The sequence below is a fragment of the Chroicocephalus ridibundus genome, chromosome 1, assembly GCF_963924245.1.
Source record: "Chroicocephalus ridibundus chromosome 1, bChrRid1.1, whole genome shotgun sequence".
Taxonomy (NCBI): domain Eukaryota; kingdom Metazoa; phylum Chordata; class Aves; order Charadriiformes; family Laridae; genus Chroicocephalus; species Chroicocephalus ridibundus.
Window position 1 is genome coordinate 95397217 of NC_086284.1, and position 72089 is coordinate 95469305.

At 43.5% G+C, this 72089-nt stretch overlaps 1 protein-coding gene across 1 annotated transcript; it reads left to right on the forward strand.

Moving 5' to 3' along the window:
* The first annotated feature begins 329 nt into the window (after nt 1-329).
* Nucleotides 330-37960, forward strand: OTC (ornithine transcarbamylase). The gene is made up of 11 exons (XM_063353563.1): nt 330-407; nt 1293-1364; nt 11592-11735; nt 12315-12396; nt 20097-20184; nt 26508-26661; nt 33560-33682; nt 34367-34420; nt 34526-34675; nt 35745-35882; nt 37885-37960. Exons 1-11 carry the CDS (start codon nt 330-332, stop codon nt 37942-37944), a joined length of 1143 nt encoding a protein of 380 aa, XP_063209633.1. The 3' UTR covers nt 37945-37960.
* The last annotated feature ends 34129 nt before the right edge of the window (nt 37961-72089 follow it).

Sequence of the window (72089 nt, forward strand, 5' to 3'; positions counted from 1 at the left end):
TGCTCCTGTCCAAATATTTAACAAGCAGGGAATTGCTACGACATGGTGTTGACACAGGTATGATATGATGGGCCACCCTGGAGAAGAGCACAAATGGCGAGTGGTGCAATGGGCCCTGTGAGAAATCTCTGTCGGTAGAGTTTGACCGAGGAAAAGCTTCAGTGTCAGCCCCCGCCAGGCCCAGCCCTGTCTGGGACAACCAAAGCAAAGACTTCGGTTCTTGGTTTTCCCTCGTTTGCACAGCAGCGCAGCTCACTCTCTGCTTCGTACGCCCTTTTTTTCTCTTAACTTTATTCGTGTGACTGAGAGAAGGCAACCACGAACAGAAGATGCTGTTTAACATGAGGAATGTCTTCAGTATTGCAAAACTAACCGGGACCAGCAAGCAGCTGCTGCGACAGTTTTGGTAAGCTTATCCTTGAGTTTTGTCTGGTGTTCAGTGACATTTAGTCAGAAACCTGGAGACAAAAGCATCTGAATCCTGTGAAGGAGTGAGTGTTTCAGAGAAAGGCACTTTTTTTCCTGCATTTTTAGTGCCCTTTTGCTTCCCAAGGCAGCAAACTCTGCGTCTTCGGGAGACTGGAGGATTTTCCCTTTTAACGTTTGTGAAATGCTGTTAATTCTTTCCATGGAATTTAGCAGCAAAGTCAAGAAGGAATGTTTCTTCTTGAGGTCAGTGTACACTGCAGGCACTGTAATCAATAAATAACTATTTTAATAAAGTACAGGAAATTCTTATGCATGTAGACAATTATCCTATCTACTACTGGGGGGGAAATTCTCTCCTTGAAGCTGCAAGCTGAATCTCCCCTTTGGTATTTTTTTTCTTCTCTATATACACTGGAGGCGTGCAGGAAAAGCATGATGTGATATGAGGCTCCGAGTTAACCAGGTAGACCTGGCTTCAGCCACATAGACGTCCCTGTCCCCTGTGCCTTCAGAAAAGTACCTGTAAGACAGTGTTTCAGTAAGCTGCTTCTCGTGCTTGTCACATCTCCAGAATCAGGTTAAAATTAAAGACTTGAAACTTAATTCCACATCTTCCTATGATTTCATGTCCGTTCAATAAGAATAGCATTAACAGCGTTGCGTAACAAATGGTTAGTGCTGGAAAACAATATATGGGAATTTCACATTCACAGGAATCCTAATGTGCAATATGTCATTTTTATTTATCATTTCTACATTACATCAGATGAAAAACAAATGTTTTCCAAGTTCTGTGATTTATTTGCTACAGTTTTAAAGTGGTCCTGAAGCCTGGGTGATAATTTTTGTATGGATTTTGGATTTTCATTGCTGGCAATTGGTGGGAACTTTCTCTGGTTAGCAGAGATGATAGAAAAGCAAGTTTGGAGAACAACTGCAGTAAAGCTCATTTTCCAATAAAGTCATCCAATTTGTTAAGCTCCCCACATAATGTTTTTTGTTATTTTTAGGGTTTTTTTAACAGTCTATCATAATGTTGGCATAAGCTATCACAGCTGTGTTAACATTACAAGTTAAGCACACTGTGGTTGATACTGCAGGATAACCTAGTATCTATCAGTCTATGCTAATAGTCCAAAGTAATTGCTGGCCCTGCTCAGAAAGGAATAAGCCAACTGCTTGACGTTGCAGTTCTGCCTGTTACATTTTAACTTTGGTATGTTGTCTCATGGTCCTTCTCTGGAATTTATTTGTCCGCTTCTGCCTCTCTTTCAGAGGATGTGGACAATAGGGATGGCAACACATTTCTTGAAGGTCATAGAATAAACAGAATAATCATGGGAACACAGAGGTCAGGAGCAGAGTCCAACTTTCTGCTTGTAGCCTGACAACAGCATATCAGGTCAGTTATGTCTTTGCTTAGCCACATCTTGAAAATCTCCAAGGAGGGTAATTCCAGATCCTCTTTGGGTAACAATTTTAGTGCTTCACTATCTACCAGCGCAGAAATTTGTGGTGGATATTTCTCAGTCCACTTCTCAGTCGTGTCAAGTGGTAAAACATGACCAATGAACAGGAGTTCCTGCTTGGCAGGTTGAGATTAGAGAATCTCTAACTCCCTAGAAGGAACTGTAGGTTGCAATTAGAAACTTGAGGAGCAGCACCAAAGCTGCCCTGGAAACAATGCAGAAAAGGAGAGTAGAGTGACCAAGCAGCAAGCAGTTGCATAGATTTTAAAACAGGACAAATATTTTTGTTGTTCCCCCAAACTGTATTGAGTAGCAAATTCCTGTTCTGAAAAATAATAATAATAAAAAAGTCAGTTATGAAACAAATTTCCTTCAGAATACACACGTTAACATCAGAGCCAATCCCTTGAATATCAACTAAGAACCTTGGTATTCAAAGCTGGATTTCAGTAGCTTACCTTGCTAAGCTCTTTTTCATGCTATGGTGGAAGCTACCTGACCCATGAATGCCCAGCCTTTCTTATAATGTCAGGTATATTGTATTCTGCAGCTGTTGAATATAGAAGTCCAGGAGATCATTTTGCTAGCTCGGTAACACCCACTTCAAATTAAAAAGTAGGGCATTTGGATGCATCCTAACTGTTTCAAGGTTGTTTACCTCACGATGGAGGCAAGCACGGGGACAGACGGACAACACTTACAGCAAAATATGTAACTTTATTTTGCTAATGACTGTAATGCTATGAAGATTCGTCTTTATGGCTTGGAAATGTGCATTATTATTTTAAATGCTATTTGCCACAAATATTTATTACTTCTGTCACACATACAGTTTAGATTATATTTCACTTAAGAATCGGGATCAAAGGCAGAGGAACAGACAGGGTCCGCCTCAGACATCAGCCATTGAAGGAAGAGAGTTGACCCTTTGATCCCTCAGCTTTTATACTGAGCATGGGGCAGATGGGATGGAATACCCTGTTGGTCAGTTTTGGGTCACCTGTCCTGTCCGCTCCCCCCTGCAGGTGGGACCCGTCTACGCTTTTCCACTTTCAACCCTCTAATGGGGCAAATAACGAAATTAGCTGACCTTGGTTGTTACAGCAATAAGTGTAAGCAAGAGCCTCTCTGCATACCATTCCTTGGCACAAACTGCCTTATCACTCTGAACGAGCCGTTTTAGACACAACGTGCTGTTAATTTCAGAGAGTCAGAAGAGGCCTAGCTAAGAAACTAAAATTACTGAACAGAAAGTTGGTTCTGTTTTACCTCAAACCAGGACATTCCACCCCTTATTCCATACCATTTGCATCATGCTCAGATCACTAATCCTTTATCTATCAAATCTATCCATACACCATATATATATATATAAATAGATATATGCAGTTTACTCAGTTATGATTTTATCTACAAAAGTCCACTAAGTCTGTATAGTTCATAACTGTAGAGTTTCATCTCTCAGCAGAATCTCAGGGTAGGAAAGATGAATGAAGTTCTCAGGGATGAATGAAATTCAGTGTGGTTCGTGCCCATGGGTAGTATGTCCATCTCAAAGAGTTGTGCTGGACGTCACTTGATGAAGCTGGTTCAGGTTTCATCACCACTGCGTTATCCTGAAAAACACTTATAGAACACTGTTAGTATCATATAACGATTAATATCATACAACTCAGAATTAAGTCTTCTCACCCAGGGTCAAATTTCCTTGGGGTACACATTGAGTTTCTCCATTCTCCAGCATTACCCACCAAGTATATCCAGGTCCTTGAGCAAAAACAGTCCCACAAATGGGTTTGCCTTTGCCTGAGGCAGGAAAAACCCAAACAGTTTTCCCTAACATATTCCTTTCATGCACCACAGGGACTTTATCCCCTTCTACTGTATATAAAAGGTGTGATTGAGCTGGACCAGCTCGATTGATGGATCCCCTGGTGTTAACTAACAAGGTAGCGCGTGCTAAATGCTTGTCCCGATTTTTAAAGGATCCACCACCCATTGCTTTCAGGGTGGTTTTTAACAATTCATTGTATCGCTCAATTTTGCCAGAAGCTGGTGCATGATAGGGGATACGATATACCCGCTCAATACCATGTATGATATGCCCACTCAATACCATGTTCTTTTGCCCAATTACTTATAAGACTGTTTTTGAAACGAGTCCCATTGTCTGACTCAATTCTTTGTGGAGTACCATGTCACCACAAGACTTGCTTTTCAAGGCACAGGATGGTATTCTGGGCAATAGCATGGGCTATGGCATAGGTTTCCAACAATCCGGTGCTTCCTTCCACCGTTGTAAGCACATAGTGCTTACCCTGGTGCGTTTGAGGGAGTGTGATATAGTCAATTTGCCAGGCCTCCCCAAATTTATATTTCAACCATCGACCCCCATACCACAAAGGTTTTAACCTTTTAGCTTGCTTGATTTTGGCGCATGTTTCACAGTCATGGATAACCTGCACAATAGCATCTATGGTTAAATCCACCCCTTGGTCACGAGCCCATTTATATGTTGCATCTCTTCCTTGATGACCTGAAGTATCATGGGCCCACCGAGCTAAAAACAGTTCACCTTTATGTTCCCAGTCCAAATCTGTCTTGAAAATCTTAGCAGCTTGGTCCACTTGCTGATTGTTTCGATGTTCCTCAGTGGCTTGACTCATGGGTACGTGGGCATCTACATGGCATACTTTCACGACTAGTTTCCCTAGATGGTCAGCAATATCTTACCATAATTCAGCAGCCCAGATGGGTTTATCTCTGCGCTGCCAGTTGCTCTGCTTCCACTGCTTCAACCACCCCTACAGAGCATTTGCCACTATCCATGAGTCAGTATAGAGATAGAGTATTGGCCACTTTTCTTGTTCAGCAATGTCTAGGGACAGCTGGATAGGTCTTACCTCTGCAAATTGACTCGATTCACCTTATCCTTCTGTAGCTTCTGCAACCTGTCGCGTAGGACTCCATGCAGCAGCTTTCCACTTTCAATGTTTTCCTACAATAAGACAAGATCCATCAGTGAACAAGGCATACTGTTTCTCATTATCTGAGAGTTCATTATATGGTGGGGCCTCCTCATCATGAGTTACCACCTCCTCAGTTGGCATTGTGAAGTCTTTGCTGTCAGGCCAGTTTGTGATCACTTCTACAATTCCTGGACAATTTGGGTTTCCTATTCGAGCTTGCTGCGTGATTAAGGCAACCCACTTACTCCAGGTAGCATCGGTGGCATGATGAGTAGAAGGAACTTTACCCTTGAACATCCAGCCCAGGACTGGTAATCGGGGTGCTAGGAGGAGCTGTGCTTTGGTACCAACTACCTCAGAAGCAGCTCTAACTCCTTCATATGCTACCAAGATTTCTTTCTCAGTTGGGGTATAGTTGGCCTCGGAGCCTTTATACCCTCGACTCCAGAATCCTAGGGGTCGACCTCAAGTCTCCCCTAGTGCTTTCTGCAGGTCCAGGTAGGTCCCCGCCTGCAGTGTAGAGCACATTTTTAATGTCATGTCCTGATCGTATGGGTCCAAGGGCTACTGCATGCACAATCTCTTGTTTAATTTGCTCAAATGCCTGTTGTTGCTCAGGATCCCACATAAAATTATTTTTCTTTCAAGTCACTTCATAAAGAGTTTTCACAATCTGACTATAACCTGGAATGTGCATTCTCCAGAAACCCACAATGCCTAAGAAGGCTTGTGTTTCCTTTTTGTTAGTAGGTGGGGACATACATGTTATTTTGTTGATCACATCCAGTGGGATCTGGTGACGACCATCTTGCCACTTAATTCCCAAGAACTGGATGTCTTGTGCAGGTCCCTTGACCTTACCTCTTTTTACAGCAAAACCTGCTTTCAGAAGAATCTTGATTATTTTCTTACCTTTCTTGAGAACTTCATGTGCTGTATTACGCCACACAATGATGTCATCCATGTATTGCAGGTGCTCTGGAGCTCCACCCTTCTCCAGTGTAGTCTGGATCAGTCTGTGGCAAATAGTAGGGCTGTGTTTCCACACATGGGGCAGCCAATGCCAGGTGTACTGGAAGCCTCTCCAGGTGAAAGCGGACTGTGGCCTGCACTCTGCTGTTAAAGGAATAGAGAAGAATGCATTAGCAATGTCAATTGTAGCGTACCACTTGGCTGCCTTTGACTCCAATTCATACTGCAGTTCCAGCACGTCTGGCACAGCAGTGCTCAGTGGTGGTGTGACTTCATTCAGACCACGATAGTCTACTGTCAGCTGCCAGTCTCCATCAGACTTTCGCACTGGCCATATAGGGCTGTTAAAGGGTGAGCGAGTCTTGCTGATCACTCCTTTGGTCTCCAGCTGACGAATCAGGTTCTGGATGGGCTGATTCAGAGAGTCTCGGTTAGTGCCGTACTGTCGTTGATGCACTGTGGAAGTAGCAATTGGCACCTGCTGTTCTTTAACCTTCAGCAGTCCCTCCACAGAAGGGTCATGTGAAAGACCGGGCAAGGTAGACAGCTGTGTAATGTCCTCAGTCTCTATAGCTGCTATACCAGAAGGCCACCGATACTCTTTCGGGTCTTTGAAATACCCTCTCTTAAGGTAGTCTATGCCAATGATGCACGGAGCATTTGGGCCAATCACAATAGGGTGCTTCTCCCATTTATTCCCATTCAGTCTCACTTCAGCCTCTAATACAGTCAGTTCTTGAGACTCACCTGTCACTCCAGAAACAGGAACAGATTCTGTCCCTTTATGATTCGATGGCAATAGGGTACACTGTGCACCAGTCTCCACAAGGGCTCTATACTTCTGTGGCTCTAATGTGCCAGGCCATCGAATCCACGCAGTCCAATAAACTTGGTTATCCCTCTCCTCCTCCTGGCTGGAGGCAGGGCACCTCTAATGTTGAGAACAACAGCTGCAATTAGAAGATGAGTTCCTGCAAGGACCGGAGCATCGCTTACCATGGACTGGAGCATCTCTCCTCCCGTAGAAATTCATTCTTCCATCTGCTTTACCTTGCAAGTCAAGCACTCGTGCCTGCAGGGCCGGAGTAGGTTTTTTATCCCACTTACTTACTCATGTCTTCTCCATTGTTGCAGAGGCAAAGCCACAGGAAATCTTGGAGTGGATCCTGTTTCCCTTGAGCTGGTTTTGTAGGAGGGCGTTTTTTCTTAATGACTGCAACCTGGGTCTGTTCAGGGGAAGAGTGAGATTCTTTCCCCTTCTTAGACAGTTTTTCAAGCAGTTCATGAAGTTTAACAGTTTTCCCATTTTGCTCAGCTATTGTCTTAGTCATTTTCTCCACTGTCTCAGCCATGGCCTTAGTTTGCTCAGCCATTTTCTCCACAGCTGCGACATGAAGGGGACGGGAGAGACTGTCTTCATACTGTTGCACCTTGTTAGCCACCTCATTTACAGTTGGTGTATCAGTATCAGATCCTCCCCAGAACATTGTTGTCAATGTGTGGGAATAATTTGATGGTGCACTCTGCACAAACTTCCTCAACAAAGATCGTTTGCGTGGCATTTCATCAGGGTCTATAATCACTTGCCAGTTGCTATAAATCACCTCTCGCACAGCCAGTTCTCTCAGGTACTTAATACCTTTTTCCATGCTGGTCCATTTGGTTGCACGGCATTCGATATCATCCTTAAAGGGATACCTGCCCTTTACAGCTGCCAGCAGTCGCCTCCAGAGACTGAGGACGTCTGCCTTTCTCCCAGCTGCTTTATCAGTCCCTCTATCTTTGGACAGGTTTCCCAACTGCTCAGCTTCTCTGCCATCTAAATCTATGGTATCAGCTCCATTGTCCCAGCATCGGAGCAACCAGGAGACAAGTGTTTCCCCTTCATGGTGACTGAAGTCCTTTCTTATATTTCGCAAATCCTTCATAGAAAAGGATTTAATTATTATCTCTGCATCTGAGTCCTCATCCTGTGTTAATGCTGGATGAGAAGGACCCTCTCCTGGATCTGATTTAGCAGGACGTTTTCCTTTATCTGCCTGAGAAGGACCCTCTCCTGGATCTTCTTCAGAGGAACCCTCTCCTACACTGTCTGGCTTGGGCTGGTCTTTGTCATCAGAGGCAGGGGAACAAGCTAACTTTTTCTGTTTCCTGGTCACTGGGGCAACTTGCACCGGTTCTGCGTGAGTTTGGGTAGCAGCAGCGCCCATTGCTGGAGGAGCTGGAGCCGTGACCATGCTCCTTGTCAGGGCTGGAGCAGCCAGTGCCGCTGCAGGTGGGGCTGGCGATACCGGTGTGGGGGGGGAGCAGGCGGCGGAGTGACTTTGACCGCGGGCTGCGAAGTGGTCGGTGCCACCATGGGCCTGGCCGATGCCACTGGAGCTGCTATCGGGGCCGGTGGCGTTGGTTGTGTCTGTGTTGTGGCTCGGGCAGTAATCTGAGTTGTTTGAGTTTCTGCTGTAGCTTTCAGTGGGGGGAGTTGTCTGAATTCCTACTGCAGCTTTCGGTGGCAGGGTTGTCTGAGTTTCTGCTGTGGCTTTTAGCGGCAGGATTGTCTGAATTTCTGCTATCTTTGACTCTGGCCACGGGGTCTGAGTATCAATATCAGGTGTCCCATAATACTCACTCCTGCACTGATATTTAACAATAAACCACCCCTGCAACACATTCAGGAAACCCAACAACAGAATCACATACAAATGAAAGTAATATTCACTCTCCAAATAGCCCGAAGGTTTCTCATCCCCTAATTCTGTTACTGTCACTTTGGCATAATCATCATCAAAGGGTAAAGTAAACTTTCCCCAGGTAAGACCAAGAGCATAATTAGCAAAAGAATCCATCCTGAAAGTGTAATTAGTAAAAGACTCCATCACGTGATGCCCAAGGTATACAGGTAGAACCGTTATCCAAGCAATTATTTTATAAATCTGAAGGCAAATCCACACCAACATGGCATGCTTAGACCACCACATCCAAACACAAAGAATAAATAAACCATGCAATAAATTTGACCAGTTAATCCCCATTGCATCAATTAACTTCATACAAAATTCTCTAAGGACACGATACAAGATTTCATATAAGAATGACGTGATGTAAACTGTCTGTTCTCCCTCGACAAGTTGGAATTCAAACTATTCAGGCAATCTATCAGAGCTCCGTTCGGGCCCCACGTTGGGCGCCAATAAATCTGTCATGGTTTTGGCCAAATCGGCCAATGGCCGGCAACAGACGCTCCCCCCAGCCTCTCGTGCGTGGAGAGGAGGAGGTGAGATAAAGAGAGATTTATGAGTTTAGAAGAAACTAAGCTACTTTAATAAAATATTAAGAATAAAATAAAAAGGAAAATAATGAAATAGATACAGTATATACAAAACTGTATTAAGCTCACAGGATGATGTCACCGGCAGGCACTGGGGAAGTCCCAGGCTGGACTCAGCGATGGGTGGGAATCGGGTTCCAGAACTGGAGTCAGGAACACACGGATTGGGATCAAAGGCAGATGAACAGACAGGGTCCTCCTTAGTCATCAGCCATTGAAGGAAGAGAGTTGACCCTTTGATCCCTCAACTTTCATACTGAGCATGGGGCAGATGGGATGGAATACCCTGTTGGTCAGTTTTGGGTCACCTGTCCTTTCTGCTCCTCCCTGCAGGTGGGACCCGTCTACGCTTTTCTGCTTCTGACCCTCTAATGGGACAAGTAATGAAATTAGCTGGCCTTGGTTTTTTCAGCAATAAGTGTAAGCAAGAGCCTCTCTGCATACCATTCCTTGGCACAAACTGCCTTATCACTCTGAACGAACCGTTTTAGACACAACGTGCTGTTAATTTCAGAGAGTCAGAAGAGGCCTAGCTAAGAAACTAAAATTACTGAACAGAAAGTTGGTTCTGTTGTACCTCAAACCAGGACAAGTTTAGACTGTATTTCACTTAAGAATCAATTTTCAGAGACACTCTAAGAAAATACACAGGCAACATTACTCTAAACCTAGAAAACAAGAATTCCTCTCCTTTATCTGCACAGTGCAACACAAAACTACAGCCCTCCTGCAGTGTGGGGGCCTGTGCAGAGACCAGGCTCTGATGGTGCACATTGATGGGAATCTCTGTGCTGCTTTGTGCTTAGCTTAGTGATGGATCCTCTGGCAGTCTGCATAATCTCTAGAGCACATTGCCCTGATATATGACAGCATATCCTGAGTTCCAGCAATATTAATCTGTAGGACATCTGCATGGGCTACTTCTTCATATATTCTCCATGTTTCTGCTGTTCCTTTTCTCTGTGAAAAAAGTCTTCTTAGTAATTGTGGTGGTATAATGTGTGTCTAAAGCACTTTTAAGGTGTCCAGAAGGTGTTTTACACTGCATTTAGGTATCTTCAGTTAAAGACAAATCCAGCTACATGATTTGAAAAGTCATGCAGTTTGTTCTGTGATGTCAAACAGACAGTAATTATGTGTGGTACTATTCCCTTAAGAGCTGCTCTCTTCCTCCGATTTCAGCTGGAGCCTACACCACAAAATTCTGCAGAAAAAGTCTTTCCCTCCAGATTTAACTGATTTAACACCAAATTCTTTAGAAGCCATAAAAGGCCTATCCACTAACAGGACTTTTACTCATTGTAATTAACAGAAGAATGAAGAGCAATTCTATTTTTTTTATCCTGAATTTTCCTAGCTGTGGGCACCAGGGCTTGGCAATTGGCAGGTGCTGTAACGGAGCCTGGCTTTAAAGGTGAGCTAAAGGGAAGCCTACTTGAAAATACAAAAGCGATATCTGCACTTGGTCCATTTGTTTGCATTGCTTTTGTCTCCATTCCATCAGATCAGTCTAAAAATGCTGCCTTTAATTAAAAAGATATGTTTAGCTTATATACATCCAAACCTTAGCAGTGGGGGCTGTGTTATGCTAAGGAGGGCTGTAGATACAGTGCCAGAGAAGGGACTAAGCTACCGCTCTCCCTTATTAATCTTAAGCCTGTGAAAACACAGGCTTGGAGGTTGACTTTCATTAAGACACCTTGTCTAAGCTAGAGGAAATTTGATCATGTAACTTTTGTGGGTGATTATCAGCATCCAATTTCATGTGATTCTGAAGTTGCAAATCTGGCTAGAGGCCAGAATACACTGAATGAATACACTGCGCATGCCCAGAATGTCTCTTCTGTGGTAGGAGAAAGACCAGAGCGCATGGCTGCTTTGCTGTTTTTTTTTTTTACCCTCTTCCCTGGTGTAGTCAAGAGATTTCATACACATTTATAGAAATAACACTGTTTGTATCAGTGGGGGTGGAACATGGCAAGTGTCTGCTCATCCACAAAGCACAAAGGAGGGAGAAAGAGTGCCAAGATCTGTTCCTTGTCTTCTCTGCCCCCAAAGGTCAGCTTTGCAGTCTATGTGTAAGCCATTTCACCAAGCCCTGAATGGCTTTATGCATTTGGGTTTATTTGATTAGGCAGCATGCAGTCAATATATATGCATATCAGAAGGCAAAGGAAACTAGATCCAATGTACAGTTTATAATACAATTTGAGATACTGTTACAGCACTGATCGATATAGTGCATACTATCATGTTGTGTATGTCTGACAGTAAAAGTTATTTAAACTAATTAGCACAGTCCACCAAGCTGATCCAGCTGAGTCAAATGAGGGGAGTAGGAGAGATTTCAGGTTCTTGCTCGTTGGCTTTAGCATGTGTAAAATTTAGTGTTGAATGACAAAAAGCATATATTTTTTGCTCTTTTGACACAGGTATGGGCCACCAGCTCAAATGAATGTTCATCTGAAAGGTCGTGACCTCCTTACTCTACAGAACTACAAAGCAGATGAGCTGAAGTATTTGCTGTGGATGGCCTCAGATTTGAAACAAAGGATAAAGCACAAAGGAGAGGTAAGATGCTTCAGCTGTCATTTAGGTCACTCAGACATTGAAATAAATATCTTTCTGAAGAGTATTGGGAATGAGCCATTCAGCTGTCTTGTCCTGAACATCACCTGAGCTCTTAAATACTGTAAATCATGTGCTACAAATCAAAAAGCCTTCCTGTAAAGTGTTCAGAGATATTATTTAAATACTTCAGAGGACTTCGCAAGTGAAAAGGTTAAACAGCTTTTCACAGCTAACTCCCTTTTGTTGGCTAACACCATCCATTGACATATGGTGTACATGCAGCACTAAATGTAGGAAAGGGAAGACACATCCCTGCATGGTGTTAAATTAGTATCAGAGTTCTGCTTGATGTTAGCTCAAGGTGAGTGCCAAAATGCAGTTGCTTTATGCCCCTAGAATCCCTTCTTTTCCTTTAACCTTTGCACTGCTAATAAATTCTTTGAGGGGCAAGAGAATAAAGCTGTGGTTAAAAAAACACCTATGTAACTTTTCTAATGATTAAAATGTGAAAGAAGTATTTCACCCTGTAAAGTGCATAATGACTATAAAATTGAAATGCCTTCAATCTTCATGTTCCAGTATTTGCCTTTGATGCAAGGAAAATCCTTGGCCATGATTTTTGAGAAGAGGAGCACAAGAACAAGATTATCTGCAGAAACAGGTAGGTCTGAGCAATGGCACGGTCACATTTTATATGAAATTGTATACTGCAAGTATGGACTGAAAAACACCGCACAATTTTGCATTTAGCAATTTCTACTCAAGAGCAACCTGAAGTTTGAAAGCAAAACCAGGAAAAGAATGGTAGCTAATTGTGTTTCACCTTGCATATTCATGTCACAAGCACATACATCACTTTGGTCACTGAAATTTCACCAGATCATTCCAAAACATGATAGATCAGAAATAAAGTAACTGGCAGAAGCAAGCACTTCTAGTGTAAGCTCCTAGTTTTACTGGCAAGATGCACATTTCCCAACATCTATTTTAGTAAGCAGCGCAAATTTAATTCTGTGCAAGCTCTAATAAATATTTTTCTAATGTATTATGCATTACCATTGTCACATTTCAGAGTATGTGTTTAGGCTGGGAATCATAGTAATGTCTTTATATAAATTAGGGGGGAAAAAATTAACATGATTACCTACAGGAGAAGATAACTTGATGGAGAGTCCAGGGTATTAGCCTAATAAGGACAGGCACTGAAACATTAATCTTTTAGGATACAGTCCTGCAAACACTGAAACACATACATATCTTTATTTACATGGTAGTTGTTCTGAAGTCAATGGGACCGCTGAAATAAATCATTTGTGTACTTGCACGTTAGCAAGGAATAATTAGGAATTGGTGATGCATCAAGGAAGGAGAAGCTTGCCCTTCTCACATTTGAGTTGACCCAGCATCCCTTAGGCTGACTTCTGCCTACTGAAGGGAGAGGGAACTTGTTGAGTATTCACATCTCTTCACAAGGTGTAAGGGAGAAGGTAAAAATGCTGGAAGGAAGAAGCAGATATGTTAACTGCAAGAATTTCTGAATTTGCCTTTGTATCCTCTGGCACAGCCATTTACCTGCTGATCCTGCTCTTTACGTAGACTTGTTGTTGCTTTCTGTTTTCTCCACATAAGCAGGACTTACGAATGGGTTTCTCTTGTGCATTCCCTTTCTGTGAAGATCACCTATGTTTTAATTACAGAGTTTTTAGTCCAGTTTCTAGTCGCCTGACATACTGGCTCTTGGGCAGGTAATGACGAATTCTCTGAATTTGTTCTTCATGCTTCTGTATTCAGAGGGAAGCAGTATTTAGTCCTTGGCTTTTGAAGGCTTATGGAAGGGGGAAGCTCAGGGAAGTTCAAATGAATTAACTTAAGGATGGGAATTAATGCACATAAATTCATCCAAGAGGGATTAAGCTCTAGTGAAATAAAACCAATTTATTTCTGAGTGAGAGCTTCCACCAGGGAGTTTAATGGAGTTTAACTTCTATGCATTAACTTCACACCTTCGGTTAATTGGTCTTAAGTCCCCTAAGCCTAAGACTTTGTTTCAAAGGCAGACTCAAGTTTTGTCTGTGCATGGAAACTCTGTACATTGCAGCTGCTTTTTAACATACATGACCTCTCCCTTGGAATTTCTAACTCAAATCAAATGTCAGGTCAGGTGTCCCTTTTAGCTAAATAAGCTAATTTAATAGCAATTTTCTAATGTCCAGTGAAAGTGGACATTGACATGAATTGGACTGTTTATTTATAAATTACCTGAGTCATCTCAAATAGTATTTCCCATGAGTTGCACCTTCAATATCTTGAAAGAGGTCACTTGTGGGACAAGGTTCTGGTGATGACATTAATCTAAACAAACTTTGCAACTCTTGGGAACAACTAGATGAAAATCAATGGGTTTCATTATAAAGGAGTAGAGACTTGGAAAGCACTGATTACAAAATCTGCTCTGTGCAATGTCTAGGAGATTGCTGCCATACACTAACACCATGGAATTCTTTTCTGAAATCCTGCTGTCCCTGTGCCTATAAAGAACACCATTATGAACACACATATGAAAAATAAATAAAAACAGAATCACAGAATGTTTGAGGTTGGAAGGAACCTCTGGAGGTCATTTGGTCCAACCCCCTGCTCAGGCAGGGTCATCTAGAGCCAGTTGCCCAGAACTGTGGCCAGAAGGTTTTCGAATAGTTCCAAGGGTGGAGACTTCACAACCTTCTGGGGCAACCTATGCCAGTGCTCAATCACCCTTTCAGTAAAAAAGTTTCCTGACGTTCAGAGGGAGCTTCCTATGTTTGCACCCACTGCACCACTGAAAAGCACCTGGCTCCATCCTCTTTGCATATTCTCTTCAGGTATTTATATACATTAGTAAGATTCCCTTGGACCCTTCTCTTATCTAGGCTATGCAGTTCCAGCTCTCTCAGCCTTTCCTTATATGAAAAATGCTCCAGTCCCTTAGTCATCTTCATGGCCCTTTGTTAACATGGACATACTGACTGTCTCAAATATGTCCATGTCTCTATCGTACTGAGGAGTCCAGAACTGGACACTCCAGCTATGGCCTCATCAGTGCTGAATAAAGGGAAAGGATCACCTTCCGTCACCTGCTAGCAATACTTTGTCTAGTGCAGCCCAGGTTACCATTTGCCACCTTTGCCGGAAAGACCCACAGGTCCTTTTCTGCCAAGCTGCTTCCCAGATGGGTGGCCGCCATCACGTGCTCGTGCATGGGGTTGTTCTTCCTCAGGTGCAAGACTTTGCACTTCTCTTTACTAAACTTCATGAGGTTCCTGTGAGCCCATTTCTCCAGCCTGTCGAGGTCCCTCTGGATGGCAACACAACCCTCTGGTGTACCAGCCACTCCTCCCAGTTTTGTGTCATCAGCAAATTTGCTGAGAGCACGCTCTGCCCCATCATCCAGATCATTAATGAAGACGTTAAAAAGGACTGGACCCAGTATTGACCCCTGGAGTACATCGCTAGTCACTGGCCTCCAACTAGACTTTGCGCCACTGATCACCACCCTCTGGGCCTGGCCATTCAGCCTGTTCTCAACCCACCTCACTCTCTGCTCATCCAGCCCGTACATCAACAGCTTGTCTATGAGGAGCTTATGGAACACAGTGTCACGGACCATAATGAAGTCCAGGTAGACAATGCCCACTGCTCTCCTCTCATTTACCAGGCCACTCAATTCATCGTAGAAATTTATCAAGTTGGTCTGATGATTTTCTTGTCCTTAATCTGCCTGGAAACGTTGTCCAGGGTTAGTTGCTCCATTGCGTTTCCAGGAATCGAGGTGAGGCTGACTGGCCTATTATTCTCTGGGTTCTCCTTTTTGCCCTTCTTGAAAGTAGGGGTGACATTTTCTTTCCTCCAGTCTTTGAGCACTTCTCCTAATTGCCAAGATTGATCGAAGATTATCAAAACATTAATTTATAATGCACTGTAAGAGAACAGTTGATGTTTGTGGCTTTTCCAACACACTATGTCTCTAAACTTCTATTCTGATCACATTGCAACTGTACTGAATAATGTACAGCCCCTTGTGGTATAATTCATTGTCCCTTTACTCTCTTGAACAAAGATAATCTTGTCCTAAGACGTATTGCTGAAACCCATATTATTTTACCATTTCTAAGAGTAGGAGTGGTGTTGTAAGTTTAATGAAGAACTACAAGTAACTTCCATAGGGTATTGGCAAAGCAAACCCAGTTTTGTGGAACCTACTAGATCTATTGCTATCACTGGGTATTATCTTGGAAAATGCGACATCTCCACTATTGTACTGGAAAATGTCATCTGTTTGTAGTCAGAATCCCACACCCATTCCGCATAAAATCTTGTGTACTTTTTGAAAATAAAGATATTCCACATGGTCATATATTACTTGTAAAATAAACATCCTCAGTTATGGCATAAAGGTGAATGCCCTGTTTTTGTTATAACTTTGGTGTAAAATATTCTGATTGTCACTGATACTCTTAAAATATACAGCTGCAGTTATGATTTAGTGAACAAATAATTATAAATAAATCCAACCATTTCACAGACACTGAACAAAGGCAATATGTCACAGGGCAGAAATAGAGAGGAAACAATACAGGCAGAAAAGCTCTGTATACCTTCTTTAGTTATGCACTGGGATAAACAAGGTCTGAACAGCTTTACAGAGGTTCACTGCCACTGGCTTTAGTGGAATTACTCACAACTCACTCCTCTTACCCAGCAGGATGAGAAGAATACAATATCCGTGTGTGAAGCCTACTACATACAGTCACAGAAATAATTACATGCTTTGTATGTAGCGAGGATGGTATTACATGGCAGAAATACAGCATCTGTTTTTTTTGTTGAAATGGCTAGTATTATTTAGCTTGGCCATGTTACAGAGGGGGCAAGAGTACTCTTTTAGCTTACTCTCCACTTAGAGGGGTAACTTTTAAAAAATGCTTTTCAGTTTTTAGTTTTCTACTTTAGGAATATTCCTATAATTGCTGCCAAGAAGAGTTCTTTGTTATCAGTCTAAACTGAAAAATTCTTCCTAGATTGTAAATTCTGGCGGGCAGTGAGGAAACTAACACATCCAAATACAGATGTCTTGAAATATAAAAAAGAATCCTTCCTTTGAGTTTGAGAAAATGGTTTTATATGTCTCCTGGTGTCAGTGGGGCATCCCCACAACTGTGTATCCAAAGCATGAACCAGAGGATTCACTTTGGCGCACTTACCCAATGTAGCAGGGACAGGTGGGAATGGAAATTTAACCCATGTCTGTACAACCACCAGCACTCATGTCCTTCATGAAAGAGTTTGCATAAGTGGGCTTAATAATGTGCCACAGCCCAAGGCATAAAACTGTCCACTTTTGAAAACTAACAGTAGTGAGAATTGCTGACATGAGATAATAATCTATTCTGGCTCTGTAATATGAACATTTAATACAGTTTGTTGGAGATACCAAGATTCATATAAACACTTAGCATGTGGCTTTGGATATGACCAACTTGTGACAACAAAGAGGGTTGGATCTTCCAGTTTAACACAGCACTCCAGTGTGTGCTTATTTGCTGAATTGGTGCCTGCATATCTTCAATAGTCATCATTTTTTTTTCTTTCTACTAGTAGTTTGGATGAAAGAATCTAAAGCAAAGATTTTTTCTCTGCAACTATATACAAAGCTAGAGCACAACGCTCCTGTATTTCCAGATGGAAAGTTTGGGATGGAAATATGTTCCCAGGCCCTGCACAGATGGCTAGTTCACAAGCAGAAAGCCCAACACATTAGGACTCTGCTATGTACACAGACTCCAGGTGGTAGCTCCGACTGGGCTGCCTGATGTCTGGCAATTCTGAATAAATGGCCAGATTCCTCTTTTCCTACCTGGGCATCATTTATAGAAAACAGAACACGTCCATGGGAGCTGCCTGTGAAACATATACCGATACAGGCGTTTAGAAGCCTAAAATGCAGAGCTGTTATATTGTGTGGAACTTGCGGGGATAAATCACTGACATAATTCTATATGACTTTGAAAAAACCCACAAGAAGCTGGACTGGAAAAGTTACTACAAATGACAGTTCATCCTTGAGGTTTTGACTTAAAACTGGTAGTGAATAGATAGGCTGTAATATCTAGGCAACAGTTTGCATACACATTCCCATAAATACAGTGTTTGTGTCTGAGCTGCAGAGAGGAGGTGAAAGTATCTGAGGAAACCTAAGCATTTTCCTGCCTTAATACAAAAATGCTTCTGATTAACCAAGAAAGGACAGTAAAGTGACCAGCAAATTTATAGTGCTTTTCTAACAGCAAATAGTAATAGTAGAATAAGTGGTGCTTCATTCTTGAAAGTTTGTTGTATCTGACTCTAACCTTGTTGAGATTTGGAGGAATCCTTGATGATGACAAAGGGAAAGTAACGTCAGGCCCATTCAATAAAATGAGTATACACTGACTGGATGGAGCAGATATTTGCTCTTCAGGGAGGGTCTGGAGCATTATTATTTTTAATATGACATTTAGGGAAATTGAGGTAGTCAAAAGGGAATGATTTGCCAGTATTATTTTTTATCTGTTGCATTTTCAAGTCTAGAGGCTGGCTGAACTGATGCAAAGTGGAAGACCTCACCTCAACCCTGCTTCCTGCAGGGGATGGAAGTTAATAAGGGCTGTTCTGTGTTAGGGGCCCAAATGTGGGGCCCAGGCCTGCCGCCTGAACCTAGTTGCTTGGTTTTATCTGTGAAAGGTTTCAGTGTTCACTCCTAGTTTAACCTTTTTTTGAAGGGTAGCTGTGGGATCAACTTTTTAATCTTTGACAGGCCTGCACAAATATGATGTTGAAGCTGCTGTCCTGACCATGTCTGCAGTGCCATCTAATGGCTACAACCAGCCCAAGCAGTTTTTAACCTTTTTTCTGTCTTTCTCTCCTCCTCCCCCCCGCCCCTTTATTTTTTTAACAGCATGAAATTTTTTAGCACCTCCAAGAGATTACAGTTTGTTAGAGAAGGGGGGGTCTCTGCTCTTCTGTGCTGTATTCAGCCTTTCTCTTCCTGGCAATAAAAATAAGATAGGCTTCCTTCTAGATTTTTGTCACTCCCCCCCCACCCCCGCAGTGTTGTCTCGCAGTGTGGTTGGTTTATCTACACCGAGATTGTCTGGAAATTTCCTCCGTCATAGATATTAGTGACAGGGCAAGATCTCCCTGACAATTTCTCTACTAGAAGGGGGTTGTTCTTATGTGGAAAATCTTCCCCGGTGCACAGAAAATGCCTTACAGTGCTACCTACAGCCCAGTTCAAATCCTACACTTTGTACATCCCCAGTTGTAGGACCCTGTGTCCTGTGCTAGACTTATGCTACACCATTTGTGACAGTTCATCAAACAGCCCCCCTCAGGCCCCATCCTCCCAATATGTGGCTACGATGGGCTTCACATTGAGATTTAGCAGAAGGAGGCTTTAGGCTTAAACCAGGCAAAGTCAGGGAGACTCAAGTGTTGGTGAAAAAAAGCTGTTTTCCTCCCTGTTTGTATCAGTTGGTTGCTTGTAGTAGCTTTCTATTTGTGGTGCAAGAGAAATAAGGCAGGGCAAAACCTGAGAGTTGCCCTTACCGTGTAATTTGTCTTTATCCACAATACCCTCCAGGCACCTTTTAAGTTCCCCAAAGTGTTTTATATTCTTAAATGATGCTCAGGTCTTTCCATGGTTTCCTGTTCGGGAATGGATTTCATTCTTCAGACCTAATCCATCCAGTTCTTTGGCTCACCTTGTAAATTCCGAACTATTGCAGGGTAGAGGGATGCTGGCAGGACCTGAGATCTTTCCTTTTCTCTCTGTCACGTTATAGTTTTTAAGGCACTTGGTCATATGTGACAAAGCTCAAGTTTGTTATAGTGTATGAGGAGACAGGATTTTCTATCTGCGTGACTATACTTGAAGCTTCTTGCAAGGATGTGGAATTACACCTAGTGACTCAGATGGCCTTTCTAGGATGCTAAGTCCCTTGAAGTAGAAATTCAGCATGAGTGGATTACCTAGCTCTTAACAGGGAGACACAGTGATGCTTTTGGTAATATGTAGCCTTGCAGCTTGAATGACTTCTTCTGTGAACACAAATCAGAACTCATGCCTTAGGATTTCAGCAAAGCATCGCATTTGAGTGATTTTATTCCAAAATATGTTTATTTGTGTCTTCTGTGTCAGACTTCAAGTGTTTGAAACATTTAAATGCCCTGCTGAGTTTTACTATAATTGTTGTAAATACTTTTTACATGAAGAAGATTTTTAATCTTGACTGTAAGTATGAGGTGCTGGTGTTTAATTTCTTATTACATTTTTCCTCACTGTAGGATTTGCTCTCCTTGGAGGACACCCTTCCTTCCTTACAACACAAGACATACATCTGGGCACTAATGAGAATCTCACAGACACAGCAAGGTTGGTAAAATGCCACTTGATTGATCACTATGTATTCTATAGTTGATCAGGCTGAAACATGTCTTACAGAATTTTGGAAGCTAATATTTTCTTTCTGGAAAATGTCAGAAGGCACTCCAAATTTCTTAAATATTTATAGATCAGCTCACAGAATCTGTACTTCAGTACACCATCATTCCATCCAGTCTAGCTCTCCAAAATGTCTCAAAATGAGGAATATTTTTGTCAAATTTGGCATATAGAGTGTTAATGAGAGTGACAGTCACACAAACGGAAACATTTAATGAACCTCAATAGTATAGCTCCACTGATGATGGCGCATATATTCAAACAAGAGTAGAACCTTCTGGTTCTGTGGCTCCTTATGGAGCTAGAAGTACAGTGCAAATCCAAAAGCAAAATGAAAAAGCAAGGATTTTATTTATCCTAGTTAGGCCAGCTGCTGGTGGACCTTAGCCAACCTGCAGTTATAGGGTGTCAATGAAGGCCACTCTGATCCCCCTGTTTCAGCAGCACCAAACTTGAACAACATTTTGCAGCTAGTTCTGATTTCCTGTGCCCTCCTCCATAGCTGTACCCACTGTCAGGACTGCTGTGGAGGCTGGGCTATAGCATCGTTCTCTTACTGGCACCCTTGGAAGATTTTTATCATGCCGAGTCTTGCATGCATGCAGGGATGGGTAGCTAGCAACCTATCCCCGTTGCTATAGCAGGGAAGAACTGAGCACAAGGTTTTTCTCTGGTGGATTCTCTTTGATGTTGCAGAAAGTAGGCAGAACATGAGGTTATCTTTTGCAGTTGCGCTTGCTGTTTTTCATAGCACTCCATGTATTAAAGACTCATCCAGCCTCAGTATTATGCTGCTTTCTAGGCAGCCCTTTTGCAGACTGAGGTCAATTCAGTCAGGCCCAGCTGTTGGAAGGTTAGTAGTATCTGAAAAGTCCTTTTTGTTCTGGTGAAAGACATGCAGTGTCAAGCTCGTCAGGCTCAATTCAAAATATTCAATCAGCCAGCTGATGTTCCATTGCCTCTGCTGTATACTACAGTTTTCATAGTCAGTGGTAGAGATTGTTTGAGATCTATGTTGCTGTTCTGTCTGTGATGAAATCCAAGGAAAATGGAAGAAAAAGACCAAACATTTGAACTTTTAAAGTTTTGTTTTCTTACTTTTAACTGCTGAAGACATATGGGTGTTAATAGTAGAAAGTCAAAATTTCAGTCTCTTGAGGCTTGAAAGTACTTAGCTCTCACTCCCTGCTAGATACATAACTCTGCCAGTATCAAAGTAAGCTGCAACGATCGTGTTGAGGTGTTTCAATAAAAGTGTGTCTCACTGCCTTGCTTTAATAACTACAAGTTTAAAAGATTCAAAAATTGTGTAAATTTGTGGGCCTACAAAGGGAACACAATAATCTGAGATTTAACAGTCAAGTCTGAGGTACTTCAGGCCACTGTGTCTAGTGGCCACTGTGTCCAGTTCAGCAGATCTTATACACTGCCACAGGATTCAAATACATCCCCTCAAAAGAAGTTCTTCATACATCACGGGATATAGCCCCAGTTTAAGCAGGATAGCTATTGCTTCATCAAAGTGTGCCATTTAAATGCTTCAGAGCCCATGCATCCCTGCTACAACTCTACTGACGTGAGAGATGGAGGATTTTTCAAGACATACATAGCTTACTATGTCATATTAAAGGTGAATGGGAAACATATCAAAGGTATGTAAATACAACAGTGATGTAAATAAGTATTATTCTCCAAGCATCTTGCCTTTTCTTCCGTTCTCACGGGACCATGGTAAGCAGAGTCTCTCAGCTGAGAAGGGAGAGGAGGAGAGGATGCTGGCAGAAGGTGCAGTAGGAAGGAGATGGGAGGCTGGTGCTGAGAGATGGGCTGAAGAGACAGAACCTGACATGGTGAGAGCAGGAGTGCTGGAAAGACAAAGATCAGCTATTTATATCAGCTTAAAGGAACTGAAATTGAGAAGGGATGGGACATACCAGAGCAGTCTGATATGAATGAAAAAGTACAGAGGTGTCACATTTAGAATCATAGAATCATAGGATTGTCTAGGTTGGAAAGGACCTTTCAGATCATCGAGTCCAACCATCAACCTAACACTGACAAATACCATCGCCATTTGGGAAGGAATCACTTCAGTCTCCAAGACAAAATGATGTGGAAGGATGGCAGTGCCACCAAAAGTGGCAAGTGAAGCCAAAGGAAGGGTTGATATACCAGGGCCAATATGAAATTGCACTGTGGCACTTGTAAATGGGAAGGGAAGGACAAACGATGAGAGTCTTCAAAGCGTTATGTCAGGCTGCCATGTGAGCTGGTGGCTCCTTATGGACTAGGGAGGCTGGGGTGCCAGGAGCTCCCCCTGAGTCAGGCAGGGCAGGGCCTTATCAGCTGGCACCTGTCCCCCTGTCCCCAGACAGGGAGCAGGGCAGCTGGGAGGCAGCCGGGGGCATCCACAGCCCAGGGCGTCAGGCACCTCTGTGGGGATGGGGGTGGGCCAAGGCCAGGCTGCGACCTCAGCCCACAGGTCGGGGTCCAGGTCGGGATCAGCATGGGCATGGTTACAAAACAGCGAGAGATGTGACTCCCAAAAGAAGGAGGTTGGCCCTGATGGAGGTTCCTCGCAGTGCTGTCTGGGAGCCTCCTTTCCCCTCTGACATCAGAGTGATGAGGGGTAGCCCTCAGCTGTTGCAAAGTTGGGTCTGAGCCCCAGCAGCCAAATCTCCAGAACGGGAAATGATGCCATCAGAGGCCTTAGGCAGCGCTCCCCTGCAATAACCTCTCCAAGCAATATCCCACTAGATGCACAGGACTGTCATCCAGAGTCTCTGCCATTCAGATGCCAACACCGCGTCAAATCCCTGTGTGTTCTGATACACAAATGGACGTGTTTTGTATAGGCCAGTTTTCATTTCTTCTTCTTCCCAAATGCGATATTAAAGGGCCATTGAATCTTTGGTTCACAGTCTCTTGAATGACCTTTGTTTGCAAGAAATAAGGCAAAAAGTAGAAGCAAGCACACCTTGCAGCGATTCTGGAGCAGTCTCCATTCTGTGGAGAAAGCTCCCACAATACCCACTTTCCATGCAAGCCTTCAGCCCCCCTTTTCTCTGTCACTGCTTTGCTCTTCCAGTTCAAGTCCCGATTTATGACACTGACCTGGTGATTTTGCTCCTCTGCTGAGTCACAGCACACGTGCTACAGTGGAGTGAGGGCCTTCCCAAGTCCTTACAGAGCCCCACGTGCTCTGCTTCACTCCTGCTCTCATTAGCAGAGTTATTATTGGCTTTGCATAATCAAGGCTGAGCAGTTTACCCAAAAGAACAACCTGAGTGTTAATTCCTTGGCATTTCTTGTGAATGAAGGATAACATGCCAACCTCATTCAGTTAATGTAAGAATCAAAAAAGAATGCCTATAGTAGACCCAGAGGGTATTTCAAATACTTGCAGCTGTGTGTCTAGGACTGTGAAGGCCTTAGAAGTACTTGAGATTGAGACTTAAAGCTAAAGGGGCACAGATCTATAAAAGTCCCAGTTTTTATTAAATTGCTGCAGGTAAGGGTTGAAAGCATTTCTGCTGTGCACATATGTTTAGTGACTTATTACCTGCTCATAATACATGTTTCACAAGACATTTACATTTACGCTGACACAGTAGCAAAAAGCTACCACCTATTGAGGAGCTCTAAGCCTTTCAGTGCTGTTTAGCATGTCTGATCTATTACGTGAAATGAAATAGAAGTACTGTATCTGTATTTGCCACTGTAGAGCAGTTCCATTGTGCACCACTATAGCACATCCCCATAACGTTCAGTGACAGCACCAAAGAACTCATAGGATGATTTTGCCAGTCCACTGGCATTGTTAGGGTATGAATCTCTGCATCTATGGGAGACGGGTTTCCTTCCCACCACTTCCTGAGAACACATCCACCATATGCCCCTGTAAGACTATGAATGACAGTGAAGTAGTCTTGTCAGAACTTTAAACCTTTTGAATGATGCCAAAACCACAACAAATGGACACATACTTTCAAAACAAAGCCAAAACTACCTTGGATAGCAATATGCTACCCAAAATATATGCAAATGTCCCATTTTCAAATTCAGAGAACAACCGTACCAAAAAAGCATACTTTTATTTGTGTTTAATTTTGGATTCCTCAGAGGATACACTTGAGTAAAAATTTTCAGCATTTCTCTGTAGAAATAAAATTTATTTTGAAGAGAGAGATATGCAGCATTCCAATACATTCATATGTTTCCAAGCTCTCGGATTTTGAAGTTTATAAGCTCACGGTCTTGCAAAAAGAATGAAAAGAGAAAAAGACCTTGTAGTTGGTGATAACATAAGAACCTTAAATGAAAAGTCACCTGATGAGCCTGTGCTTACTCCTCCTCACCTTCCAAAACTTCACCTTTACTTAAGCCTTTTATCTAGCCCGGTCTTTTTTCCTAGGTAATCCCAGCCTTACATGGTTTCCTTTAAATTGATTTGATTACAGGAGACTTGATCTCCTCAGATGAGGTATATTTTTTTTTCTGAGTTCAATTGGATTTTGATTTCACAAAGAATAAACCCAGTTTCCACCTGGGTTTCTTGCTATAATATATGACATCTAGAAATGCTGGCAGAAGGACTGTCTGATGTCTTGCTGGTAAGTGTCTGATAAATCTAGTATCTACTTTCAACAGATTAAGGAAGAAAATCCAGCAGTTTTCACTAATTGGTAATTAATTATGACTGAATTTCCTCTAATGGCATATCCTGTAATGGAACCACCTTCTTTAAATTCTATATCAGTTGTGTCGGCTAGGAATCAGCTGTCCTGACATCCTAAAAAAAAAGTCTAAGAAAAATGGGCAATTTCTCAGTGCGATTACCTCTTTTCCTTGACTGGTGGGTCTGGTTATGTCTTGTTTAGGGTGGACATCTGTTAGATGGCTAACAAAAGGGACTGTGCATGCCATGCCTGATGACTGGTTCAGAACAGAATACATTTTTCACAATCACATGCTTCAAACTAGAATAAACACACAGAGAGAAAAAAAGAAACTCGTGAGCTGAAAAGAAATAATGGCACAAACAACTGTTCCAATACCTTCCAATCAGTTCAGTTCCCCCTTTTCACTTGTAGCTGCTATCGGCAGTCTTTTCTTCAGAGAGCACTCTACAGGGAATCTTGTAACATCTTATAAGAGTTTTGCTTATGTGAGGAATGTCTGGTGTCAATAGAAAATATTTGTTACTGACTTCATCAGGAGATTTTTCTGTGTAAAGGCCATGGCATTAACAGCCCTATTTCCACAAGAGGAGGTACCAGAATTCTTCATGGCTAATCAGGAAGATAGATACTGCATGGATTTTTCATACTCTTCCGTTCAGTCCCTTCCTTGTTTTGTTTTCAGGTCCTGCTAGAGATAACATGAAAACACACAAAATGCTACTTCAAAGTCAGGCTTCAGGGCCTGATTAAAACACAAAAATGCAGAGAAATGCAGAGCTCCAATCCATATTTAATTTATCTAAAGAATTCAGAGCATACTGAGTATGCTATGCTAATCCACTATGCTAATCTCTGAGTCTTTCACACTTTGGCAAATGAGTTTAAGGCCAGAGTGGTACGGTGATCCCTGCGTGCCCCTGTCTCTTTGCTGAGTTTCAAATTTGGACATTACTTTAATGCAGATACCATGTGTGTCATTACGCAGGTGTGTAGGTAGGAGAAAGAACAGGCTGGTGTTGTTGGCCTCCTGTTTCTGTGTTCATTACAATCAGTAAATAATTGTGATACTCTAAAACAGATCCGTATTCCTAATCCTCACAAAGGTCAGGCTACCATACAGAGACACTGTAATGTTCAGTCAATGCTACGTTTGTTCTTTGCTAAAAGACTCAAGAAATCTTATACCTTCTCTCTTCTGAAGTTATCCAGTTCTTCAAATGCTACGCTGTTATGCAATCTCTTATCTTATTTCAGGTACCTTAACATTTATTGATGTTACATCTATAGCTACAGTCAAATGCTAAAGATAAAAAAACCATAAAATACAGCAGCCGTTTTCATTTACTTACTATAGTCTGTCGATAAGTAAAGCTGCTTGCTTATTAGCAGCATGTTAAATGTCTTCATTTAAGTGTGTTATGCAGGCAAGATAAATTATTCAGATAGCTGAAAAAAAAATTGATTCATTACCACCATTACCACTTCTTATTAATATTTACGTGTTGCCCACTGAAGAGTGAAACAGGGATATAGTTGTTATGTTTGACTTGGGTATTTTCTGCCGTCCTCCAGGGTGCTGTCCGGCATGACAAATGCAATCTTGGCTCGAGTTTACAAGCATAACGATCTGGACCTAATGACGAAGGAAGCCACGATACCAATAATCAATGGATTGTCCGATTTATACCATCCTCTCCAGATTTTAGCTGATTATCTAACTCTTCAGGTAACAATATAATCCCCATTTAATAACTTTTTTTTTTTTTTTTGCTAAGTCTTCGTAAGTATTTGGGAAAGTCAGGTTCAAAATCATTTATTCCTAGGTTTTTCTAAGTGGTAATTACGTGGCACTTGTTACTTAAAGAGATCTTCATCCAGTAATACAATTAAGGACCTGTTTAATTTAAAACAATTACCTCATCTTATCAGCTGTAGTGGGACTGAAGTTAAGCGTAAAAATAAGTACGTCATTAAGAATTAGGCTGCAATTCAAAAAATATACATATTAAGATAAAGGTGAGATGGTTTCTCAGCCAAAGCCAGTGGAAGTTTTTCCACTGACTTAAAAAACCTCAGTAGTTCACTCTTGATTCCTCCCTAACCTATGAACAGTTTAAAAGGAATCACTATCCATATATTAGGAAATTGGTTGAACAAATTTGTTTTGAAAAGCCAGTTAATGCTACCAGTGCAAATGCCTAGTGTTCAGGCACTTAAACCTATTTAAACTTTGCTCACATCAAAGAATAGCTAAAAAAGATCATATTGTGTAGTTTAATCTAATGAAATAGTTGATTTGACAGCAGGATGTTTTACACATAGAATACCAGATGTTTATCTGTGAACAGAAGGACTATGCTGTTTTACAATCAGTTGAGAAACTGGCTTATAAAAAAGGTTGTTATACTGCAGTGCTGGTTGACATCTATGACGAACTCCTCTGACCTTGTTTACGTTCTGAAAGAACAAAAATCACACTGGTTAAAAAAGGGAGGGCAGAATAATTTCCTGATTCATTCAGCTGTGTTTCTCAGCTGTCGAAGACTTCGCTATGGGACATTCAGTACATGGAAAAGATCTAGTGGGAGTAATATTAAATTATTCATGCCTTAAACTGTAAGTACTGAAAGACTCATATGTTTATTGAAAATTACTTTTTCCATACTTTGATTAGGTTTTTTGTAAAATTTTCAGTACTGAAAGTGAAGAGATCAGCAAAAATTGGTCAACTTGAGACTAAAATGCTTCACATACCTCAGGATAAGATACATTTGCGACATCACATTGAGCCAGCCTCAATGAACTGTTCAAATTACGTAAGACAGTAAGCTGTAATGAGAACATCATCAATCACTAAGCATCATAATTTAATTTAAAGACTGTGCGCAACTGTAAACCAGGTGAATCTTATGGTTAAGATAACCTTAGTTAGTTATTAGCATTTTATCACTTGTGAATAACAGGCTTCAGGAATAACCTGTGACTCACAGTCTACACAACTATTGATTTCTCTGCCCCTAAACCTGGTTTTATCAGGCCTCTGACTACGACACCAAAGTTCAGATTGCTGTTGCCCTGTGTTCCATCTCCAATCAATGAAGAGAGTCCACTGAGTACCTCTATCACCCTCTAGAGATGCAGCTCTTTCTCTACTGATCTTAGGGGGAAACCTATGGAGATCAGCAGAATGAGTACATGTGCTTGTTGATCATCTTCTGCTCCTCCTCCATTGTGTCCTTGTATAGGGCAGCCATGGTAGAAGCTCCAGGGGAACATGAGCCCACAGGCTCGACGTTTCCTTGATTTGAATACCTAGGGCAGCAGCAACAGCAGGTGGGTGTCCTTGTGTCCTGTGGAGGACATCTTTGGAAAGAGTGTCCCTGCCCATTTTGCATGATGAGGAAACAGGACCATAACAGTTGTTGTTCAAACAAAAGAAACATTTGACGCGCAGAGGTATCACGACAAAGTGAGCACTTACAGACATCTCAAGGAGTGGCTCAGCTTTTGCACAGCCATGGAAGATTTTTCAAATTTGCAGCACTTTCCCAGTCAGCCTGATAAGCAGAGCACTGTTTCCTCCAACTGTCCCCATCTCTCCCCGAGTCTTTCCAGTGTATTCCTTAGCCCAGAGTTTGTCAGGAGGTCTTTAGAGGGCAGCTGGGTCCCCATCCCACTTTGCCAAGGGCAGGCTGCACCGCTGCTTTCTGACCCACTTTCTATTCTTTCTTTCTTACCCAGGAGGGAGGGGGCAGGCAGGGGGGAGCTCTGGGCAGCGCTGTGGGTGTTGGCACTGCCTGCTCTTTCCCTTTCTGACCTGCCCCTTTTTCCTCTCTGCACTGTACTGAGGTGGAGAAGACCGGTCTTACAGCCAGTAGCATGCAATAAAATGGCATTTTAATTATATAGCAAAGTAGGATTAACGCTTGATGAAGTGTGAGCCACGGGGTCTAGTTGTTACTTACCACCATCAAACTTCTTGTGGGATTTTTGGCAGGGTAAAAAGATGTTATCTGAGTACTGCCTGCAAGATTAATATAGGGATGTTGAATAGTACCACTGATTCTTTAAATGAGTTGAAAGTTCATATATAAGATTTGGACTGCTTTCCTGCAATGCAAAGGCAATTTATTTGATTTATACATACATGAAAACTACAATAGCGGTACACACTGCTAGTCTTATATTTAAATGTAGCTACAGATTTTGTGAAGCTTATTTCTCTTTAAAAATGTCTCTTCCTTATCTCTGTAAATGTTTTGTGACTGAATCTGGTCCTCCCTGCTGTCATTACGTACACAAAATGTACCTTTTTTTTTTTTTTCTCATCTCTTTTCTCTTGCTGCATTTGCCAGTGGAACACTCTGGCCCTCATCATGCTTAGCACATTTTTATTCTTCAGTTTTCTAAATCCTATTAATTTTGTGATGCGCCTTCTTGAATCCTCTTCAAGCACTTTCTCCTTGGTCTGAAACTGCCTAATTTCCTGGTTTATTTTGTCAGAATGTCTTCTTTCTTATGGCTTCTGAATCCCTTTTCACAGGTGCATTTTAATGTGGTTATTTTAGTGTAGTCTGTTGCGTTCCCCAAACAATGCGGCTGGTTTATTTTCAGGGCTGTCAGTTCTCATTCTGTATTCAGGATGTTCTTGTCAGATCACAAAATGTGCTCCTGTCATGAATATTGGGGTGAGATTCTTCAAGTTCAACATCGTCTTGCCCAGTGCCTTCTTCCTGAGCAACCTGGAGCCCCTCGTATGTTTGACATCTGAACTCTCTTCTGCCCTTTGACACTGTGGTCAGGATTAATGCCCTTTATTATGCCAAGAGAGATGTTTTTCTTAGCATACATGCTACCCGCTTTCTTAAAATTTGGGTTGAGCTGAGTTTGCTCTTGAGTTATAATCCACTAGAAATTGTAAACATTATGCAACCCGATCATGAGGGTTTGGGGATTTGGCCTTTAAAGCCTATGAGTTTGTGTGCTGGTACTGTGCACACGCAGAGCCACCACTTCGCTTCTCTGCCTGTGCTGAAGGCACGTAACAGCCACTTGCTGAGTCCACGCGGTACCTCTCAGTCTCCTGGCTCACAACTGCTCTGCGAAGCTTGCTGGAGGGCAGCATCACACAATTTGTATTCCGGGGACAAGTCGAGTATTGACATTGTTTCAATTGATATTAATGTCACTGACCAAATCAGATAACTTGTAGCTGACTGCAGGATGACCAGACTGGTAATTAGAGTGGATCCATATGCCACTAGCATTTTATGTCACTGGTCTGAAGGGAAATTTCTTTTTCAGAAAGAAATGGTTGACATAAGAAATACATCAGCGATTGCTTTTCAAATAGTGTTGCCCAGCTTGAAGGGGGCTGCCATATCTTCTCAACTTCTCCTTTATATGTGACCCAAAGAGCTCAAATTATTATAGTCTTCAAATTCCTCACCATCATCCTCCTCATGGTTATTCTAACAATTAGAAATCCCAACTAAGATCTGGACTGAGCTCTAGAAATTACTGCTTCAATAACCGTGACAAAAACCAATGCAGGAGAAGAAAGGTAACTGACCCAGCATCTGCGTTCAGCTCAGTTTGAAAGCTGGTAGATCCAAGTTTGCCCAGTTTCTCATTTACTGGATTGCACTGTCTGCCAAAGGCTAAAGCTTTGACTAGTGCCCCGCTTTCCATTTTAAAATTTGACAGACTATTGATTCATTATTCAAAAGCTTGTTTTCATTGAGGGCTGTTATGACTGTTGTGGTCAAACATTTCAGAAGTAATCTATAATGGTGCCAGAGTTTCAGCCTAGCTGGAAGCAAGTCCAGGCAGAGGCAGACATGAATGTCCCTAATTAGTTAAACCAGTCTTCTCTAAACATACAACAGTGCTAGATCACTGAGTATGCTTATTTTTTCCCAGGGTTTGATACACTGCAACCATGGATAAGAACAGAATGAAATATTGTAAAAGCAGCATGAGGATGAGAAAGTTGACTGTATAATTGACATTAATCATTTATCAGGGATTTTTCATGAGAATAGCAAAGCCAAGTTTTGTAGCACTACAGCAGCAATCACTAGTTTACCAAAGAGGCATTCCTAAGGGAGAAGGGCTCTGGACTTTCTAAATATGTTATTTTTTATTAGGAGGGTAAATATTTTGAAGTCAGGTTCCAAATGTAAAGAGAAACTGCAGAACACCCAAGCAGGTAAAAAGCCTACATCAATATAACAGAGTCTGGAAAAGCTGGGAAGGGATGTTAGGAGAAAAATATCTTCAGAGGCTCAGGTGATCCGCATGTATTGTAAAGGTTCTGGTTAAACCTGGAGTGTTACCACCATGGCAAAACACTTTTAGCAGGATTTTTTCTGTGCAGTTGTATAAGCATATACAATAAAACAGGGGGTTGGGGGGTGGGGGGAACGGAATGTATGTCTCATATACAGTAGCTTTCATATTGCCTCAAAGCTTTCTGATTCTGACCAACACAATCATGTCATCTTTCTTGGAAGGTGAGGATGTATGCCTATATGCAGTACAGTCACAGTACCGTGAGCTGCCTTTAGATGAAGAGGTTTGACTTACAGCAGCAGCGTACCGGTGGCAGCATAAAGCTTAGCACAGGATACAAAACAGGCTCCACTACCACACACACAGCATGATTCTGCCTTGTCTACGACTGCCTCCATTAGCTAAACGTCTTCATTAAAATTAGCTCAGCTATGGCCACTCTATACAGTAGTCACTGCAGATGTGGCTTTGCAATTTGCAGTGCATATTGAGGGTCATTATACAGACATCTCCAGTACTTCATATTTTACCTGTAACAGCTAGTAGCTTGGGAAAACAGAGAAAAGTATTTAGTGTGCACTGTGCTTCTTTTAATGCAGAGTAGCAGCTGGTAATAAGGAGGAAGTTATTTAACATAGTAGTATATTTGTGACTCACTAGTCAGTGCTTTGAGCATTACAGGCTACAATGTCTATTTTTAAACAGTAAGATCAAAAGAACTCAGGGCTGTCTGATTTGCTCCTGGCTGCAGCTTCATGTCTCAGCTGTCACTAAGCCCTAGCTGGAAACAAGCCCTTAAATGAATGCTTTAGTTTGGCCCTCTCCTAGGAGCCCCATTGCTAGGAGATGTGGAAGGACTTTGAAAGATCCCGAGAGACCTGCAGAGCTGTTACACTGAAATAACTTCCATATCCACAAAGTCTTGATTTGCTGTTCTGTAAATGCCCTTGCATCAAACCTCTGCCAGTGAGCCTGCTGCTAACAAACTTTGATTGAAAAAGCGATAGTTTTACAGTACAATACAATACTTTTAGCCTTTAAACTGTAGGCAGCCTAGGACTCTATTAGGTTCAGATTTCAACAACATTTTAACGTCATTCAACATTTCAAGTGCTGCTATTTTTGACTCAAAATTGTGGTCACCGGCAGAAATGCCAATAACTTTGTTCTGGAAAAACGTCACAACTATTTGTTTAGGAGAAGGTGCTGCCAGGAGAGGAGGGGGTAGTCCCAGCCCTTTTCCTCTTCCGTCTCTTGGTATCTTTGCTGCGACTGCCTGCAAGGTTGCCAGTTAGTACAGCTCTACAATGCGGATGCTAATCCACTCTGACAAGCATTGAATCATGTCACACAAAGTGTTGAAACAGTGTCTGGCTTCCAGCTACTACAGCGCAATTGTGGCATGGCCCAGTTTTGAACTAAGAATAAAAGGCTTTCCGTCATGTCTTTAGTCTTTTGCGTCGTGAGGTGGAGTTGTACAGAGCAGGCATATAGAAGTATTTGTTTACGTCTTCGCAGACTTTCTGATATCAACTTAAGTACCCATAAACATGCATACTTAAAACAAAGCTTGCAAGGGCCTCAAATTGTCGTGCTCTGGAAATATGAAACTCTTGGTACTCTTGTTCCTCCTTAGGCCTTATCTGTTGGTGGCTGAGGGCCAGAGTGACTGCACATGTACAGGCTGTAACTGCCGTCAGGCAAAGCTACAGTTAATGCTGTAATGCTGTTTCAAGTTCGGGTAATCTACACTTTAGAAAAATCACTGCACTCTTTGGCTGTACAACAGGGAGCAAACTCTGCAGGCCATGAGTGGCACAGCTGCTTTCAAAGTACTGCTCTTTGCTGTCCCATACAGCTTTGGCAGCTAAAATGCAGTTTTAAGGACGTGGCCACTGCTGTGGCTGCAGGGAACATAGTGTAGAGACAACCAAGCCAGAGCAAACCTAAATAGGGATACTGTCACAATTTGGGGGGAAGTCGGAAGGAGTGCTATTCTAGGCATTAGGACTACCTCTCAATTAAGAATTTCTACCATTCCCTAATACTTATGAGCACCAACCCATGGCTGTACGGCTTTGGTGCTGAAGTTGCTGTGTGTCTGGTGCTGTAGCACTTGGGTCTTCATGTAAGACATGGGGGGCTTTCCCTCCCTGATCATCCTGTAGCTGCAGTAAGTTCAATTGAAGGTACGGTTCCATGCAGCTAGCATTTGAAGGTAGCCAGCCTTCTTTGCACCAGACCCATCTGATCAGTCCCTCCTGCCTAGGGCATCACCTTGCTCAGCTCACCTGGAACATAACCCTGGGGCTGTCCAATTCATTTCGCAGGAGCACTATGGTGGGCTGAATGGGCTTACTGTCACCTGGATTGGGGATGGAAACAATGTCCTCCACTCCATCATGACGAGCGCTGCAAAGCTGGGAATGCATCTGCGTATTGCGACTCCCAGGGTAAGAAAGCCATGCATATGGAGTAAGGAAGGCGAACTGCCCGTTCTTGTTTCAGCCACTTGAATACTTCCCAAGGGCCTCAGCTAGTGGTGCCTGCCCGTGTCTTCAGCGCCAGCTTTCAGAACCAAAGTTCAGAATCCTGATTCAGTTATTTTGATGCAAAGCGGGAGTAATTCTACTGAGTCCAACTTCAGAAGGGCTGCGGGGAATTCATGACTGCAGTATAAATCACGGAGGATGATAGCTGCATTTGAGACAGTGTTACACAGTCATCCAATGCCCTCTCACCCCCCCAAAAAATTTGAAAGTTGTTTCAGATTGGTGGAAGTGTCACATCTTGGTTGGTTCAGATTGGTGATGCAGGTTTTTAGAATGCTGCATTGTAATACAACATAAAATATAAAACAAACAATCAGTTTAGAACAAAAAATTAAAAGATGTATAGGCATGTCATTCTGTAACTGTTGAAATAGATTCTTCTTACCTTATCAGAACACTTTGCACCAGTTTATCTCCAAAATAAACTTCCAACAAAATCAACCTAATTTCCTCAAGTTTTACAGTTCTGAAAGACATTCTTCTTTCCATGGCAATTGGTTCAATCAATATTTTTCTAACCGGTGTTAATAATCAGTAAAGATCTTATATATGTTCCATGATGTTACCTATCATCTCTTTTGGCAGGGCTTTGAACCAGACCTCAGAATAACTAAAATAACAGAACAGTACTCCAAAGAGGTAGGAGCCTAAGAAATAGCCTAGTAGAGTAGTTTGAATAAAGTTTATTTTTGTTACAAATGAGGTTTCTTGTCTTCCTGATATTCCTTATTTTATTCCCATTAGTATGGTACCAAGTTACTTTTCACAACAGATCCTTTGGAAGCTGCAGACGGTGCCAATGTCTTAGTTACAGATACATGGATAAGTATGGGACAAGAAGAGGAAAAGAAAGAAAGACTAAAGGCATTTCAAGGCTATCAGATTACAATGCAGGTAAAAATTGAGATTTAGTTTTTGTTGATGCTTTAACAATTTGCATTTACAGGAATCAACATCAGCAAAGCATGGGTTTGGTATTATTTTGAGTGGGGCCATGCAAAAACCACATGCAAACCTCCCTCCAGTTTGAAAAACTCACAAAGATGACAAAATTTATGTTATCTTATACACTTCACGTGGCTTGGCCTCTTTCAGAGCTTTCCAATGAAATCTAACTCCAGAACACGTGCAGAAGAGCTAACCCTTTACTTCTTTATGACCTAAAAACTATTTCTAACTTTGTATTTCCACTTTGGTCCCAGAAATGATCCCTTATATTTCACTTAGAATGGGCAGCTCACAGATTAACTCTTAAATGCCTGGGCAGCATTTGGGGCAATTTTGCCTATATCTGTCGATGAAAAAAGCACCAAATAGATTTCTTTAAAATCATCTAGTTAGAATGCTTATCAGCACAAAATCAGTTAGAAAAAACATAAAGTCATAAACTATTAATTGTCCAAGATAAAAAAGGCATTATCCTTGCTGATCGAATTACTGGTTTAATTGACTGTATTTTAACATAAGTTCACAAAATACTATTGATGTGTATGTCTCTGAACTGGCCTAAAATGCTTTAATTCGTTGTTCATTGGTATTAGATCAATATATTATGAGTGACAATATCAAAAGAAAAAAATTATAGCCTTTTAAATCATGCTGTAGTATGTTCTTGTTGCAATTGGCGATAGTATTATATTACTGTATGGCATTCAAATAAAGATTGCAGTTTATCGATCCGCTAGGACACTGGAGTTTTTACTCCCCTACTAAAGCCAAAGAAATAGGAGTAAATATTCCGCTTTTGTGAAGTCAGCACTGAACTCTTGCTGACTTAAATGGGGATATTCCCATCTTATTCACAGATGAGGAATTCTTTTGAAGTCAGTGGAATTCTTCTGAGTTCATCATCCAAGTAACTAGAGTGAGAGCTAATATAAAATGTGTTAACATTTTTACTAGTTAAAGATTTTATTCATGTCCTCACATATTTATTTATTGTTATATGCTTTTTGATCTACAGACTGCAAAATCTGCTGCTTCCAACTGGAGTTTTTTACATTGTCTACCCAGAAAACCTGAAGAAGTTGATGATGAAGTGTTTTATTCTCCACGGTCATTGGTTTTCCAGGAGGCTGAAAACAGAAAATGGACAATTATGGTAAAAAAAAGAAGATAACAGTAGTTAGAGGTTAGGGTCATCTTCTGTTCTGCCTTACATTACAGGCTTGGACTCAGCTTGGTTCCTCAATAAATAGTAAATGTTAATCCCTATGTTTCAAATGCACCCCACAGCACATCACAGTTTTGACTATAGGCAACATATATATGTAGCACAAACACTTCTGGACACAAATGTGACCTATTTTGAGGATAATCTGCTGTTGCTTGACCCAGTTTTTATTACTAAGTGAAATCTACAGTATAAACTGTAATTTTTTTGATATTTAAATCACTGGGTTTAAAGATTAACTCAGCTTCTCAATTTTAAAACACTTTTAAACGCTGAGGTCTCACGGACTGGTCTTAGAAACTACAATTTCTCAAACACTTAAAGCTAGAGATTCTGCAGTTTTCTCTCAGGAAAAACTGCCACTGACACCAGTGGGATCTTTCCCTGAGAAAGTGCTGCCAGAGCACAGCTTTGAAGGACCCTGAAAAGTTATGGTGTGGGTAATACTGTGTCATCCATGGGAACCATGAGAGGACACTTGGCATTTAACATAAACCATAACTCCCCTCTCAGCATTCCTAGAATTTCAGAAAATTACTGACAGATCTCAGCAGCCCATTATTTATTGTCGGCTTTAGAACCATCATATTGACAAAAGCTAGTGGAAACCTTCGGAGTTGAAAAAAACACCCAGAAATGGCACTGCCGTAGCTCTCAGATGAACTCTAGATGTGCCCTGGGTGAATAAGTGGTTGACTATTGTATTTACCAAAACTTCAGATTTTGGACACAATCAAAATTATTAACAAATTTGTATTAAATTCATAATTTTGGCCTTAAAATTCCAAAAAGTGCTCATATTTTTATTTCAATTTTGCAATGTTTCTAATTGCCCTAAATATTATTTTTTTAAAAAAGAAAACAAACCGTTTACTTTGGGTTCCAGCTGCACTTTTTTTTTGAGGTAAGAAAAATGTCATATTTGTATTTTATCAAGCTATGAAAATAACGAATGCGTGGGTCTTGTTTAGATATTATTTTCTACCGCGGTCAGCTCAGACAGCAAACTGAAAAATAAATAATTTGCTCAGCTGTGGTTCCTAACAGGGCTGACATGGGTAGCAGCGAGGGGCTGCACAGCTGCATGTTGAGTCCCCACTGTATGCCTGGGGCTGGCTGTCACGCTGAGCAGTGCCGAAGGGAAAGGAAGGACAGAGCAACAAGACCACAAGAACCCTTGTAAAATCCCGTTCTGGGCCAAAATAACAATTTGCAGTTCAGACGTTGCTGTGAAATCACAACAGCGTGAACCAGGTAATACCTTGTCAAAACCAAGCAAGAACGGGGCTTGTGATGCGCACAGGTGTGGGGAGGACGGCAGAGCTGCTGCAACACCGTGTTTTATTTAGCTGCCATGCCCATTACTCTCGTTTCACAGCCATACCTAAGGTTTGTTGGAGTACTAGGGGAGGGCAGGGGGTGGGTAGTTGGAGCACTAATAACCGCAGTGAGGATTTTCCATGTTTTACCACAGCAAGTATAGCTAAACTGGGATAAATTTCAAAGTCCTTATTCTAGTATGGCTGTCGCTGATGCTAATGAAAGTTCTGCTGAAATCCACAAGCAAGCCCACGTGCCGTTGGCTTATGTACAGCGTCTCCTAGCAGTAGCTGAGGATACGAGACACCAAAAAGGCCTCAGCATGGGGGCTAAACATGCTTTGTCTGCATTTCTCCTAGGCTGTCCATTAATGTATTGTGTCCGCACTGAGAAAGCCTATCAGCTATACCACAGAACATCCTAACTAATTTTCAGCTCTTTCCTGATTCATCGTCAGAAATTCTAGCAGATAAATCTAAGTGTGCAGCTTTTGTCAGGGCAATAATTTTCAACACAAGACTTTAGAGCTGGAAAATATTTCCCCCTTATTTATTTTTATGGGGTATCTGTTTCCAACGTGATTGGATTTTTTCTTTTCTTCCCCCTCTAGGCTGTCATGGTTTCCCTGCTGACAGATTACTCACCACAGCTACAAAAGCCTACATTTTGATGCTTGGATTCCTGCCAAGAGAAAAATATTCCTCATCGGCAGAATAGTCTGGTCCACAAATACATAGATCTCCTTCAGAAAGGAGCAAAGCAATGAATGATTCCCTAATAAAACTGTATATTTAGCTGTATAATATTGCATTACATTCGCAAAAATGTTCGAGACAATGAACGCCATTGCAAAAGCTGCTTTTCATCTCGATGCTCCAAGTTGGCTATCCTTTCTAGTGATCAGCATCATGGAACATTTTCCAAGGTTGTACTTCAATGATTGGCTCTACCGGCATCATAGGCATAGCATAGGCTGCACATAGCTGTGTTGGAACTTGTATCGTATAATATGTCAGACATAAACGTCTCCCTAAACGTGTCCATTTAATCGCTGATCTGAGGGAGCGTGCGCAGAGAAGCAGTGCTTTACTGTTTGCCTTGATTGCCGGCACTTCCTGGGCACCCTGGCTCCTGTTTCTGTTCTCCACCCAACCTCCAAATCCTGCTCCTGTTTGACACCAAAAATATAGAGACCTTGTGAGCATGATCTTTCTCCATGGCATTCCTGTGGGCTGGCACAGGAGGGTATTGCTGCAGAATTGGAATAGAGCAGCTTCCGCAGAGTAGAATGTGGCAGAGAGAGACGGCTGGAAGGAACCGGTTCATCCTTTGTCCATCTCCCCTAGACCTTCACTCCCTAAACAGAATTTTGGCTAAAGAAGCACGTTTTCTATGTCTTTTTTTCTAAGCAAGCTTGAGGGGCACCATATGATGGAGCTGTATGCAGCTCCTTTGCAGAAAGGATTTGCTGTGTTTTGTCTGGCACTGTAACATGGTGTACATGTCACCTAATCCTTCTCAGTAGTAAACAGATTCATGACATTCGTAGTTTGTTGCGATGGCTGGATGTGTGTGTTTAATTTAGGTAAAGCTTTGAGTACTATTAAAACCCACCTTCTTTATTGTTGCTAATTAGTTTGAAGAATAAGTTGATTTTTTTCCTTGCTATAATACTGGAACAACATCTGTTGATTTTTTTTAAACTCTGCAGACGGGTTTCCATTTTCTGACCAGCTGCAAAACATTATTTAATTCCTTTCGAAATTGGAGTATGCTGCTGGGCCACACAGATCACTGAAATGAAAATAAAAATACATTTGTTTATCTACCCACTTATGACTGATTCGCTGTTTTTGCAGGCGTTTGTGTGTGTCTTGCTAAAATTAACATTTTCCATTACAGCTTTACAAGGGTTTCAATACTTCAGTGATCATTTACACTTCAGCAGAGATCTAGCTGCATCGATGATGGAGAAATGGAGTATGTGCTAGAAATCAATATTTTACTGCCTGATTTAGGATGTGGAGAAGAATGCATGCAGTACAGTATATTTCTGGTTGTATTAAGTCCTGCTTTGTGAATTAGATTCCAGTTCAGAAGGTCCTTAAAAGTATGGCTGGTCCTCTTGGAGCTTGTGAGCTGTTCGAGTGCTCACAATTGTAGATGCCCTTACTAACCTGATTGTAGTGCTATCTGGGAGTAAGACAACTAATTTTGCTAGTCCTTCCATAAAAAAAAAACACATTAATATCCATTTTATTGTGTTGATTAATGTACTATCAGTGAAGTCAGGCAGATTTATAATAACGAAGCTGTTGTGTTAAATGTTTCACGGTCAACAGATTAACGATTATTTGCTACTCTTTTGCTTCTCTGTGCTCTGATTAGAGCTAACGTGCATCTAGGTTATGGCAGAGTCTTTTTATACGTAGGAATCTGAGCAGGATGCCAGATATCTGAATCCCCGTGACATTTTTAAAACACACACAGAGATCTGCTGCATCGCACGTGAGCCATGGGATCCGGCATTTCCCGGGGAGGTAATTCCACATGGTTCTATTCCTCTGTGAACACGTATGGCAAAGGATGGTGGCAGCCCTTGCACAAACTGCTCACGCCGTCGGCTATTCTGATGCTTTTTAGAGGTAGTGAGCGGCCTTAACGCACACGTGCTGGGAGCCACTGACCGTTGCGTGGAAGCGCCGAACGTGCCGCACCTTCCTGCAGGCGCAATGCCCAGTTTGTGCCGTGTGCTGGGAGCCAGTCACATCCCGGCGGGGCCCACTTACTGAACGCGTGCAGGCTGTCGGCACGGTGCATGCAGAGCAGAGCTGGCACTTTCCTAGTGGCGTTGGGTTGGTACCAAATAGGCTTGTATATTTCTGCCCTGGGGACCCAGGAATATGGTGCCCTGAAGGGTTTCTATTCTGCCTGAAGGGACTTTTGCCGCCTCCCCAACGCAGCAGAACCGCACTGCGAGGCTCAATCCGCTTGCGCAGGTCCCAGGATTGCCAGGTGGTAGCATGCAAGACGATGGTATTATTATGCCATCCAGGCTCCTCATGAATTCATTACTTGAATTTACAAGTGATGACTACAAATGCGGTGAGTAAAGGAAATGGCAGTAACGTAGAAAGATTTTCTAAGGGGGAAAAATAATCAGCATTCAAAGGGCTTAAAACAAATGCATAACAGGTAGCAGTCACTAATAGCTTACAGTGTTTTTCATTAGATTCATTATGCTTTAACCCGTAGAAGTGCTGTTTTCATTGCTGAGTGCACTTGAAGGATCGGGTGTTGTTTTCTCCGTCTTCTTACAGAGAGGCAGGCTCCTGCCTGGCTCCTGAGAGCTTAGACCTTCCCTCCCCAGAAGCCCCGCTCTTCTGTTTGACCTAGAGAAAGGTCCTGGGGCAGTTCGAGTCTATCAAGTCTTACCCACATCCGACTCATTTAATAACCCCCTGCTTCGGTATCTCACCTCGCACATTAACAGAGCCGTGTTCTGGTCCCTCTCCAGGAGCACGCACCGACAGGGGCAGCTGCCAGCCTACTCCATCACCTGCTGAGAGGCACAAAGGGAAGACTGACTTCCCCTCCTCCTCACCGTGGGGCTGGTTGTGAGCTACCGCATCTACAGCCATGTCCAGACCTCACACACAGACAGGCACTGCGCCTGTGCTGTGTCCCAAGGGGGTATACGCATGCTAGTTTTTGTGCCCAAAGCCCAACCGCAGCTCCAAAGCTAGTACTAGATAATCATAGAATCGTAGAATTGTAGAATGTGTTGGGTTGGGAGGGACCTTTAAAGGTCGTCTAGTCCAACCCCCCTGCAGTAAGCAGGGACATCTTCAACTAGATCAGGCTGCTCAGAGCCTCATCAAGCCTGGCCTTGAATGTCTCCAGGGATGGGGCCTCCACCACCTCTCTGGGCAACCTGTGCCAGTGTCTCACCACCCTCATTGTAAAGAGTTTCTCCCTGCTGTCTAATCTAAACCTACCCTGCTCTAGATCTGGCATTAATATGACTAGGGTAAGTCTGATCCCAGCTGAGGCCCCCAGGGCAGATCAGGGGCCCACAGGTCGCTCCTCTACTGTCATTTCAGACAGCTGAGGGTCTTGGAGACACCCGCACAGACCTGGCAGATGTGACATGGGACCGATGGGGCACTTAGAGCAGAAACTGGTGGCCAGCAAGGACATCCTATGGCATGTCAAATGGCCCTAGGTCTTGTGCTGTGGCACCCTATGCACTCCTTCAATACCTTCATGGCCCTTTAGAGGACTGATTACCCTACCTAGAGCTAGAAATGCAGTATTGCCCATTAGCAGTTTACACATTCCATAAGCACTTGTTCTGCAGCTCGTTACCAGCAGTGGTGGGGTTCTTTGGCTACCCTTACGTGATCTTCTGAAAATGATCTAACATTAATTAGAGATTCGGTAGAGAAAGAGGGGCAAAATGCTTCTCTGTAATTTTCTCAGGGAGTAAGAACAACATTTTTTCCCTGTGTGCTATAAAAGCTAGGAGACAGCACAGCAACCAGAGCAGGTGAGAGGCCTGCAGAAAGAATCTACAAATAATTAATGTCTCTAAGAATACGAGAAACAGTAACTTAGGGAGGACTGAATGGGAAGCCTGGACAATCAGCAGGGAACAAAAAAGAGTAAGAATTCTCAAACAGAATTAAATATTCTATTTTTGCCAGCTCACATCAGGAATGACACTGGAAAAAAAAATCTACAGCACATTTACCCATCATCTGGTAGCAGAAGCAGTCTCCTCCGAGAAGCTGAGCTGCCAAACCGGAAACACAGGAATAATTGCATTTAATAATGCAATACATTTAATAATGCAATACATAAACACAGGAATAATTGCAATTAAATAGCAAGGAGGCACCCAGGTATGGCTGTGTGAAGTCCTCCAGAGCTCTTGAATTAATATTTACCCCTCATAAGACAGGCCAGCATGTTAGCCAAAATTATCTCGCTGCCTTTCCAATTCTGCGAGAGAGGGAGGAGGAGCTGCGGGAAGGTCTGAGCGATGCACCGAGCCGATCGTTTGTTCTGGGGAGAGCTTTCATGGCTGAGCTGAAGTACACTGAGCTTAGTTTTGTTTTCCAGGAATGTGTAATACTGGTGGAAAGTCTGAAAAACAGACTGCATGCAAAGGGAAAAGGTTTCTTCTTTCTTCTGGGTCTCCCATTACCCTGTTAATCATTTGGTTAATGTATTGAGCAAATAAACTGTGCTTTTTTGATTATTTTGCCATGGCTATTTAACCAGCTGCCTTTCAAACGCAGAGCCCAGAATTTCTGGGTCTTGCCCAAGGTTATGTGTACAGAGACACTTCATAAGCCACAATAAACATTTTATTCAGCCCGGCATTTGCTGTCATGACTAATGGGATACAGCTATTTGCGAGCCTATTTGGTTCTTACACAATCTTGTTACCAACTCTTTGAAGAAATCCCAAACCTTTGTGGCCTCTCTAAACGCTGATGATCCCTTCCGTGCTGTATTTCCTCTAGGGGCGAGCAATCTGGGGTGACTCCATTCAGAGAGCAGATCTTTCACAACCACAGTCAAAGCATTGCCTGACCCTGCCAAATCCCTTGGAAAGCTCCTTGTGGTCTGTCTTACATGTCAGAGGACTATTGAATTCTGTTGCTCTCTAATGGGCCTGCTTTAAGGGGGTTGGCACTCGTGCAAAGCAGGCTCCAACACAAGCATAATATATCTAGGAAGAGGGACAAGCATCAAAATCGCAAACTTTGCTGATCAAAGCTACTCAGTTTAGCCAAGAATTAAGTCCAGCTGTGAGGAGCAGCAGTGATTGCAGGAGAAGAGCACTGAAGAGCGGGCAGGGCAGATACAGGTCACGCTTAAGTGGTTCGAGCACAAAATCATGTTCATTGGAGGGAGAAAGCTAAACTACTCACACAGGTTATGGGACTTCACAGGTCCCTCTCCAGCTCATAGCCGGCAAGTTCAACAGTGTCGCACCTGACTGACTTCTGTCCTCTCCAGCATCCTCATCTGAAACACTCACCCTCTGCCTGAACGTGAGGTGGATGTTCTCCATGGTACACGCCGTGGTCCCACTCCTGGACAATTTGGACTAGTGGACACGGATGAGCATGCCATGGCTCCCTTGCTGCTGACATACCGCGATCCCCCGCCGGCAGGAAGCAGGCCTTATGGGGCAGGACGTGCAGTCGGTTGGTTTGCTGTCCTAGCCCCGGGTGGTGGGAACCCCCCCTGCCCCCAGGTACAGCACATGGGATTCACAACCCCTCTGCATGCCCCAGCGTGGGTCACCCAATTCTGAAGGTAAAGACCAGGCTGTTGGCAGCAACGCCAACTCAGTGATGTCAAAACACCTGTTTTGGGATGGCTCACACAGCACAGAAAGCGGTCTGGCAGAAACCAGTTTCTATGGGAGGCCCATCCTGCTTCCTATGCTGTGCCCCAGCTGGATGTATAGAATCATAGAATGGTTCGGGTTAGAAGGGACCTTAAAGATCATCTAGTTCCAACCCCCCTGCCATGGGGGGCCAAGGGTGTTTCTCTGTGCTAAAGGGTTACGTGTGACAAATGGCCAGCCACCACTCCCTGGGTTCTCCGCCAGAGACAATGCTCATGGCCAGCTCTTGCTCTTACTTGGGTAATGAAGAAAGAAAACCTCTGAGAACCTGAAACAAGACACACTTTAGTGTGAACACAAAAAAATTACACTGCTGAGTCCAAGTATAGGCAGCTGCACAAAAGCCTTTGGTGAGGTGTCCCCACAGGGCTGGAGAAGACCAACGTTAGGAATGCAGGTGCTGGAGTGCTGTCCTCACATGCCACCTCCTGCTAGAGCAGCCTGCTGTGGTTGCCCGTGGCATAAGGATGGGATCTGCGCCCCTCTGATCTCCTGGGAGGCTGTCCTGCATGCCAGGGGCACGCTCTCCCCACCCCACGGGAGGACTTCAGCCACAGCAAAGCCCTCGCTGCTTTCTGCAAACCGCTCTGCTCAGGAGCGGCTCCCGCTGTCCCACCGATGGGCTGATCCGTGCCCTGCACCACGCTGCGCTGCCAGGGGGGCCGGGCTGCCCTGGGGGACCCCCTTCCCACTGCTGTGGGGCTGAGCCCCCACCTCGTTCCAGCCTCCGCAGGGGGAGGTTCGCGCCCACCCTGCAAACCTGCCAGCCCGGGGGGCACCCCACCAATGGCAGCCCACACATGGTGCGTTGCGCTTTCCCTGGGCAGACTAGACTATTTCGTAATCGATATCATTTGAAGGATATTTGCTTACTTTGGGAATTTAACTAATTGAAAAGAAATGTCTCCCTGTGCCACAGAATCCCCGCGTGAGTCATCAGCAGGCTTCCAAGCCCCACTCCGCAGCTCAGATTTCTGACTTAAACCCCAGAGCAGTTTTGGGGGATTTCTGAGGACACGAGAGAGTGAATGACACATAGAATCATGGAATGGTTCGGGTTAGAAGGGATCTTGAAGATCATCTAGTCCCAACCCCCTGCCCTGGGCAGGGACACCTCCCACTAGACCAGGCTGCTCAAAGCCCCATCCAGCCTGGCCTTGAACACTTCCAGGGATGGGGCATCCACAGCTTCTCTGGGCAGCCTGTTCCAGTGCCTCACCACCCTCACAGGAAAGAATTTCTTCCTGATATCTAATCTATATCTACCCTCTTCTAGTTCAAAGCCGTGCTTCTCTGGGGGGTTTCCCCTGTGGCGGGGCAGCCCCGCAGGCTCCTCTGGGCACAGTTGCCTCTGAAGGGAGCAGGGGGAGGAACCATGGGGGAGTTCCGAAGAATTTTAAACTCAAACCGACATCGAGCAATAAAATGTCTCAATCCCAATCCAGCAATTATAGAACACACCTCATGTGGTGATCTCTACATATGCCTTATAGGGATGTAATGCTATAAGGCAGAGTTACTGATAGTGTGATCTACAAAGGAAGAAGAGAGCGCTTTCAGATTCCCCTCTCATTCTTCTGTCCCGTGACACAACAGGGTCTTTCTTAAATCCATTTGTAACCCTGAATTTCCTGTGTTTTGCATAATTACAATGCCCTGTGTCTTCCTTTAAATTACTTACACTTTCGTGCAATAGGAGAAATTTTGAAAAGCATAGCCAAGTAATTTGATTTTGAGAAGTGCTGTGGAGGCGACAAGGATAGATGCATATAATTTGTCTCCTACCAGCTTTATGAGTCCCTCTCTCTCAGGAAAGGTAACAATTCCATCCAGAAATAATTCCATTAGACGTGAAATATCAGAGCTGTGAATCATTGGGCATTTCAGAGCATCACTTCACAGCAGGAGAGCATCTGAAAACTGCACCAGAGACAGGAGTTTAATTCTTATTGTAGCACTAGGGAGGAAGATGCAATCAAAAACAGCTATAGGAAGTTGCAGTACAGCAGAACTATCTATTTTACTAGTTGCCTTCCTGGGAAAAGGAAACACGGAGATTATAGTTATTCTTCCAGCAATACAGTTGATTTGTCCAGGCTAGTAACTAGGATTCACAAGGCTGCAATTAAGGTCTCAGGAAAACGTGTTAAATAAATTCCTCTGAAAGACTGTATTGTAGTGACCACGCACACGTTTCTTTTAGGTATCCATATAGCAGGATATTAACTGATTCTGCCAAGGAAAAGCTTTTCCGGTGCTCCGAGAGGGCAGTGAGACCGATCTGAATCAGACATATATAAAGACAGAATGGATTCTGAATTGAGGGGGCAATCGACTATTGCCTGTTGGAAGTTTTCGGCTCTGACTACATCAGCAAGTCACCCGTTCCTTATCCCCATCTCGGCAGCTGGGCATAACACCACTACTTCAATATAGACGACTATGGGACCTTCCCTCCCCCGCCGATGGACCTGTGAGATCGCTGCAGGGCAGTTGCTTCGCCTGGAACTTCTAGGGCTTGCCCCATTTGGCAATGGGATAAAGCTGTTTCCCAGTGTTGAGCCAACTGCTAATGCTCAGCATCCCGACGGCTTTTCTTTTACTCTCTTCCCCATTGCTGAGATGGACAGAAGAAGGAGTACAAGCATGTTTATTCTGAACAACATACATCACAAGGGACAATAACTGGAGACCTGCTGAGTTGCCAGGTTAATGTATAGACGTGGGACCTGACCTGCAGGAGAAATAAACTCAGAGAAATTGCGTGGATCTCAAGCACGTAGTATCTCCGAAAGCTAGCACACGCTACCTGTCTCCAGGTTACTGCTGCCTGTGTAAAACAGGTGTCAAAGGCTGTCGTAAAAAATAAAGAAGGCCCTTGTAGCTGGCAGCGTGTCAGGGTTGTTATGCCGAAGTCTAGGCAGCTACAGAAGGTAGTCTGCAGAGTATTGGCCTTAGATGGCTTAACTGGATTAGCCTTTACATCCTCAATGTCTGGACTGCCTCCAAAGGAGGTAGCGAGCGCCTTTCCTTGAAGCAGTCCTCTTTTTCAACCGGTTGGTGGGGAGCCATTACTCACAGAGATGCCTGGTGGCCGAATACCATGATGAAGACAGAGAACGTGTATTACCATGGCTGTCTGCAGAAGCAAACGTGGGACACGCTTAACCACAAAACCTCTGGAAAAAATGGTGGCAGTTTTTTCAGCTACAGTTGTTACTCTCAGTATCAAACCACTTTGCCAAGTCAATACTTCATGACAGTGCTCAGACTTTGTTTAGGTAATGTTTTACTTCTCTCTGAGTTTTTTTTAACAGGCTGACAAAGAGAGTACGTGTCCTTTATTCCAGGTGTTTACCCGGTGAGGGGACAGGGAGCCGAGAGCCTACAAGATTTGGGGATCCTCCTTCCCAAGCGTCCGAGTCCGTGGCTGCCTGACACCCAGGGCTCCCGGTCTGACCATCCTAGAGCCATCTCCAGTGTTTGGCACTGAGGTACTTGTCAGTAGACTGTAGCCAGGGTCTTCTTTCTGTTTTTCAGAGACTCTCAGCATGGACAGAATTACCAAAATGGTCTGTGAAATGAACTGACTGTTCCCCCTCTGCCCGTTCCCATCTCTCAGCTTCCCAGGATCCAGGAGTGTAATACAGTGTGGAACAAAGGCCTCAAATGAGAGATTTTTTAAGGGAAAATAACCAAACCCTTAAATGATGAATACAACGCGTTGCTCCGTTTGTGTCATATATTGTCTGTAACCACAAAAATAAGAGACAAGTGATCCTATATTTATCTGAGATGGAAAATTTTGGAACAGAAAGAGAGCCAATGGAGATGTCTGGATCTATAGAGAAATGTCTGCACAGCAAAGAGGTGGATGCCCAGTTTGGCAAAAGACCTCGCTAAAATCATTCATGATGTATTTCCTGCATCTGCCTCCAACCGTCAGGAGGCCTTCAGCGTGTCCTGCATAATTTCCCATCCTTTTTTTTTCTTAGATTTCAGTCTCTTCATCAGCATTGACATTGCGATCTCAGGTGAAATCCAAGAAGGATGCCCTCTTGGTTTCTGAATGCCATTTTGCATCCAAAGTGGTTGGTGGCCATCAGCAAGTGACACCAGACGCTCCAACCATTTATTTAAACATTCCTCTGCACCAATCCACACAGAGTTATAAACAGTGTGATCTATCATGTGCGTGCACAAGTGTAGGAAAAAATAAAGACAATCCTGAGAACTGCTGCGTAAGCGCTGAGCCGATGTATGTCCTTGCTAGAAAGGTGTTGAGTTTGCAAAGGCCAGGCAAAAATAAATAAGCAGGGGAAAATTCACTGGTTCCCACCTGCCTCCTAACAAATAAATCACAAAGGCCCCCCATGCCTCCCTTGAGATACTCATCTGCTCTGCTCCCCCCCCAGCCACAATGGAAGGGGCTTTTCTTCCGCTTCAACTGACATTTAGCAAACATTTCCCTTTCAATTAGGATCTGAAATGTCCTTGTGGACTGCTGTTGCTGGAGACAGGGGGGAGAAGGCTCTGTAAAGCCATTCACACAAGAGTCAGGACAGAGAATAATTACCCGAATTCATACGGTTAATTCCAGTCTAGACTAAGGCAGAGAGAAGTCATCTAGAGGTCTCCATCGGAGAACAATTATGTTTATCTTTCTGGACTCTCTGGTCTCCCTGTGCTGGCTGCTTACTATGTACTATGAATATTTCTCTCATGGAACGTTGAGCAATTACTGTCTCCAAGCATTGGGCTTGCTGTGCTCGTGTTGTTATCAGTTTTACCGCCCCGTGTGAGCCGCCTGGGAATAAGGCGTTGACTGTGGCTGGAGCTGGCTGGGGTAACGGCAGGCTGGGCGTGGGTGTCCGGCACTGGGGAACTTGTTGCCTGAGTGAACTAAAGAAAATTTATTGAAAGCATACATCAAAAACGTAAAGGTGAAGCCTAGAGTGACTTAATATACAGTCTCAATAAAACCGGCCAGGATAACTAGAAGAGGTGAAAGGAAAACATCAGATTAATGAATGTAGGCGCTTCAAAGGGTTGCATTGGGCAGAGCAGGTCAGTGTAATTTTCCTGTCCAGCCTAAGTTCTCCAGGCATTTTTGCAAATTATTGCTAAGGGTCCAATATTGCAGGCCCATTCCTCTCTTTACCCTTCCTTTCAAACCCAGCAGCTGTGTGCGGCCTTGTGCCCAGAGCATCCTTGGCCAGTCTTGTGTTTAGTAACACCACACTACAGCAGCCAAATTACTGGCCGGAGACTGGCTATGTGACGTGCTGTGGTAGAATTCATAGTGCATCCACGGAATCATAGAATGGTTTGGGTTGGAAGGGACCTTAAAGATCACCTAGTTCCAATCCCCTGCCCTGGGCAGGGACACCTCCCACCAGACCAGGCTGCTCAAAGCCCCATCCAGCCTGGCCTTGAACACTCCCAGGGATGGGGCAGCCACAGCTTCTCTGGGCAATCTGTCCCACTGCCTCACCACCCTCACAGGAAAGAATTTATTCTTAATATCTAATGTAAATCTACCCAGGTTTTAATTGGTCATCTTCTCTGCATACCAACTACCTACTCTTATGTACTTGTAAGAGCGAGTCGTTAACCTGGAAGTCAGGTTATTAGGCTAAAACTTTGATATCCTTTGCATCTTACTCACCTTCCCTTAGTCAACACCAGTCACTGCCCATTCTCCTTTGTCTTTCAGGTCCACTCTAAGGTGAATTCCCACAGCCCGCGTCACTTGCTGTGCTCAACGTGGTGTTCCTAATAGTCCACTGTGATGGAAGTTTATGAATCCTTCCTCCTCTTGGCCTTCCTAGTATTAAAACCACTTAATCCTAATGCATGTGCACTGATAAAGTGATTTCCCGTTTTATCCCTTTCTGCTGCTGTCTTCCTTATAATTACATCAAGCACAAATATTCTCTGTTCCCTTTCCAGGCTTCTATCTGTTTATTTACTTTAATGCCGTGTTGATTTGCATCTTCTGCTATGCCAGAAATTCTAGCCTCACTTGCCTGGTTATCTAGTTTCCCACTGAGCGTACGCGTGCTTTCTTCATCGTGGAAGGAAGGCCCTTCTGATGCTAGTCTTTAAAACCTGCATTTGATCATTTTGCTAGGCATTTCTATTGTGTAGCCTACACAACGCTGCCAATCAAGCATGATTGTGCTGGCAGCCAAGGAAATAAAAAGGCTTCTTCTGTGTGGCTGTGTGGTTTTTTGCCCACACATCTACATGTGTGTGACTGAACTGTTCATAGATATTGCGTGATCTACTTAAAAAGGACAGAAGTATGTGAGGAGGAGGCAGTGTGAGTAGGTGCATGAAGAGCTGGACTGTGACGTAGAAGCCTGGCTTTAATGCCAGCTCTGCCACTGCTTTGGCACGCTATAAAAAGTCACCTGCTCGCGCCTCAGTTTCCCCACCTTTGAAACAGGAATAGTATTGCTTACCCCGTTTTGCCAAGTGCTTTGAGACCAAGTGATAAAATATGCTAGGTAATAACCATACGGCATTGTTTTCCCTGTCCCATTCTTTCTTGTTGTGTGTCACACCAACTGGTTTCGTCTGCTGCTAAATTAGATCCCGGGCATCTGAAGGAATCCTACATTTTTCACAGCACGATGGCAGAGGCGTTGCAGTGCTCCCTAACTTTCAGGTACTAAGGCAGCACACACATCCAGTATATTAAAAGCACGTCCCCTGGAGCTACGGACAGTGCTACAAAGGGGAATGCTAAGGGTCTGCACTATACAATGGGGATCTAAAGCAATTTCTTGTGACATTTTGTAGCCCGACGGTTGCCTGAAAAAGACCCCATATGGGATGTAAATTGCATGTGTTGCCGCCATATGCTTGGGGAAGTAAGATCCATTTGTTCTTTTAGAATAGAGAAGCCTGCTGAATTCAAACCAGACGTTGGAGACACATCATGCTCATCCCAGCTTGTGTGAGGGCTGTAGCAGTTTTTTATGCTTTTGCTTTTGAGTGCTGCATAAAGCTCTATCTGTTGTAGCTGAGCTTCTGTCACACAGAGTACGTATATTAATTTTGAAGGGATGTATCACATCCTGGTTGAAAACTGTATTTTCACTCCAAGGAAAAAAAAAAAGAGCTCCCCCATACAACATATGAAGACAAATTTAGGCATAGGCCTGACTCCGTGAATTTCCTGACTTCATGAGTGTTCCAGTCACTTACATGACGGCTGAATTTGGCCTGGGATGCACATTAGTACACTGCATAGCTATTTGAAAGTTAAGAAGTTTCTGTTTAATCTTTTCAAGATTTTTACCCTTCTCTTGTAATTCACAGGAAAGATAGATAGATAGATAGATAGATAGATAGATAGATAGATAGATAGATAGATAAACAGATAGAATGGATAGATAAATAGATAGAATGGATAGGGAGTGTTTTCTGAGTGTTTTCTGTTTCTCTCTTCTGACACCTTACAATTTTTAGGAATACTTGTTCCTCATTTGAGACCTGTAGCAGTTTTACGGCTATGCAGAAATACAAGAAATGGCAACTGGGGAGGCGCTGAAACTGGCAGGCCGAACATCTCCATTAGTAAAATGCACAAGATGCTGATCTTACCTGACCCCTGCTGTAGTTCTAAAAACAAGGTAATTTTTGCTTGAGCAATTGTGTTCTGAAAGGAACAGCAGAATAGTTTAGGCCCCTAACCGGATTTGTGATTTCCCAATAGCATCTTTCTCACTTTGGTTTTTTTCTTGCGCCCTGAGCCTTAAGAATCACGAAGCAGAAACAGCATGATCCTGAGAGGATATTTTCCCCTCAGGAAAAAAAATGCCAAGCTGTCAGATTTAAAATTTTTGCAAGATGCATGTAATGGATCAGACGGTTTTTTCTTCCAAAATACCCGCTATACGGGTGTCATCTGAGGTTAACGGGGTTTACAACGACTCGGCAGCTGCATCAAACAAGATGCCACAGGGCAGATGCCTCTCACCTAACTTCAGACACCCGCACTGCTGGTGCTCGGGCACGAGTTAGCCGTGTCGGCTCCCCTTGTAGGCTGGGGATAGAAACAGGCACTTCTGAGAGAGAGGCGTTTTATCCCGACGTGGATATCCACAGCAGTCCACAGGTAACTTGTCTTAGACCCAGCTGTTCCTTTCTCCTAGCCGTACACAGGGTCTATGTGACCACCCCACACGCTGCAGTGAGAGGAGTCCCTCTCACAGTGTTTCAATTTGGGCCCCTGAAGTTAATGGCTGCTTTGAAAATGTGTGCGAATGACTTTCCTCGGGCCAAAAAGTAAGCCTGCAACCCAGCCCCAAGTAAAGGTTAAGACGACTCAGTTCATACGTGAGTCACAATCCTGTCCCTGACTCTCTCTGCCATGTCCCCATCTCTTTAATTGCTTATTTTTTCATAATGTGACCAAATGAACACTTTTACTGTGAACATTTAAAAGAGCCACTCGCTGTCTTTCATTTACATACTGATAAAAGTTATAAACCATGAAATAGGCTAGTCTTATATCATCCATGTTTCCACCTTCCTGCAGGGATTTGAATATGTCTCCCGTGAAGAAATTTTAGGCAGTTTACCCACCTCTAGGCAAGGGCAAATTGTTCCTCCTTGTTCTCTAACTCACATATGGACTGCCAACAGAGAGCATTACACTTACCGGAGCATTTAGGAGAGGAACAAGAGAAAGCAAGCCAAGGCTGTGAAAAAAGTCCCTGGAAGAGAAAAAGAAGAAAAAAACCATAATAAATTAGGAAAGAAAACAATTAGAGTGGGGTAAAAGGGAGTTTTCCAGGGATGCTGCCAAATAGAGCTTTTGCGACACTTGGATGCTGCAGTACAGAGCAGAGACGTCAGGCCGTCCCGTGGGCTGCATCCCTTCGGTCTCGTCGCTGTGGCATGGTCAGCATTGCCGCCCATCTCACGACTGCACCAAAAGTAAGGGCAGCCAGAAACCAGACATCCCATCCTCTGGAAAACTCCAGGGCTTCAAAATTTGGTTTTGTTCTGAATCATAAGTAAAAGTGACTGTCGTGGGTTTTTTTCATGGAAGGGAATGTCCAAACATTAAGGATAAATTGTTTCCTTGGGCTTACTCAGTTAGACTTCATTTTGCATTTATGTAAAATAGCAGTGTAACATAAAGGCTGTAGCAGAAAGGTAAGAACAGAATATTTCAACATCTTCTGCAAATATTTTAATGAAAGCCATATGTACCAGCAAAAATTTCAGTTTTGTCAGACCAGCATTTTCCACTGTAAAAAAAAAAATCCCTCTAAAACCCCCTCCGACTTGTCTTTCCAATACATTCACCTACTAGTTAAAATTAGGTATTAACCAATCAAAAATATGTATCTGTCATGCTCCTCCTTCGATTTCCTTTCTGTAAGAGAGAAGGCCATCTAGTGATTTGTGGAGGCCTGTGAAGACCAATAGACTTTTTTTCCGATGGAGACCAGCCTGAAGATTTTTCATCGCCGGGTCATATCAGGATTTAGGCTTCAGGGACAAAAAGGAAAGTTGGTGAGCAGGGAGGGACTGTAAAGCAGCCGTGCTGGATGGTCGCAGACGAGTAAGGGTTGAAATCACTATTTAAAACCAGGCCAAGCTGAACTTCAAGAATTTGTATGACATCATCACTTGTCATTATCCCCTTATCAATATGCTGTGGGACATGGGGGGCATGCATCTATTGCATTTGCGCCTGAAAGACGCATCACCGTACACAGCAAGCAAGTAAAACACCATATCATTCAGGAAAGTAAACATTCCTCTGTCCTTCTGTGGGTCATTTGTCCTCCCCTCAGTGGTCTCTTTGGTAATGGGCCGGTATAGCAGAATAATGTATGTGGCTGAGCATTTATGAAACTCTAATTAAACTTGCTTAGGCCAGAAAATGAGCGTGTGCACTGCTTGGTAATCCTGCAATTACTAACCATCATGTTAGTTTCCTTCGGGAAGAAACAATGATTACAGGAAAGTCCCACCACACTGCATTAACAAAGCATTCAAAATGCTTTTACAAAGCAGATAATATTTTACAAATAGTTCTGTAAATATATCCCTGGGCAAGGAGATTCAAATCGAGACTTAATTTAGGGAACACCTCCTTTGATTAAAAAAATATGTTCCTGAGAACAGCTGGAGCCATTTGCTGAGATAAATCAGATGCTACTCTCAACTTTTATGGGTTGCTAAACCCATGAAATATATGGTATGTCTAGGATTTGTTGGCTGCATTCTTGTGCTGTGAACACAGATACTGTAGTTGGCTAACAAAGAAAAACGATGGACCCAGCAGGCTACGGCAAAGCCATATCTTCTTCTTTCCTTCTTACTGATTAGAGTTGAGAAAAAACTGCTCTGGTGAAACCTTTGGAGCCTTCTGATTTTTCCCATATTAGGCCTTAGCTGAAAACAGCCTGCGTCTCCTATTGCCTCTTTTGCCTCTAGAAAAGAAAGTAAAAGATGTATCACCGAGCTTTTTTTTAAGGTAGAGCAGAAGATTCCCTAGCTGTTACAAAGACCTGGAAAGAATAATGGATTTTTAGGGAAGCTGCCTCAAGAGATAGTCTCAGGGACCACTAAGTCGCTCATGTGTCTAGCATCTCCAGGTTTATGATAAATGCATTTTCGTTTATGGACATTTGCCAGCTTACCTAAAGGGAAAAAAATAATTTATCTTAAGTGATTATCAACAGGTTGCAAAAGCAACAAAAGGGGAAATGGATTCTATTATCTTTCCTCTCTCCTTCCCTCCCATGTAGGATAGCGCATCTCTACAAAAAATTTCTCACAAACTGTTGCATCTGAAGACTTTTGGCCAGGGACCCACAGGGACATGATGTGTATCATCCAATGGTGAACTTAGTTTGGGTGCTGGAGATAGAGAAGATCAAGGATGAGGATTATATCAGCAAAAATATAGGCATAAATGAATAAATACAGAAAGCAGATCTCAAAACACATATGAGGCGTCACAAGTGTATAATGAGGAGGCACCACAAAAGGATAACAAAATGGTCTGACGCTCTGCAATGTAAGTTCAGAACTCTCAGAAAGCTCCACTTCCAAGCATCGCTAGAAGAGCCAGGACGTAAATGATCTGCCCAGTTCACGTCTTGTTTCACTTTCCTGAAGCTTGTGTTTCTTCGGTGTGGTGGCTGCAGAAGTAAGGGGTGGACTGTTGTACATAAGGGACTTAACTCATTGCCAGTGAGATGTGCAGTGTTTTCTTATGGAGATCTTGCACTTTCTCCTTCTGTTGTTTTGCCTAGTCTCTGTTACTATTCATGTGACAGTTGTTGTTCTGCTAATCTGTAAACTGCTTTGAAATTCTCCCAGTTAAATTATCAGCCAAAATTCAAAGTATTGCTTTTGTTGGCAGCTAGGAGAGAAATCACAACATTGCATTATACAAAAGCATTTAGCCTTCTATTCTCATTCCCTCTTTTTTCCCCCCCTTTTCTTTGGCCTGGATAGAAAGCAATGGCAAATATGTTGTTAACACTCACGGGGACGATATTTCCATTGAGAAGTCTCCAGGAGATACTCTATTCAATCTGTGATTTCAGTTCTGAACTTTCAGACTAATTCTCTTTGCGGTTCTTCTAATTTAGGCTCAGGAGGAAGGGAATTGTACCGAATTTTTTTCAAAAGCCATTCTAGCTGGTTGAACTATTACGCATAATTAAAAAGAAAAGAAAGCTATTTCTTCCTTCCCCTCTCCCCCTCCCACTTGTTTTGTTTCAATAGTGACAACTGCGTAGCCTTCTGCCATGTGGCAATGTGCAGTTTCCTAGTGACTGTTGTAATGGAAAGTACCAAAGGTGAGCTCCACCACACCCACAGGCAGAAGATGTCTTTCCCCACTTTTGTGCCAAACAGAAAATTCCCACATTAAACTAATGACATTTTGAAAACAAATAGCGCTGCTTAGACCAGTCAGGATTTACATTGGGCACGGCTTTAAAAGTAGTGTGGATTGAGTTAGAGAAAAATCACGCAGTTGCAGAAACGAGCTATCCGTTTGGTAGCTTGGGTTGAAGTCATTGGCATAACTAAAGGTTCCAGAGAACCTTCTAGTGCTAATGGCACTGTGTAGGGTAAGCATGGACCTGCCTGCTCTCATGAAAGCCGAGAAACAAGGTGGACTACATACAGGAAACAGCCTAAAGAAGATAAACCCATACATCTATATTCATACCGTTTCTTTCTCTCAACCACTAGACCCCACTTTCACAAACCAACACACATGTATACGATTCCACCCTTTTTACACACCGCACGTTGACTTATGCCGATAGCTAAGAAAAGGAAGCAGTTCAAAAGGTCAGAGAAGTGGTGTCTTTTTTCCACCTACTAGACCAAGGAAACTTAGGAAACACTATAACAGTCCATACTAACAATAGCAAAGAGTACTAACAATAGACTGCATTCTCCAAAGAAAGATCAGGGCAAGGGGTGTGTTTTGAAGCGTGTGTAGGAAGGAAGAAGAAGAGCATTTTGTAAGCTAGATCATTTCTGTGTTGTGATCATTGCAGAAAAGATATTTTCCCCAAACTCTCAGAAACCAGGAAAGGGGAGATCTCCATATCCTTCCCACAGTTCCTCCTTCTAGACTGGAATTTGACATGTGTCTGAGGATGAGCTGTGTGCAGTTGTTCTCACACGGGTACAGTGACAGCACCAAAAAGCCCGAAGCAGATGGTGGGCGTGTGGGTGGGGAGTGGATTGCTGAGATTCCAGGAGGAACAAAGGGAGAATCGCTGGTTATTGGGAGAACTGCAAATGCGCCCGGGCACGGCTTCACGCGTGTTTAGCCACCCTTTGCTGCACAAGCATATGGGACGTGAACACTCCGGAGAGGTATTAGCTAGTGGGAGGAATGTGGTGGGACAATAATACTCTGAGATGATTAATAGGAGCATGGCGAGAGTTGCTGTTTATATCTAGTTATTCTTCTCCCTTGTGTTATGAATCATCTGATGCCTCAGAAACTGAGAACAGATTGCAGCAGAGTGTGAAGTGCTCATGGCTGGGGACTGCTACGGTAGCACAGGCCATGCTGGCACTGTGGTGAGCCTTGCAGACATGATCTCCTCTTCCTTCAGTTAGATGAGCAGGCAAAGCATGTCACTGCTCCTCTCTGGCCAGCTCATGCAGGCTTTTGGAATTTGGGGTGCGGGGGCAGGAGGCTGGTGCATATCCAAGTCTTGACTCAAGCCCAGGTCTGGAAGCGGGAAGAAGGCACACACAGATCCATAAGCTGGGAACTACCCATAGTTCCCACAGTAAAGACACGAATCTGAAATCGAAATCAGTAGACGGATAGATAAACCAGTAATTCAGACAGTTTTTTGAAAGACTTCTCCAGCATTCCCAGTAGTCTACTTTTCCACCAGTACCTTCACCAGAAACCTGTAGCACAAAGCAGCTTGCGGCACTCAACATGGCCTTCTGGAGAAAGATGCATTTGGGTCAAAAGAGTGGCTTTCATCCAGTCTAGCAAGAAGGAGAGGAAATCACGTTACCATCTGTTTTCACATTCCCATTGTCAAGATGTTTGTGCATGAGCATAAAAACATAGACATCACCAAGAGATCAGGAGTTGTGTTAAGGTAATGTTCTGGTGGAACAACTGGTAAGGAGAAAGAATTGAGAACCTAATCCTATTTTATATCCTCTTTTCTCTGTCCTCAATGTGTAAAATATGCCATTTGAAGTCCTAGGCAGTGTCAATGCGATGCTCTGTCACCAGAGACAGCAGGAGGTACTTACACACAAAGACGCAAAGACTGGGGTCACAACTCTGCATACAATATTCATTATCGTGTGCACACACCCATGCTCAGGGATCTGCCCCTGAAAATAACACTCAAAATGAAATTATTGCAAAGAAGATTAATCTGAGCACATGCCAGCTCGGATCGCAGTGATGTGAGGCCGCTCATGGCAGGATCTGCGCTGCAAGGCGCTGGCTTTTTGGGGCAGTGGGCTCAGGGTGGGCTACTCTTACACTGGAGCCGAGAGTTGCATTCTGTAACATGAAATGTCCTTTTTTTACTTGCAGCGCTTTTACTAGAGGGACTCCCTCTTAATACTGTACATTCCTGACACCAGGAATGCTTCTGTCAACAAGTATTTGAGGAAGGCAGGTCTGACTCCCCGCAGGCACGCTGTTTCTGATGATGCTATTTCAGAAGATCCAGGGATATGGACAATATACAGAATATTATTCCAGGAATGTCAACAGCATGAGGGCCAAAAGGTCTCCTGAAACCACTTAGAAGAAAATAAAGGCAATCATTCATTTTCTCTTAGTGCTCATACCTAGTTTATGTAACTTGTTCTGGTCACTATTATTTTTGCCTTCCCATCGTATCCCCATATCAGATGGTTCATCTTGTGTTAAGTTGATTCATAAGATTTCTGGGATAGAGAATGTATCTCACTGTGCTTGCAGTGCGTACATCTGGCATTTCCTAACTTTCAAGTGCTTGACTGTGCAACCTAAATAAATATAGTTTTTGTATAGAAATACTTGTAATGTATTTGTATTGCTTTATTTATATTAATAATGTATCATTAAACATTGGAAAAAAGTAGTTTGGAACGTAGAATGAAGATATGAAAAAATTATAATGCTGCAAAAGCCTTAAAATTGCAATATATTCACAAGATGATCAAATTAGGTGTTGCAGGGGTAGCTACATATAGCAGTTTTAATTTTCAAGTGTCTGACTTCACCACTTGAATCTTGTTTCTTAACATAAAGTTTTCACGCGTTTTGGGTTTTTTTTAATGTAATTCCTCAGGTTGTTGGTTTTTTTTTTCCGTATAGCGGAAAATGATAAAGAGCAAATTACATGTAACTATAGCAACCTCCTGCCATTGTGAGAAGGACTTGAACCCCAGGCACAGATGTAGAGGATGAGACTCGGGTCCAGACCCAGAAGACCTAAGCTTAGGTGTTGCTAGAATAGCTGTCTGCACGAGAGCCACTTACCTCTCCTGCCACTGTAGTCGATGGGGTCTACAGAGCTTCCCTAAAATGGTCACATCTGGTGTATTCACAGCTCTCCAGGTTCTACGGAATGATACTTACTGGCTCTCCAGGGCGAGGAATAAGAGCTGAAACACCTACTCCATCTGCACTGCAGAACACCACATTTAAGTGCCCGAAAGTGGAAATGAAAAGGAGGGTTTCAATCTGCTCTCTAATAGATATTGGTGCTGTATTAAATACTCATAGATATTTGGTGCTGTATTAAATACTCTAGAGACCCCATTTACTCTCCAGCCCTCTCTCCAGAAGTTTGTGGGTCTCCTGCTTTTCCTTCAGTCCCACAGAAATTTCCAGGAGAAAGGAGGACATCTGAAATAGCACAAGACAGTTATGTTTGGACAATTGAACAGAGCCCCAGGTGTCCCCTCCAGGCTGGGGAACAGACACATTCAGGACTGCTGGGCTCAGCCTGCTCCTTCCTTACCTTCTGGAGACAGGTTCTAAGTGGCACGCGCGGGGCGTGAGGAGCTGAAGGGAGGGGTGGGAACGCTGGTGTTTAACATGGTGTTCCAGAAGAGAAGGTGCTCTGCTGCTCTGTATTGGCCTCAGAAAAATGATGTTTTCTCGTACAGGGAGAGGGAAGGCCCCTGATCTGTTTCTCTCCTCATCACTGATTGCTTCAGCAGAGCTACTGGGACACCCCAAGAGGAGAGAGACAAGAAGATTTTCTACAATCAAAGCCCCTCCTCAGAAAGCTGATGTTGGCAAGGAAGCAAGTTTTTCCCAAAGGTGAAAAGTAAGGGTGATTTTTTGGGGACAATATAACACTTCACAATCAATCAGCCAAAGCCTAACAAGAATTCCACTTTTCCAGCCAAAAGGCTTTGCTGCTGCTGAAAATCCAGCCCCCCACAACAGACTGAATATATGGAAGTTTCTTAGGAAATGTCACGATGGTCTTTTGTAATGGAAAGCATTAAGCAGTGTAAAATGACGGGGCCCTTATCCGTTCCTCTTGAAGTAATCAGTAAGTGGTATAGGCTTTTAAGAGAGGATAATGAGGATAGAGTTGCTTATCACAGACACGATGCCGTTTAAATGGGTGCCTGACAGGCAAATCATCTTGGAACTTGTGAGTGCTGCTGTGCCAAGCCCCTGCGTTGGCTTCTGTGATGTTCACCAAGTCTGGAATGCAAAATCAGCTGCTCTGATGGAAACCGCAACTCTGTGAGCTATTTTCAGAAGACATTAATGTGATTTTGCTTTGGGATTATCCGTACAAAATGGAAAGTCCTAGGAGGACAGAAGGGGCAATTGCTCTCTAGCAAAAATATAACCGCATCTACATAAAACAGAAGTTCAGGTTTACCAAGAACTAAAAAATTGGTTAAAAATTAATTTTAATGGGGCAAATCTGGTCCCGTGCTGAATTAGAAGTGCACCGGTTTTGTGTAGGGACAGCCCTTCCCAGTCATGGTACAGGCGGGTTGTCTATAACACCGCACAGTCTGTCACTTGAATTCCCGGCTGATAAAGGCCTTGTGCCGTGTTCCCAAAATGTGTGCAGCTGACAGGTGGTCATTTCCATGACTGTATCATCCAGAAACGTATCCTGATACACAGCCATGCTTGTATCCTGTTTGACTGTAGATGACACACTCACCTAGTTATGTTCAGTCCGGAGATGTGACTTCAGTGAGATGTCATGTCCTCTCCATTAGTGGCACACTCGGCCGCACGTCACCACAGTGGCTGAAAGCCTCTGAGACTTGTTCAGAACGGGGATGCTAGTACATGGGTTTTGATTTCTTCTGGGGTGCTAGGACTTCATCCTAGCTTCCTGCAACCAGAGGGTTTGTGTTTTCCCACACTGCTTCCAAACCACTGTGTTAAACATATGATAGTTAAACATAACCATACACAAAATTATAGGTTTTTGTACCCTTGTTGCTGGGCATTTTTGTCGTCAGGCTGTGCGGGAGCTGGAACGGGCTCATGGTTCTGCCGCAGCGGTGGCAGAGCCACCCGAATCAGAGGGTACATCCTCCAAGCTCCCTCAGCACGTCAGGTACAAATGGCTTTATTTTTCTTCACGCGTAGCCTCTACACACTCAGGGCTGGAAAACGATTCAGAGGTGTCTGGGAGGTGGGCTGAACAGCGTGCCCCAGCAGAAGCAACCCGTGAATCTGTCTCTGCATGATGCTGAACTCAAGCTGGGGCTGAGGTCAAACAGTCAATGGGCCCATCAGGCACCGGGGTGAGGATCGATATCTCTGCTTGCATTAACTGCTCCTGTGAGTTCTTTCTCCAGGCTCCGCCAAGGTCCAAATGACCCAGTTCAGATTTTTGTATAGTCTCATCTGAGATCGCTTCAGCTTTCCTGATGGACATTTTCCTGGTTTTTATCCTGAAGCAATGGCCACTATGCATTTCTGCCTGTGTTGGAATTAATCCATGTCTGACTCCTCAGCAAATCTCTGGGAAAGTCCCTGATGTTGTCTCCATTTCTACTTCTCAGTTGCCAGATTTCAGACTTTGGAAGATGAGACCACGTTATAATGGAGCAACTTGTCATACTGCCCGTTAGCGAAAGGCCACTGTGACCCTTGAAGAAAATTATTGGAGAGCTATAAGAAAGTCAATAATCTTAGTCATAAAACATGAGTGGGTTAAAAATCCACGGTTCTTTGTTTAAATATTGTGTTTTGGGCAGAGCACAGAGCTACCCATAGAGTGCTACTAAAATACAGTTAGGCAGAATATTATATACTAATGGAAAACCATATTAGCGATAGCAGAAGAGCTGTGGTATGGAACCAAATCAAGCCATGTATTTTATAACAGCTCAAATGCACCCTGACTCTAACTGATTGCTAAATTACTGCTCTAGCTGCTGCATGGACATGCTGGGAATACACAAAGAGTCGTTCTTACTGTTACTTAAGCCCTTTCCTCTGTGGAATGACAATTTTACATTTTTCAGTCTCCTGTACTCCTTCTTTTCTATTCAGATGTGCTTAATTATGCAGACACATTTAATTATTTGTGTTACTGTAGCACAATTTATACCCCAAGACTCAACACAGTAACTGCCATACCAAGAAAAAAACAAGATGTCACTGAAGACACCCTCTTCTGAACGGGTTATCTCATCCTTTTCCAGTGGAAACCCCTTTTGCTTGGTTTTATCCTCCCAGCAAGACGTGGGCTTTACTTTTTCAAAGAATTGTTTCTTTTCTGTAGCTACTGGGTACAGTATACAGCTATTTCTGTTCCCTATTCGGTTCCTGTCCTTTACATGCATTTCTCCTTACAAGCATAGAGCCAAGCCGTCTGCAAACATTTCTTCACATTTTTACTCCTAAACTGTCACTATTCAACCAATACGAGGGTCTCACACCTCCCTCCCACGGTAATATATGTGAATATGCAGTATTATAGAATCGTAGACTAGTTTGGTTGGAAGGCACCTTTAAAGGTCACCAAGTCCAACCCTGCTGCGATGAGCAGGGACATCTTCCACTAGATCAGGTTGCTTAGAGCCCAGTCCAATCTGACCTTGAACACTTCCAGGGATGGGGCATCTACCACCTCTCTGGGCAACATGTTCCAGTGTTTCACCACCCTGAGAGTAAAAAATTTCTTCCTTATATCTAGTCTAAATCTTCCCTCTTTTAGTTTAAAGCCATTACTCCTTGTCTTATTGCAACAGACCCTGCTAGAAATTTGTCCCCATCTTGCCCTCTTTAGGTACTGGAAGGCCGCTATAAGGTCTCCCCGGAGCCTTCTCTTCTCCAGGCTGAACAACCCCAAATCTCTCAGCCTGTCCTCACAGCGTAGGTGCTCCAGCCCTTGGATCATTTGTGTGGTCCTCCTCAGCAGGGTTTCCTGGTTTTGGGCTCCCATTCACAGCTTCCTCAATGAGTGTCCCAATACCATCTTTCCTTGTGTGTAGGGTTGCCCCTTTCTGCATCTGGCTCCTCTTTCACTTGCCTCTTCCTTAGTAGGAGCCTTGCTTGCTGACCTCCGTTCCTCACCCTTAGTATGCAATGATCCTTCTTCAGACAAATTCGGCCTCAGCACAACCACTTAACCTTTACGGAACGCACGACTATGGCTATACACGCACACACAAACCCACGTTCGACTCCACCATCAGTACAGTCAGTGCTGTCCTCTCCGCTGAGTCCAATCTGCTCCAGCATGAGTTTGCACCTGCACACGCATACCCTGTTGTTATTACACAAATTACCTCCCACGCAGTTAAGTCCCTATTAAGTCTTAATCTCCTTTAGCACAGGAGAGAGTTCACGTCTCTCCCCAGAGGCTCCATTTCAGTGTCCCTTTCTTTCCAGGAGGGCCTCAGTGAATCCACTAACCTTGCCCAGAAAAAGCTGCGTATGGAGTATTTCAAAGCAGTATCACCTGACTGTTACAGGCTTTTCCTCTTCCCATCCTTGCCACCCTCAGCTGGCTCAAAGCCACCCCTCACGGGAGAGAAGAACCCCCTTTCCAGATATTTTGGCTTTCCTGCGACAAAAAGCATTGTACAGCTCCCATTTTTTTTCCAGAAAAATAATGACTTTTGGCTTTGTGCCAAGGTTGGAGCAATGGCCATTTATCTTGGTCTGCCTCTCTGGCCTCCTCTTCAGGGACTAGGCCAGAAGAACCAGTTGATGGCTCTATATTGCTTCATAACTTACTACATTTGTGTTTTCTTCCTCCTGCTCCTCTGGAAAAAGATACTGCCTGAGGCAATGGAGGCTTTATAGCATCCTGAATCATGCCTCACATGCGGCAGGGTGATCTCAAGGGAACAGCTAGTTTAGAAGACAGTCTGAAAAGTCTCCTCCACTCCAGTATAAACATACTGGTCTTTTTTTCCCTAGCTTCATTTGTCGCAGCTGTGCCATTTGTGTAGCAGAGGATGGTCACTGAGTCTTTCAAATTTTATCTGGTACTCCCTGAACAAAGTTACTGGCAGCGCACAGATTTGAGAGTTTGAGAAATCACGGGCATTTCTTGAGTTAGTCTCTGTAGACTCACCAAAACTGTCTGTAGAAGAGAAATATCCAGTGGAGAAACTTATTATGACATTTTGTTGTCTGAATATTGATCCTATCTGTCCATAAAGATGAGTGGCTGACTGTGTAACTCTCATCCATTTCCTTAAATCCTCACTATGGCTTTTGCAGCATGATTTTTTTTTTTTTTAAAGTCTACAAATATTAGGACCCTGTTCTCCCTGACTGCTGTAGACACGGGGAAGGAGGTCCTTCTGAATTGTCCACAGAGCAGCATTCGCCCTTCTCTAGCACGTGAAAACAACCCAGCACACATCAGACAAAAGACGCGTAATAATGACAATAATCTACTCAATTAGCAAATACGGTTTCCTTAGTGGTGGCCCCCATGGTCCCCACAGCACAGGCACTGCTTTTTCTCTTCTCAGTGCTCCTGAGGGGGCAGGTCAGCACAAAAACACACACACGCACGCGCGCGCACATACACACGACCCACGTCATGAGTCAGGGAAGGCAGCCAGAGACCAAGCAACATCCATTCAGCCAAACCATGACTGACTCACATCTGATGACATAGAAACTCTTTGTCTGAGCCATGCACATAGAGTTCAGCCAAATCCTCAATGATTTTCAGTCATAAATCATTAAAAAAACAGAAGTTATTTTTTAGTCTACAACTTGAAAAGATATGAACAAATTAGCATGAAATCAGAAGACAGAAATGAAATCAGTTTTGAAAATAAGATATGGGACAGGTTAATCTTAAAACCAAGCTGTTTCCAGATGGGTAGAACTTCCAGGTAGGTTTAATGTAGCAACTGGTGGGAAAAAACACACCATGCAATGCTGAGAAAGTAAGGGAGGTGACAGTGAAGAAAGAAGATGCACTGGAGGTTATAGAAGATGGTGCAAATATTTCGTTGGTTTCTAAGCATCTAGAGAGTCTCATATTTCTGTAGCAGCCAGCTTCAAGGCATATATATACCTTTTGCCATTAACAGAGTCTTCTGCACACTGAAAGAAATAGGTATGTTTTCTGTACAGACTAAGACACAAGAGCTAAAAATAGCCCACAGAGTCAAATAATTCTGAATATTCAATAATTAAATTACACTCAGTACTTGTACAATACATTAATTTCCAGAGCAGAGGATGAACAGTAATTAATAGTCATCATAACAGCCAAAAGAGTGTATAAATATTATCCCTGGCTTATAGGTGTGAGGAAAAGGGGAGGGACAAGAAGTGAAATGCCCAAGGCCGCTGAGGAGTTATTAGGAGAGGCAAGAGGAGAAAGTGGGTGTCTGTGGACCTCACCCTCCACTGGTCAGCAAAATGGGTTGTTCTTCACACCACTGAAAGGCGAGCACAGGCTATCAGTGGTGGCGAGTGGGGGAGCATTACACATACTGCTGGCTGCTTTAAACGGCTGCAGGAGTGGCAGGCAATGACACATGGTGTTCTTCGTCTCCTGCTCCCAGGTTCAGGTAACAATGTCCCCATACATCACTCTTCTGCGAAGGAAGCATGGTTCAGTTACCAGGAACTCAGGGTAGAACTGGAATCAATTAACTCTACATTAAAACCGGGGGGAAAAAAATCTATGTTAAACATTAATACTGGAAATAATTTAACTATTACACAACAGCAGAACACAGTGCGAAAGGACTTTATACACACGGGCAAGTTTGTGCGCATAAAGTAAAATCCATGCCCCACTGAAGTCAGTAGGATCGGGATTCTCCCTGCTTCGCTTTAATGAATTTAGTAATTTGTTCACAGGTTCTTGGTCTGAAGACTGTAGAGGACACCATAACTTTCACCACTCTCATTATTAAACAGCAGGGACAAGGAAAAGGATGGAGGACTTCCATTTCCTAGGGTAGATTAATAATAGTACAATATTTCCATCACCCTGCAAAGAGGCTTCACTAGCCATCCGTGCTAATCGACACGTTTCCTCTTCGACACCATTCTCAGAACTGTAACAGCAATATTTACACTCTGCCAGAATCGCTTCTCTATTAGTAAAAAGTGGTTATACAAGCAGACAGCACAGCAGCTAGATGTAACTGTGAGCTCCTCTTCTTCATGTTCATTCCCGATATTTTGTTTTCAGAGGCTGGCTGCGGGGCACCTCTGGCAGATTTCTGCTCTCACGTGAACGTGCTGGTGGCTCCAACCACCAAAGCTGAGAGCTGTGCAGGCAGAGCCCTGCCATAATTGGGCTTTCTAATTTTACAACTGCACTACATTACCACTAGTCGAATTCTGCAGGGCACTGAAATTGATCTCAGCAGTAAAACTGCACCCACGGATGCTGCCTGTATGACCCTGTTTAAATTGGAGCACCGCAGAAAAGACAAACTGTTGTGATTGCTTTTATTCCAGTCTCTACAACCGATATTTTCCAGCCTGGAGTGTTGATAGGAGGGAGAAGACGAATAATCCCTGACTGTCTTAGCTGTGTCAGCAGAAGCCTCTGGTGCAGATCCAGCTATACTGGCACGACTTCATGTTTGCTGGGATAGTTTGGCTTGCTCATAAAATACAGCTTTGCTTTCTTTAGGAACGCAAAGAGCAGAAATGGTGATAACAGCCACACACCCAAGCACGAACTGTTTTGTTCAAATCGGTGTACCTATATTACTATACAAGTAAAGTCCTCCTAGGACCAGCACAGCTTACGACTGCCACACGTGAGCTTTGAGAAACTCAAGCTACTGCTTTAATATGTGACCAGCTCCAGCTGTCACTCACTCCCAGTGGCAAAGGTTATCGCCCCCTTAACAACGTGAAGAGAAGGAAATGTCACTTGCTCCTTGGTTGCTCCAAATTATGGTCCACAGCATTAGCTGAAGGCCTTAATGCGCAGGATCATGAATGGGAGCAGACGCAGTTGGGTGCACGTCCCTTTCTGCTGACTCTTCCAATTCCTTCTTTGATCGGAGGGACAGAGTGGGCAGCTGGAGGCAAAAACATCTTAAACTGCTACCGCAAGGGTTGCCATCTGGCAAAGCCCCTTGTAATGAAATGGTATAACCTGAAATGAGAAATATAAATGTTAATAAGGTATCAGCTGCTAAAGCCCCAGGAAACAGGGGGAATATGTGGGAAATTTCCTTTGTGTGCCAGCATTGCCCAGGATTTCGCTGCCTGAAACCAGGATCCAACCTTGGTGATTTCCCTCTTGACTCAGTCTCTAGCAAGAGGGGTGATTTTCAAGCTTTCATGTACTTGCTGGTAAGGAAGTCTGCATACTGGGACCTTTCGGGTGCCCACGTGTGTGGGCAGAGTATCGTACACCACTGGGACCTGTTCTGGTAGACACCCAAACACACAAAGAACCTCCCTGCTTACACTGAGTCCTCTCTGGCTGGAAGGTGAGAGTGATGGAGCCAGGAGCAGAAGAGGCAAGAGGAAAATGGCTCCTGTTAGCCTTTAGGAAGAGGCAGTCAGTGTCTTCTCCCAGAATACCCTGTATCTACTCAGTGACCACCTGTGTTATTACCGACATATTGCAAGGAACAGAACCTCCTCCCACTTCCCAGATGAGACTCAGACTCCTTCTTGCTAGTTTTCCTTCTGAACCACTTGAGGCCTGGGAGCCAAGCACCATTAATGATTGCACAGGGGTCCCCTGTCAACGGGAGAGACCGAGGGTGCTTCAGGCTCCTTCCCTGGCTCCCCTCCATGCTGAGGTTGGCATACTCTCATATCACACAAAACCAGATCTTCTTAGGCTGAGGAGACAAAACTGCTCACACTCAAGGCACATTTTCCACCCCCTAGTCTTATTACATGGTGAGATGGCAGGGAGAGGCAGATGAAGAAAAAGACGCACTACTGCCACTGCCTTTTCTTTAAAAAGCTGCTGATCCTCCTCAGAAAAGCAGTACCTCTGGTGGAATGAGTCATCCAGCATTTCCTACTCATTTCTTAAATTATCAATGGAGAGAGAGAGAGATGCTCAATCAAAGATGCTGAATTTGTATCTGGAAGTTTCCAGGGACACCTCTTTCCCTCTCTTAATGGTACAGAGAATTTGCTTTGGGAAGGCTTGAATAAACATTTCTACACCGTAGGCCAGAGGCCTAAAAAGTAGCCTTATGTTGACCTAATTAGATACTTTTGGGTGCTTGTTTGTGCTTGGACAACACTAACTCGGGAGACTCACCATAGGAGTACCTCTATGGTGCTCCAGCCACTGCCTGGACCTCGGCTCATGGGACAAGACCTGAGCCAGAATCAAGTAAAACTCCTGAAATTCGTGTAGCAAACATGAGGGATCCTTGGTGTCAGAAGACCAACCCTTGGTCTCCAAGCTCTGCCTCTGCTGCTCCTCCTCACTGGCTGAAGTGAACCCAGCCTAAGCTGGCAGTGCCGTGTCTGCGGTGGCATTTATCAGGCTGGTGTGCTGCAGCATGCTCCTTTCCCTTGTGGCTTATCCTGCTGCTTTTCTCCCTCCTCTTTTACCTCTGCTTTCCTGCTTGCTCTTCTCTCTTGCTCCCACTCAGCAAGCTGCCTTTCTTCCAAGCATAGCTTTGACCTCCAGGTCAGAGCTGCTGCTAGTAACTGCTTTATTTCTTATTAGTGTTTGAGGAGTTCCCTCCCTGCCTCCTAGGTCTGTCTGCAATGGCTGTAATGACATATCTATAAAATATCTGCACCTCCAGTCTAAATGACACAAACTAAATTTCCAGGCTATTGAACTAACAGGGTATCTTAGCAACAAATATTTATTTTAATAACAGTATTCCCAGCCATGTTAAACAAGCACCTACTGCAATACTCAGAATGCCCTAGAGCATTTTATTTTGTCCCATAACCGACTTTCTGTTGGCTTATCCTCACTTAAAAGAGTTACTAAAGTCATTGCCATTGTCCCAGAGAGGTTGACTTCGGTGTCCTCCCAACTTTTTAGAACAGTATCAGAAAAGAAGCAGACCACTGGGCTCCGGCTAGCCGCCCGCACAGACTTGCTGGGGGGGCTTTCCTCTCACCACCTGCTAGAAATTTCTGGCTGTTGCTTATGGTGATCTGCTCCAAGGAATGATGTTGAACGTCTTTCTTGCGTCGTCTGTTTACTGCAGATCCAAAGGCTGCAACACTCCAGCCAGTTCCGCAGCAGTGACAGCCAGGCCCATGCCGGCTCTCTTCAGAGTCAGTCCTCGACTGACATCCTCTCCCTGAAGCTGTCAGGAAGCAGCAAGTGCCATCTCAGCCAACTTCCCTGCTACCTCTCGTTCATGCTGATCACCCAACTCACCACGAGGTTCACCATCCATTTCCTCTGGCCCTTATTAGAATTCTATGAAGGATTTTTCTTTAAAAGAAATTTTCCTCTTGAAAATTATATACAGAGGAAACATGCACACATCAGGAATAATTGCTAACATAACCACTTAGCTTTGCTGTTTTATTGTCATTGTACATTTTGCAATTACCTTTTTCTCTCCCCTAGTAGCTTAACCGTGAGACTGCCTGTGACATCAAACCATAATTTGTATGGTCACCATTATAAATTTGTGAAAGCAAGTAATAGTTTTTTCTTATGGAATAAAATAACACAGCGTGAAATTATAGTGGCTTATCTTCATATTCCTTGGGCAGCACATTGTTGCTCTCTGATGGGTTGAAAGCTCTTTCTTTTGATAAAACCCACTAGTGTCTGCCTTTGAACTCTCCTAGTGAGATATTTTAGTGAGAGAAATATCCAGAGAATTTTTTCTCAGCATATCTCTACGCAGGATAAATCCAGCCCTTCTTCTTATCCCCAGCACTCACTGGGGTTCAGATTTGTTTCAGGAAGGGACTACTACAGTTATCGGAAATCACAGCCTCTCCTGGCGCGTATTTTCCTGGGGATTTTTGAGCAGGACATTCTCCATTCCTCCCTATTATTCCCCATATCGTCTCCCATTAATTTGCGTGTCACCAGTAGTGAATCAAGTGGTGCCTGAGCAGCTCTGCTCCTGGGACTCGGCATGGTCCAGCCCGGGCCAGCGGGCACTCACCTGGCTTGCAGGCCCAGCCGCTGCCTCCTCACTGAATCGCTCTTCTGCCAGGGTGACTTCAGTCTATTTATTTTCTCTATTCCTCCCGCCACCCTCCTCCCCCCGCTTACAAATGAGTGTTTGTGTACAGCTCAGGGAGAAACACCTTGCACAGTTTCATAAAAATAAATGTCAGCCTGCCACTAAGTTATCCTGGCAGTTCTGATGAGGTCGAAAGCTGCTCGAAAGCTGCTCAAAAGCTGCCACCATGCATTATTTAGCGATTCCGTCCGTGTGAAGCGGGTAGATCTGCTATCCTACAAACTGTGTGCATGGGCAGGGGAATTAGCAATGGCACCCATCACCCTGAAACAGCCACAAGACTGGAAGAAATGTCACATAAGAGTTCCTGATTGTACCTGCATAGCTGCATGTAACTTAGGCGGAAAGAGGAATATCACTCACCTCTGTCATTTTTGCTCAGTGAGGGTCTCAGTCCAAACCAAACACGTGGTGTGACCTGTACTCCTCCTCAGCCAAGAGAAAGGAGTGTTTTGGGTAGGATGCCGGATACTTTTGGTCTGAAAGCAAACAACTCTTCCTCTGACTCACTCAGCACAACTTCATTAGTGACAAGGACTGAGAGTGAAAGTGACAGCCTCATCATCTGATTTGACTGCTTATTGTGTTAATTCGGTACGGAAGCACTTGGAAGCTATTAATCTATTGATTCGTTCTTACTTGAGAACATAATTTGATTACTGTATTTTTTGCATTTTTATTAGTTTTGTAAATAAACTGAGTAGCGTGCTTGCTTCAGTTTATGTTTACTTTTTTATTCATTTTGATAAATTTTATAAAAAAGGCCACTGAGCTGGTTTACTCCTTTAGACCGCACCAAGGGCCACCTGCCTAATATGGCAAAGGCAAGCCTAGCCATGTGAGTCTTCTTCTACACCTTCTAGATCCAGTATATACAGCTGTATCCGTGTCCAGCAGCACCACTCCCCTATTCATAAAGCACAACTGGCTACTCCAAATGCATCACAGTCCTTTTTTTCTGATTTATGAACCACATTTTTTGCAGTTGCACTAACCAACCTTTGCCAGGGTCCCTCTAAGCCTGCAGCAGCCCCAAAATACATGACAGCTTTTCCAGGTGGAGCTCTTCTTTCCATTCACCCAGAGTAACTGCAGTACACATGCACACACACATGCATCCATATAAACTAGGGCAACCTGAATTCATAAAAGCAGGCAAGCTGTTGGTGGTTTTGTCTGTTTTTAGCACTGCTGCACAGATGAAGTGGGGAAAATCAACACAGGCTAGCCATGTAGCTTCCTGCTCTCCAAACACAAAGCCGTATTCACCATTGCTGAGATGTTCATTTCCAATCTCTGGTTCTACAAGAATCTGACACCCGTTGTAAGGCAACACCTCTTGATATAAATTAGCTTTTTACAAGTCTCAAAAGAGGAGATGCCACGTAAGCTATAGTGTTGAGTGCTGCTTCATAAACTGGCCTAAATTTAAGTTTCTTTATTTACAGTTAGAGCACCAGTGCACTTCAAAGCACTGGTCAGATTGTACCTAGGAAATGAAAGGTGAAAGACCTGACCTTTAAAAATGTGACCTCTTTGCCTAATGAAGGTAGAGCCACCTCTCCTTCCTCTGTCCTATGAAGGTCCACCTTCACCCTCCAGGCTTTGCAGCATCGTCACCTTCAGTTTTGCCCAGGAGAAAGAAACATACTTCTCTCTGGAGACTATCGGTATTTTTTGATCATAGACACTGACAGTGGGTAATCAGTTAGGTCAGCAGTTACGTATATAGCTGGAAATTAGCTGAGAAAATGATGGAGAAAGGTTCCCTCAAATATGTGTGCCGAAGCAGATGATCCCGCTCAGCCAGGCTTGCATCCCTTTCCTTTGTTTATCAGCAAACATTTGGATTGCCACTGTTTGTTTGCAGGGGTATTTGGAGAGGCACCGTAGTTCATCAGTGCTTGTACACAGACAAACACATGCTGGAATTAGTACCAGCCCGGTTTAACCCTCACCGTGTGGGCAGGTTTGGGAGAACGTGAGGAAGTGCGAGGAGACCAGGGAACAAAGCAGCCAACGCTTTTAGTCCAGACACACATGACTGATGGCTGGCGGTGGTGAAGAAGAGGAGGAATCCTTGAGATGTGGTGAAGTGATCCACCAGAGATGAGGTGTTTGTGGTCCAGCCCTGGAGCACAGAATGCGGGGTCTGAGCAGGAGCTGGGCAGAAGGGTACAGATAAGACAAACTCCTTACGTGTGCAGCCCTGCTCTAGCTCTGACCTTAAAGATAACAGAAAT

What these genes read in the sequence shown, in the direction of transcription:
- OTC (XM_063353563.1), top strand. Translation starts at nt 330, where the DNA reads ATGCTGTTTAACATGAGGAATGTCTTCAGTATTGCAAAACTAACCGGG. An exon ending in AAGATTATCTGCAGAAACAG is followed by an intron (nt 12,397 to 20,096) that starts GTAGGTCTGAGC and finishes TCCTCACTGTAG; the next exon opens with GATTTGCTCTCCTTGGAGGA. An exon ending in AATCTCACAGACACAGCAAG is followed by an intron (nt 20,185 to 26,507) that starts GTTGGTAAAATG and finishes GCCGTCCTCCAG; the next exon opens with GGTGCTGTCCGGCATGACAA.